This window comes from Pomacea canaliculata, linkage group LG7 (assembly GCF_003073045.1).
Source record: "Pomacea canaliculata isolate SZHN2017 linkage group LG7, ASM307304v1, whole genome shotgun sequence".
In the NCBI taxonomy this organism is placed as follows: Eukaryota; Metazoa; Mollusca; class Gastropoda; order Architaenioglossa; family Ampullariidae; genus Pomacea; species Pomacea canaliculata.
The window spans coordinates 3,949,790-4,021,878 of record NC_037596.1 but is presented as its reverse complement, the minus strand read 5'-3'; the positions used below and the strand labels follow the sequence as shown (position 1 = coordinate 4,021,878).

The window sequence follows — 72,089 nt, the reverse complement described above, 5'->3', positions numbered from 1 at the left end:
TGTTGTGGCCACGGCTGGTGTGGTGTTGTGGGTGTGTCAAAAGGCCAAATGTAGTATAGGTAGGCTTAATTGTAGTTACTATTTTTAATGTGACTGAGTGTTTGGCAAGGAAAATGGCTAAAAATTCATAGAAATACCAATAATTAACCGTTTTGTTTTTAAAATTAATATTTTTGTCTTTTTTTTTCGATTCGAAAAGAACAGGCTGTAACGACAACTAACATGAAATGAAGGAATGAACTGTCAAACAGCAACGAACAAAATGAACATTATTCAAACTTTTACAGTGGTGTGTCTATCTGTCTTGCAGAGGTTAAAGACTGTGGTTGCTTCCACTCAAGTATACCTGACCCTGCACAAGACAATGAAGGTCAACGACCAGACCTTGAGCCATGCAGTGGACATTGATTACACTGCTGTTATAGACCATGTAAACACAGGCTTCTCCGTCACGAGACAGTATCACGACCCAAGCTACTCTGATGTTAAAGAACAGGACATGAGTCACCCACTTGAATCTTCCTGTTTGAAAATGACAACAGAACAACAGACACTGTATGCTTGTGTTAAAAAAGAACCACGTGGCGCCACCGACGCTTGTGTAAAAGGACAGGACAGCCAGCCTTACTACGTTGATGTCGAGGAAATCCCGAACGATAAAGAACACGATGAGAGCCAACATCATCATTTAACGTACGTTGACATCAAAAAACATGACACTTGTCAGCAACTTCATCCCACGTACTCTGACACAAGAAAAGCAATGGAGCCAGAATTCTGACTCTGACTACGTTGACATCAAACTGCAGGACACAAGCCAACCAACTGAACCTTCCTAATGAAATGGACACAGAAAAGAAATCAGATAAACCACCGTGTGTTTATGTTGAAAAGGAGGACAAGAGCCAGCCATTTGATCCTACCAACTCTGATGACAAAAAGCAGCATCCGAGCCAGCATGATGACCCCAGGTACCCTGATGTTACGATAGAAGAGAGGGACAAAACTTACATCTCGATGTATGCGCAAGTCCAAAAGAAGATGAAGAAGAAATCCGGGTAGTTCCACCAAACTTCATATCAACAAGGAGGACACAAACTATCCCGACGATCTTGTCCACTCTACTGTCAAACAACATGATGAAAACATCGCATTTGACCAAGCACAAGTTACGGGACAAGAGACCAGACAGGGAAGTGACCCCACTTACAGTGTGATAAACAAACACAACCCTGTCCATCCTGTCAACCCCGTCTATGTTCCGGACAAAGAAGTCACGCAATCAGCAAGAGATGTCTACAATCACCTCCATGAAGACATTTGTCAACACCATGACCCCAACTATGCTCATGTCGAAAAAGAACCACGAGGCAAGTAGGTGGCCTCACTTTTTCAGACGTCAGGGGAGACAAGAATCTAGAAGGAAAGGGAACGCAAGGCTAGCCAGACTTCATCAACATCAGACAACCAGACATTACACAACCAGATGAACTCACCTCCTCGGCTTTTGTTGCTGTCACTATGAGATTGATTGATTGTCTGATTTATTGATAAGATGTTAAATGGGTTTCACTGTTCATGATAATGATAAGAGATTCAGTCTGCTTGACACTAGCATCTTCCAAGGAACTCGATTTCCATCTACTTAAAGTTTATTTTTTTTTTACCACTTTGCTCAGCTGTTTCATCATTACCATGGAAACCTCTTGACCACGAACATGTTGTGATTTCAAAGACAAACCTTTTAAATTTGCAAAATATTCCACTTTCTTATGCCTTTGAATGCTTCTCTCTATATATATATAGTTGTGTGTGTATGAATCCTCGTTTCTGAGGATGTGTGCTTTAGGTTCAAACTTAACTTTACCTACAAGTTTGTATTATTTTTTGGTATGTTGAGATATATATATAAAATGTTATTTTATTTAATCAGATTTCTTGGCTTCATTAGTTCTTGCTCTGAAGACTATAGTATCATAAGGTCGTTAAAAAAATTAGCATGATCATTTCACTGAAGTATCATTGTACAATAATGTAATGTCTAAATTATCACAATTCGCTTCAAATATTTTTAACCCTAAGCAGCACATCCGGTCTATATTTGTTCCGCATTTTCTAGTCGCACGTTCTAAATGTTTATAGGGTCATTGATATTTAGTTTGTTAAACAAAGGCAATTATTATGCATTTTGAGTTTGTGAAAATAAATAAATTAATTCACATGTTTTGAGTCAAAGAGAATCAATACGCATTTTTTCCGTAGAATTGAAGCATTAGCAAGGTGTATGTCCTACTGAACCTTGTGTGAATGTGTGAAGTCGCCTTAGAAAGTAAACAAGTACTGAGAAGTGATATAATAGCAGAAAATCAATCCTGATCAGTAGGTAACGATGCCTTAAATAAAAAAAAAAGCTGAATGGAACTGACTTAATCGAAATATATACAAAATAAAAGTAACTAATCAAAACAAAAAACGAAACTCCCATTGACCACGGAAATGAATATATTGCAAAAGTTGGTTGATATAAAATAAAGATAACTGAAAGAGCAAAATGAACAGTTTACACATCAATAATTCATTCTCTCTTCACCTCCATTATTCATCCCCACTCTATACATGTGAAAAAAAAGTTCAGCGAACAGAGGCGGAAATAGCAACCAAAGCATGCAACATTGTAAGCACAAATAATCATCTCCCATGTATGAAACTTCATCAAGTTTCAAAGGGCGATGTGCAGAACTCAAACTAGAAAGCTGAACTTTCTGATACCAACATGTTTATCAAGGCAGACGGGTGCAGTTTCCGCCTACTGAAAAAATAATGTTATAGAAACTGAAAGAAAGTGACAGTAGACATCAAAGCCAATACATGTGGAGAGGATGAATCCTTGTTCATAGATTTGAGTTCGTCGGACACTGACATGATGAGTTATATGAGTACTGGATGCTGGGTTTTCCTTGGCTGCTGGGAATATCCACCACAGTCAGGGATCAGGCCGAGAAGTGTAAGTGTTAAAGTCTGTGTTTCTTGTTGTTTACTTCTGTAAGAATTTGTTGCTTTTGGGTGAAAAAAAATTTGTACTAGCCTACTACTGAAAAAACAACCGAACAAACAAAAAGTGTTCCTCAGTTTTTTCTAGTTGTCCGTGTGACACCTAAAACAAATAAATCACCTGCGACTTTGTTAAATTACTTAAACAGCATTTTAGTATTTAATGTTTCAGCATATTCTTTAGTTTTTGAAAAAAAGACAGATTACTCGAGCATCATTTAAATTTAATCTTAGAAAAAAAGACAGATTGCTGGAATATGATTTGAATTAAACAAACGAAAATGTTACTGCAAAAAGATGGCCTGTATATTTTATCGTCTTAGGTATTACAGAGTTTGGCGGTGTAGGACCAGGAGAGAATCTGATGACAGTCGACGAGAACAACTACATCAACCTAACAGTTAGCTTACAAGAGTCTTTTGGGTGTGATGTAGACCTCCAAAACAACTTCCACATCAGGTTTTCGTATCAAGAGAATAATAGGTCATTGGACCTGTGTAAGTTTGTCTTTATGACAGCCTGTGAATTGTCGCACTCATCGCAAAATACATCAAGCTGTAGTTGCTTAAACAATCGCACATTTCAGATTTTTCAAAAAGCGAACAGTTTTGACAGCGGCTTGTATACCTGGAAATGGCGGCATGGCAAGGCACCGGAAAAGCAAAGAAACATTTTTATTAATGTAAGCAGAGGTAAGTCATTGAGTAAGGATGCAAGCAGCTCTGTACATGTTTTGTCATTGCTTTTATCGAGCACTACACATTACACATGCACTAATATATTCAAAAAGTGAGAAACTGTTTTAAAAACTTATTTCAAGGGGCTTGGAAAGATACCGTGCTACTTTCCGATCGCGAAATATTGCGAAGTATTAAACCTTGTAGATCCCAAACACCTGCTTGTTTCTTTAATTAACTAGTAAGTACACAATTACTTTCCATTTAAAAAAAATTGCAGCAGGAAAATAATACGGAAATACATAATAGATGACTACGACTAAAAACATTTCTCGCTTGGATGTAGAAATCCTTTGAAAACCAGGTATGTTTTCTTTTTTGCTATTATCACAATACCACTACTACCTTCTAATGTATTATTTTATGAAAACTTTAAATGTCTTTGTAACTGATTGACAAAGAAAAACTCCCAAAGTAGAAACAAGATCACATTTCATAAAAGTCTTTTTAAAACAACGATTAAAGGATTTTCGGATGATTTTTTTCAGCTAGCATCCTTGATGACACACCAGCGAAAGCAACAACCACTACAATTATCTGTCTCATCTTTAGTGTCGTTGCTGTTGTTACAGCTGTTGTGGTGTTGTTGGTGCGGCATAAGGCTAAATGTACCATGGGTAAGTTAAATACTATATCAACATGTGTGTGATGATCTTACAGAGCAAAGTTCGAAAAATAATAGTAACATGCATTCTTTTCAAAGACTATTTTTGTTTCGTAAGCGAGAAAATGGACAGGAAAGGATGACAACAAAGTGTGAATAAGAACTGAGTAGAATAAAGCCGTACAAAATAATTAATTATTTGAATGCATTCATGATGTCTCTGTTTACAGATGCTCAGGGCAATGTCCAACACTACAGATGGAGTGTGGATGACCATTTGGCTGACAATCAAGTCGACGGCCAGGCTTTGAGCATGAAAATAACCTTACTACAGTGTCCTCGAAGAACGTGTCGCAAGTCAGAATCACGACCCCACCTTCGTCAAAGAAGAGTACTTCAATCAGCATTATGACCCCTACTATTCTAACATCAAGGAACTTGTCTCAGCCCAGCACTATGACCCCGACTACGATGACTTCATAGAGCAGGATGGGAGCCAGTCATGCAGCCTCACCAACCATGAAGTGAAAATAAAAGAGAGGAGCGCGCAGACGAACCCTATTAAGCTTGTATTAACAAACAGAAGATAAGAAATTTAGATAATCCGAACACGATTCGTTGTTAATACGAAGACTCGAGCAGACTCGATGATCGTATCTCTTAAATAGGAATTAGTATTTATTTATATTATAGTTAAAAGTTTCAAAATGAACTCTTTGTTGATAATAGTAGTAGAGAAGTTCTAACTGCTTGAGACTGATTAAACTGATTTTAGCATTCATTTTTTTTATTTCTGTTGTCCCAAAGCCTCTTTTTTAATATATTTTGTCATTAAAGTCTGAATTTTAATACTACAAAATAATTTCTGTTTCCGGTAATGCTGCTGAAAAATCACTCTAAATAAAAAAAAAATACAGTAATTTATTCAAGTGTATATGACTGTGTGTTTGTGTGTAAGCGCGTGTATGCTTATATTTTATTATACACATGCGTTTATATACATCTGCATATTTCTGGCCAAATTCAAATAAACCTTCAAATCTGAAATAACGAAGCTAGCAAACTTTATTTTTTGCAGTTTGACATTTTTATCACGCGTTCATAGTGAATGAGATTTCTTTAGTTCTTACGGCAGACTACTTGAGGAAGGTTCTTGTTTATTTATTTTTAAGGTACACGGTAATGAATGAAACTTGAAACAGACACTTGAAAGGAGAAAATTTGTGTTGATCGAAATGGTTCACTACATTTCACTTTAAAAAAACAACAACTATGGAAGCAGCATAAAGGAAATGAAAACTTTATTGTTGCTACGGAAAGTCATGGCACGAGATACATAATTGTTTTCTCATGGTGTGTCTCTGAAGCCTCTGAAATTCTGTTTATTCACGACACACAGAAATAAAAACAGAACAAAAGACTCTGACTAAAAATTTGGGTAACACCCTTTTCTCTTGTTGCCTGTTTACGATTAAACATAACGATGCTGGTAAAAAAGCTGACTACAAGAAAAATAAAATATATAATCACTAACTTTCCCTAGTAAGAGACGTTAACAGAAGTAAATCAAGTATCACTATGAATAAAACAACACACAATACACTTACAACGAGCTGTACCTAAGACCCATACTGACAAGTTTAAATTGTTTACTTGGTTACTGAGTGGGAAACTGAAACTCAAACACTGGATAGGAAACGAAATGTCTAGAGTCAGCACAGAGAATAGTCACGTGCCGGACCTTGTCAGACCGAAAGAGAGACAATATCATCACATGGAGCCGGAAAAACACAGACTTTCAGAGCAGAATACAATAGAAGGCTGGATGCAATCTGACTGTCGTACACAATGAAAACAATGTTCAGGAAATGGAGAGGATGTCACATGCTAATCAGATAGGTCTAATCCGTGTGTGTTGCATATTAAAAGTAATACAGAACGAGTTTTCATTATTAGTCTGTGAGACACTTTAATTTTATGCACAAAAAAAAATTTGAGAAAAAAAACATTTTGCTGTAGTTTACTTTAAAAACTGGAAAAGCGTTGTCTAAATACTTACAAGGTCTAGTAATTTCTGAAGACGACTGATTTTGACAGTCTTTGCAGATTATACAGTTAGAAGTGGCAGCAAGGCATGAGGCAATTTATTGAAGAACAAAGATACATGATAGTTTCTGTCAAATAAATTTATTTAGCAAGTAAGAAGAAGTAAGAAGAAATGAATAAGCGTTTATATACTGATTAAACTGGGTTTAAGAGACCTACAGCTCTGTCGTAACATCATGTGGATTGCAGGATCGTTAAGAAGAATAAAAAAAAAATTTCAAACCAAGCACAGGAGAGAAGGAAATAAAACAATGTATGAAAATATTAAAAACCACATTGTAGAGGAAACAGAAAGTTGCCGTGTAAAATGTCAAGACCGTGTAAAATGACAAATTAGTTCTAGTATCCAGAGTTAGTTGAACACTGACAGTTGTGTGTCTACCTATTGGTTACAATGGCGACAAGAAGTTGGTTTGCCGGATGGTTACTGTTTCTTGCTTTGCTCAAAATTACTTGTTGCGCCAGTGATCAAGGCATGAATTGTAAGTGTTGTGAATCGTTGGTCTTAGTATCGCAATCTTATTCTTTTTTAGCCTTTGTTTCGGAACGAATGTAATATGCATTTTAATTATAAATACAAAAAAAGCACCGAACAGACGGACACGAAGCATCGGAGATTGCAATTAAATCAGTCATACTGTCCTCTTTTTCGGACAACCGTATATTTGTTGATGTGTTTTCTTTTGTTTTGACATTTCAGTTTTCTTCATGTCATTTTAAGAATGTTTAAAGAAAAAGCTGGCACTTTGCAAGTGTGTTCTATAAGCAACTGTCACATAATAAATCAGTCACTTGATGAATAAAAATAGTAGTTGACAATGAAAAACGAAACTCCTCTCTCTTAACAAATTCAGCTTGCACAAACGAACTTTTTTTTCAAATTTTGGAATTGATTTAGTTAAAATGGAGATTTCTTTTGCCCTAGGTATGGCTTTGGAGATTAGCGGCGTGAGACCCACAGATAATCAGATAGAAATACAAAAGGACAGCTACATCAACTTAACAGTTCTCTTTCACAATGTCTCTAATTGTCAAAATAACAATCAAGACACGATCCTTATCGCACTCTTTAAGGAAGGGAAAGAGTTGCGCGACCCTGTATGTAAGTTTGTATTAACGACGGTCTGTCAAACGGCCGACTCAACAAACTCTACAATTTGTCAGTGTTTAAGTCCTCACACTGTTCAGTTCCTAAAGAAAGCAAGTATTTCTGACAGTGGAGCATACTTCTGGACATTGAACAATCTTAAGGGACAAAGAGAGGACATTTTTATTTCTGTCAAAGAAAGTAAGTGACTATGCATTAGGTACGAATCAAATATGAATCTGCATTTATACACATACTTCTCCTCTTTGAAATTAAAGAAAAAGTCTCTTGAAAACTTTAGCTTTTGGCTTCCTGTAAACAATATCCGTGACTTGTTGCTCGCGAAGTTTTGCGTAGCATGAAAAATGTGTAGAAGCGGTCAGGTTCCATGACCTGCAAGTAAACATTTACAGTTTACTCTTCAAAGACAACGCCTATACATTTGAAATCTCCATCACAACATTTAGACATGATCACAATTTTCCTTCTGATATAAATCCTCCGAAGAACAGGTATAGTAGATTCTTTACCACTTTTATGACAACTATTACCATAAGATGATATATACAATTGTTTTAACTGCTTAGAACGTGGCACTGTTACGGACATTACGACCATTTGGATATCATATGTCATATACTTTTGTAAAAATAGTTCCCATGTTAAAACCTGATTACAATTTTCATTTGCAAGAATTTCTCCAAATTTTATACGCACAGTTTTAGTGTAATATGTATTATCATTATCCTAATTTTTCTACATTTTTTGCTACCACTTCAGCAGCCAGCACCTCTGAAGATACAGCGACGTCAACAACAACAACAACCATTACAGTCACGGGTGTCTCCGTGGGCGTAGCTGTTATAGCTTTAGCTGGTCTGGTGTTTTTGATGCGGTGTAAACCTAACACAGGTAGGGTAACTGCAATAATAACACAGAGACCGTCTGTCTGTATATTCAGTGATAATCATGCATGTCTGAAGAAAAGGTCGAGACCATCGACAGGGATGTTAAAGCATGACTATAGCTTTGATTAAGAATGTTTTCATGCTTTTTGTCTACATGTGTAGAAGGAAAAGAGTGAAGATAAGTACAGATGATGACAGATAATGTTAGAGGATGTATTGTGTAATCCGGTTTGACGAAACTTAGAATTAATTCTTGGTCCTTGTCCTTTAGGTGCTCAGACTCGTGGTCAGGACCACCGCCTTACTGAAATAGACGATGCAGGCAACGATCATGTCAACGAAGAAGGGATGAACCAGGTCGATGATACCTACTACACTGAAATCTTTGCATCAGACGAACTCACCTACGCTAAAGTCAATAAGGCAGCAAAATGGTAATAAGATAAACCCAGCAATCTCAAGTAGAAATCAGCAAAGCATATGACTTTACCTCAAGAAGAATACATGAACCTGCTCCACGCACGTTTATATGTTTATGTGAGAAGCAGATGAACAGAACAGATGACACGACATTTGTTTTTACCCCAGTAAATGAACACGAGCCAACCAGATGACCCCACCAACGCTGAAGTAAATATGAATTGACCTTTGAACTTCCTTGATATTCCCAGAGTCTGATGACAGAAGACATGACAGGAGTTAAGCCGTGGCTATAATGACATTTTAGAAAGAACGTAAGTAAATCAGTTGATTCCACCTACATTTGATTTACAGAAGTTCCAAACCACCCATGATGCAGGTGTATCGCAGGTAGATTTTGGTTAACAGACTTTTGCTGTGCTTCTTGAAATACTGGTGATGGTGGCAGATAAACCATCTGTTGGTCTTTTGATGAATATTGCTTATCTCTTTCATTGGAATGCCTTTTATGCCAAGACAGTGGCATATTTTTTCACAAAGGGGGATTTTTATTGGCGGGAATGTCATTTTTTAAATTTGATATTTGAAAACTTTATGATGCAATTAAGACTCAAATGTTATTGTCGTATGTGCATGTTTTTTTGCATGTGTGTGTTTGCCAGTGTAAATGACTACTTCTAAGTTCAAGGATCTTTGTCTACACTTCAACCTCAGAACAAAGGTTCAATCGCTCTATTTTGGTGATAACATAATACGTTGTACGATATCATATTCTAACATTCTCTTTTTTTAGTAGTTTTTTAAAAGGACTTCTAGTAGATAAGTAATTCTTCTTTCAGACCCACGCAGAGGTATTAAGGTGAAATATGACAGGCCTCTCAGAATGGGAACTGGACTGATACAAATGATTTACTTTCCTACTTATAAAAGAACGGAAGGGCCATGTGATTGCTTATTCAAGAAAATGAAACTATTTTATTGTCTCTGCAGTAAGATAAAGGGAATCTTGTTCAAAGGTTTTCACAAGGGTAGCTTGTTTGATTTTTATCATGATAATTATTTAAAATGTGAGCAGCTCTCTGGGATGGGAAGTTATTGCATTTAAGCATCTTACGAATGCTACGGATTTGTCTCTCTTAATGAGCCATTGGAGGAACACTAATCAGCAGATGTTTTGTGGATGATAACAACACCTTATCGTTAATCACTCGTGTTTAATCAGCAGAGGAATATCTTCATGTCCACACATTTAATTATGCGTGAGTTCTCATTAGGTCTCCCCTACGACTGGTAGGGTTTCAACAGTTTCTCATAATAAAATGATCCTCTGTGTGTGTGTGAGAGAGAGAGAGAGAGAGACAGTGCCTGTCTCTGATGAAATAGCAATGCTTTCTACTTTAATATCATTTCCACTGGAAACGTCTTCAAATAATTAATGAGATTTCTCGCTTGATGCGTTCCTAGTTCAGCTTGATTGTGTTAATAGGAGACTAGAGTTCTAATGTTTGTTCTTTGAAAACACACACAGAAGTAGGAGATTTTTTGTGGCTGAATGGGTGTCTGAGGATGTAGACTTATATCTCTATGTGTCTGTGTGCATTTGTGTTTATGTTTGAGATATGACAGAAAAAATGACACACGGCAGTCAGTGAGGTGATCCGAGAAGACTTTAAGATGTGTAAGTACAGGTCAAATCAGTATCTTGACACTTACAATGAGCTGTACCTAAGACCCACACTGACAGTTTAAATTGTTTACTTGGTTACTGAGTCGGAAACTGAAACTCAAACACTGGATAGGAAACGAAATGTTTAGAGTCAGCACAGAAAATAGTCATGTGCCTGACCTTGTCCAACCGAAAGAGAGACAATATCATCACATGGAGCCGGAAAACACGGACTTTCACAGTAGAATACAATAGAAGGCTGGACCTAGTCTGACTGTCTTACACAATGAAAACAATGTTTAGGAAATGAAGAGGTTGTCACATGCTAATCAGACGGGTCTAATCCGTGTGTGTTTCATATTAAAAGCTATATATTCGAAGAATGCAGAACAAGTTTTCATTATCAGAGTCTGTAAGACACTAAAATTTTATGAGAAAAAATGTTGAGAAAAAAAAAACCATTTTGTTCTAGATGTAAGTTTACATTAAAAACTGGAAAGTCTAAACACTCACAAGGTCCAGTTATTTCTGAAGACGACTGATTTTTTTCAGTCTTTGCAGATTATACAGTTAGAAGTGGCAGCAAGATCATGAGGCAATTTATTGAAGAACACAGATACATCAGATACATGATAGTTTCTGTCAAAGAAATTTATTTAGCAAGTAAGAAGACATGACTACTCGTTTATATGCTGATTAATTGGTTTTAAAAGATATCTCTGTCCTCACATTAGATGGATTGCAGGATCGTTAAGAAAAATTAAAAAATTCAAACCAAGCACAGGAGAGAAGGAAATAAAAATGTACGAAAATATTAAAAACCACATTGTAGAGGAAACAGAAAGTTGTCATAGTCGTGAAGACCGTGTAAAATGACAAATTAGTTCTAGTATCCAGAGTTCGTTGAACGCTGACAGTTGTGTGTCTACCAGTCTACCTGTTGATTACAATGGCGACAAGTCGCTGGTTTGCCGGATGGTTACTGTTCCTTGCTTTGCTCAAAATTACCTGTTGTGCCAGTGATGAAGGCAAGACTTGTAAGTGTTGTGATCGTTGGTCTTGGTATCCCAAGGTTATTCCTTTACAGCCTTTGTTTAGGAATGAATGTAATATGCATTTTAATTATAAATTAAAAAATAGCACAGAACAGACGGACACGAAGCATCTGTAATTGCAATTAAAACAGTCATACTGTCACCTTTTGCAGACATCCGTAGATTTGTTGATAAGTTGCTCTTTTGTTTTGACCTTACAGTTTTCTTCATGATGTCATTTTAAGAATGTTTAAAGAAAAAGCTAGCACTTTCCAAGTGTGTTCTATAAGCACATAATAAATCAGTTACGTGATGAATAGAAATAGTACTTAACCAAGAAAAACGAAACTCCTATCGATTAGCAAATTCAGCTTGTGCAAACGAACTTTTTTCAAATTTTTGAATTGATGTAGTTATAATACAGATTTCTTTTACCCTAGGTATGGCTTTGCAGTTTGGTGGCGTGAGACCCACAGATAAACAGATAGAAATACAAAAGGACAGCTACATTAACTTAACAGTTCTCTTTCGCAATGTCTTTAATTGTCAAAATAACAATCAAGACACAATCGTTATCGCACTTTTTAACGCAAAGGAAGAGTTTCCCGACGCTGTATGTAAGTTTTTGTTAACGACGGTCTGTCAAACGTCCCAATCAACGAACTCTACAATTTGTCAGTGTTTAAGTCCTCACACTGTTCAGTTCCTAAAGAAAGCAAGTATTTCTGACAGTGGAGCATACTTCTGGACATTGAAGCATCTCAAGGCACAAAATAATCAAGAGCAAAGAGAGGACATTTTTATTTCTGTCAAAGAAAGTAAGTGATTATGCTTTAGGTATAAATCAAATATGAATATGCATTCATACACATACTTCTCTTCTTTGAAATTAAAGAAAGTTGTTTTGAAAACATTATTTTTCGGCTTCCTGTAAACAACGGCCGTAACTTGTTGCTCGTGAAGTTTTCCGTAGCATGAAAGATGTGTAGAAGCCGACAGGTTCCATGACCTGCAAGTAAACATTTACAGAGTCTTCAAAGACAACGCCTATACATTTGAAATCTCCATCACAACATTTAGACATGATCACAATTTTCCTTCTGATATAAATCCTCCGAAGTACAGGTATAGTAGATTCTTTACCACTTTTATGACAACTATTGCTGTAAGATGATATCCACAATTGTTTTAACTGCTTAGAATGTGGAAGCACTGTTACGGACATAACAACCATTTGGATATCATATATCATATACGTTTGTAAATAGTTCCCATGTTAAAACCTCTTTCCAATTTTCCTTTGCACGAATTTGTCCAAATTATACACACAAAGTTTTAGTGTAATATGTACTATCATTATCCTAATATTTCTACATTTTTTGCTACCTTTTCAGAAGCCAGCACCTCTGACGATACAGCGACGTCAACAACAACCACCATTACAGTCATTGGTGTCTCCGTGGGTGTAGCTGTTATGGCTTTAGCTGGTCTGATATTTGTGATGAGGTGTAAACCTAACAAAGGTAGGGTAACTGCAGTACTAACACATATACTGTCTGTCTGTATACAGTGTTCCCTCGTTTATCGCGGGGGATAGGTGCTACGATCAGCCGCGATAAACGAATTTCCGCGAAGTAGGGACATACATGCAAATATAATATATACATGTAAAACAATATCATGTGAGTGTAAAGTAATATATTAATCATGGTATTAATACAGTACAATAACAAATTAGTGTAAAAAAAATTATAACTGTACTCAGAGAAATCCCAAAAAACGGATGCTAACTGGCTGCGAGATGGGAGATAACAATCATGGCTCGTCGCTTACGCATAGCAATGGATTTCTCATACACAATTATTTCTTTCTTTCTATCTACAAAATAACCATGGTATTTTAATAGAAATACTAATACAGCTTCATTTTTCGTCTTTTTCCTGTTGAAGTATCTATGGTATTTTGTAGAACGATAATTCCCAGCGCGGAAGTATCGATCGATAATTCACTCAAAAAAAAAAAACCGCGAAGTAGTGAATCCGCGATATATGAACCGCGAAGTAGCGAGGGAACACTGTAGTCAGTGATAATCATGCATGTCTGGAGAAATGGTTGAGAGCATCGAAAGGAATTGTAAAACATGACAAAAGTTTTGATGTTTTAATGTTTTCATGCTTTTAGTCTACTTTTGTGGAAGGAAAGGAGTGAAGATAAGTAGAGATGATGACAGATAATTTTAGAGGATGTATTGTGTAATCCGGTTTGACGAAACTTAAAAAAAAAGTTAATTCTTGGTCCTTGTCCTTTAGGTGCTCAGACTCGTGGTCAGAACCACTGCCTTACTGAAATAGACGATGCAGGCAACGATCATGTCAACGAACAGGAGATGAACCAGGTCGAGGATACCTACTACACTGAAATCTTTGCATCAGACGAACTCACCTATGCTAAAGTCAATAAGCCAGCAAAGTGGTAATAAAATAAACCATGCAATCTCAAGTAGAAAGCCGCAAAGCATATGACTTTACCTCAAGAAGAATACAGGAACTTGCCCCATGTACGTTTATATGTTTATGTGAGAAGCAGATGAACAGAACAGATGACACGACATTTGTTTTCACCCAAAGTTAAAGAACACGAGCCAACCAGATGACACCACCAAAGCTGAACTAAATATGAATGAACATTTGAGTCAACAAACATCCTTGATATTCCCACAGTCTGATGACAGAAGACATGAAAGGAGTTAAGCCGAGGCTATAATGATATTTTAGAAAGAATGTAAGCAAATCAGTTGATTCCACCTACATTTGATTGACAGAAGTTCCAAACCAGCCAGGGTATCACAGGTAGATTTTGGTTTGACAGACTTTTGCTGTGCTTCTTAAAATAGTGGTGATGGTGGTAGATAAACCAAATTTCTACTGGTCTCTTGATGAATATTGCTTATCTCTTTCACTGAAATGCCTTTTATGCCAAGACAGTGGCATATTTTTTCACAAAGGGGGATTTTTATTGGCGGGAATGTCATTTTTTAGTGTGATATTTTAAAACTTTATGATGCATTTAAGACTCAAATGTTATTGTTGTATGTGCATGTTTGTTTGCATGTGTGTGTTTGCCAGTGTAAATGACTACTTCAAAGTTCAAGGAGCTTTGTCTACACTTCAACCTCAGAACAAAGGTTCAATCACTCTATTTTGGTTATAACATAATACGTAGTAGATTATCATATTCTAACATTCTCTTTTTTAAATTGTCTTTTAAAGGACTTCTAGTAGATAAGTAATTCTTCCTCTAGAATCCACACAGACTTATTAAGGTGAAATATGATAGGCCTCTCAGGGTGGGAACTGGACTGATAAAAATGATTTACTTTCCTACTTATCAAAGGACCATGTGATTGCTTATTCAAGAAAATGAAACTATATTATTGTCTCTGCAATAAGTTAAAGGGAATCTTGTTCGAAAGTTTTCATAAGGGTAGCTTGTTTGATTGTTATCATCATAATTATTTAAAATGTGACCAGCTCTCTAGGATGGGAAGTTATTGCATTTAAGCAGCTTACAAATGTTCCGGATTGGTCTCCCTTAATGGGACATTGGAGGAGCTAATCAGCAGACCTTTTGTGGATGTTAACAGCACCTTATCGTTAATCAGTCGTGTTTAATCAGCAGAGGAATATTTATTCATGTCCACACATTTAATTATGCGTGAGTTTTCTTTAGGTCTCCCCTACGACTGATAGTGTTTCAACAGTTTCTTAAAATTAAAATGATCCTCTGTGTGTGTGTGTGTGCATGAGAGAGACAGTACCTGTACCAGTACAGATTTCTCGCTTGATGCATTCCTAGTGTAGCTCGATTGTGTTGATAGGAGACTAGAGTTCTAATGCTTGTTCTTTGAAATCACACAGAAGTAGGAGAGTTTTTGTGGCTGAAGGAGTGTCTGCGGATGTAGAATTATATCTCCATGTGTCTGTGTGCATTTGTGTTTATGTTTGAGATATGACAGAAAAAATGACACACGTCAATCAGTGAGGTGACCCGAGAAGACTTTAAGATGTGTAGGTGCAGGTCAAATCAGTATCTTGACACTTACAATGAGGTGTACCTAAGACCCACACTGACAGTTTAAATTGTTTACTTGGTTACTGAGTCGGAAACTGAAACTCAAACACTGGATAGGAAACGAAATGTTTAGAGTCAGCACAGAAAATAACCACGTGCCTGACCTTGTTCGACCGAAAGAGAGACAATATCATCACACAGAGCTGGAAAAACACGGACTTTCAGAGTAGAATACAATAGAAGGCTGGACGCAGTCTGACTGTCTTACACAATGAAAACAATGTTCAGGAAATGGAGAGGTTGTCACATGCTAATCAGACGGGTCTAATCCGTGTGTGTTTCATATTAAAGGCTGTATATTCGAAGAATATAGAACGAGTTTTCATTATTAGAGTCTGTCAGACACTAACATTTTATGCGCCTTACCAGTTTAATTGTTTGATAAACTGGTAGCAATATGTTGTTTCTGGGGAACTGGGTGTCGCTTAGCTTGCTAAAAGTTACTAACACCGGAAAAGACCCACTAAAGCATTGTAAGTGCTCTGATACGAGAACCAGCAAGCAAACACGCAGGTCGAAGCTTAAAAACGTTTTTAATTTCATCCTTTCCTATTCTTTCTTAATCAAGCATTCGAAGCTCTGATGTTGTTATTTTTATTATTTTTTTTTTTTGGGGGGGAAAGGACATTATGCAACCATTTTCTTATAGAATATATTATTTATTGATACAATATTTGCATTTTTATCAGACGCACGAACACTTCTGTCACACGTACACACAAACACATACACAAACTCATTGGAAGTGTTTAAATGATACAGATTAAGTGGGAGTGAGTTGTGATGGCATTGACGGCACTGTTTAAGAGACATTAGGCAGGGAATAACATGGCAATCTTTGAAAATGAAAGGCCAAACACTATTGATTATAATGATTAGTGTGATTAGCTTTGCTGTGGGTACACAACTGAAGTTTCACGGCTTAAGACCAGAAGAAAAGCATATCGAAATCCAAAGAATAATTTCGTCAATTTAACAGTTCTATTCCATCGGGCTTCTGGATGTAGGAGGACTGGTGCATTACAGATTAAATATCGTTTTAAGAAAGAAATTTGTTGTAGAAGTAAGTTTACATTGAAAACTGACTGTCGTTGTCTAAACACTCCTAAGGTCCAGTTATTTCTGAAGAACACTGACAGTCTTTGCAGATTAACCAGTAAGAAATGGCAAGAAGTCATGAGGCAGTTTATTGAAGAACAAAGATACATACCAGTTTCTGTCAAAGAAATGTATTTACCAAGTAAGAAGTCATGAATACTCGTTTATTTGCTGATTAATTGGGTTTAAGAGACCTACACCTCTGACGTCACATCAGGTGGATTGCAGGATCGTTAAGAAGAATTAAAAAAATCAAACCAAGCACAGGAGAGAAGGAAATTAAAAATGTATTAAAATAATACAAACCACATTGAAGAGGAAACAGAAAGTTGCCATAGTCGTGAAGACCGTGTAAAATCACAAATTAGTTCTAGTATCCCGAGTTCGTTAAACACAGACAGTTGTGTGTCTACCAGTCTACCTGTTGATTACAATGGAGACAAGTCGCTGGTTTGTCGGATGGTTACTGTTCCTTGCTTTGCTCAAAATTACCTGTTGCGCCAGTGATGAAGGCATGACTTGTAAGTGTTGTGATCGTTGGTTTTAGTATCTCAATGTTATTCTTTTTCAGCCTTTGTTTAGGATTAAATTTAATATGCATTTTAATTACAAATAAAAAAAATAGCACAGCACAGAAGGACACGAAGCATCGGTAATTGCAATTAAATCAGTCATACTGTCACCTTTTTCGGACATCAGTAGATTTGTTGATGAGTTTTTCTTTTGTTTTGACCTTACAGTTTTTTTCATGATGTCATTTTAAGAATGTTTGAAGAAAAAGCTATCACTTTGCAAGTGTGTTCTATAAGCACGTAATAAATCAGTTACTTGATGAACAGAAATAGTACTTAACCAAGAAAAACGAAACTCCTCTCGATTTGCAAATTCAGCTTGCACGAACGAAATTTTTTTCAAATTTTGGAATTGATTTAGTTATAATACAGCTTTCTTTTACTGTAGGTAGGACTTTGGAGTTTGGCGGCGTGAGACCCACAGATAAACAGATAGAAATACAAAAGGACAGCTACATCAACTTAACAGTTCTCTTTCACAATGTCTCTAATTGTCAGAACAGCAATCAAGACACGATCCTTATCGCACTCTGTAAGGAAGGGAAAGATTTGCGCGACCCTGTATGTAAGTTTGTATTTACGAGAGAGTGTCATATGTCCGACTCAACGAACTCTACAATTTGTCAGTGTTTAAGTCCTCACACTGCTCAGTTCCTGAAGAAAGCAAGTATTTCTGACAGTGGAGCATACTTCTGGACATTGAACAATCTCAAGGGACATAAAGAGGACATTTTTATATCTGTCAAAGAAAGTAAGTGACTATGCATTAGGTATGAATCAAATATGAATGTGCATTTATACACATACTTCTCTTCATTGAAATCAAAGAAAAGGTCTCTTGAAAACCTTAGCTTTTGGCTTCCTGTAAACAACAGCCGTTACTTGTTGCTCGTGAAGTTTTGCGTAGCATGATAGATGTAAAGAAGCCGTCAGGTTCCATGACCTGCAAGTAAACATTTATGGTTTAATCTTCATCGACAACGCCCGTACTTTTGAACTCTCGATCACAACATTTAGACATGATCACAATTTTCGTTTTGATATAAATCCTCCGAAGAACAGGTATAGTAGATTCTTTACCACTTTTGTGACAACTATTACCATAAGATGATATCCACAATGGCTATAACTTCTTAGAATGTGGCACTATTATGGCCATAATAATTGGTGGGAAATCATATCTTACATGCGCTTGTGAAGAGTTTACTTGTTAAGACTTGCTTCCAATTTTCCCTTATACAAATTTCCCCTAGTTATATACACACAATTTTAGTGTAATGTGTACTATCATTATTCTAATACTTCTACATTTTTTGCTTCTACTTCAGCAGCCAGCACCTCTGGCGATACAGCGACGTCAACAACAAAAACAACCACCATTACAATTACAGGTGTCTCCGTGGGTGTAGTTGTTATGGCTTTAGCAGGTCTGGTCTTTTTGATGCGGTGTAAACCTAACAAAGGTAGGGTAACTGCAGTACTAACACATATACTGTCTGTCTGTATAGTCAGTGATAATCATGCATGTCTGGAGAAATGGTCGAGACCATCGACAGGGAAGTTAAAGCATGACAATAGCTTTGATTAAGAATGTTTTCATGCTTTTTGTCTGCATGTGTAGAAGGAAAAGAGTGAAGATAAGTAGAGATGATGACAGATAATGTTAGAGAATGCATTTTGTAATAGGGTTTGACGAAACTTAAAACAGAGTTAATTCTTGGTCCTTGTCCTTTAGGTGCTCAGACACGTGGTCAGGACCACTGCCTTACTGAAATAGACGATGCCGGCAACGATCATGTCAACGAAGAAGGGATGAACCAGGTCGACGATACCTACTACACTGAAATCTTTGCATCAGACGAACTCACCTACGCTAAAGTCAATAAGACAGCAAAATGGTAATAAGATAAACCCAGCAATCTCAAGTAGAAATCAGCAAAGCAGATGACTTTACCTCAAGAAGAATACAGGAACCTGCTCCACGCACGTTTATATGTTTATGTGAGAAGTAGATGAACAGAACAGATGACACGACATTTGTTTTCACCCAAAGTTAGAACATGAGCCAACCAGATGACCCCCACCAACGCTGAAGTAAAGATGAATGAACATTTGAGTCAACAAACATCCTTGATATTCCCAGAGTCTGTTGACAGAAGACATGAAAGGGATTAAGCCGAGGCTAGAATGACATTTTATAAAGAATGTAAGCAAATCAGTTGATTCCACCTACATTTGATTGACAGAAGTTCCAAACCAGCCATGATGCTGGTGTATCGCAGGTAGATTTTGGTTTCACAGACTTTTGCTGTGCTTCTTGGAATAGTGGTGATGGTGGTAGATAAACCAACTTTCTACTGATCTCTTGATGAATATTGCTTATCTCTTTCATTGAAATGCCTTTTATGCCAAGACAGTGGCATGTTTTTTCACAAAGCGTGATTTTTATTGGCGGCAATGTCATTTTTTTAAAGTGTGATATTTTAAAAAAAGTATGATGCTCTCTGGGATGGGATATTATTGCATTTAAGCAGTTTACAATTATTTCCGATTTGTCTCCCTTAATGAGACATTAGAGGAACATTAATCAGCAGATGTTTTGTGGATGATAACACCTTATCGTTAATCACTCGTGTTTGATCAGCAGAGGAATATCTATTCATGTCCACACATTTAATTATGCGTGAGTTCTCATTAGGTCTCCCCTACGACTGGTAGGGTTTCAACAGTTTCTCAAAATAAAATGATCCTCTGCGTGTGTGTGTGTGAGAGAGAGAGAGAGAGAGAGTACCTGTCAATGCTTTCTACTTTAATATTATTTCCACTGGAGTTTTTTAAGGTCTTCAAATAATTAATGAGATTTTTCGGTTGATGCCTTCCTAGTGTAGTTTGATTGTGTTGATAGGAGACTAGAGTTTTAGTGCTTGTTCTTTGAAAATACACACAGAAGTAGGAGAGTTTTTGTGCCTAATGGGTGTCTGCTGATGTAGACTTATATCTCCATGTGTCTGTGTGCATTTGTGTTTATGTTTGAAATATGACAGAAAAAATGACACACGGCAGTCAGTGAGGTGACACCAGAATTAAGATGTGAACGTGCAGGTCAAATCAGTATCTTGACACTTACAATGAGCTGTACCTAAGACCCTAACTGACAGAATTAAATGATTTACATGTACTTGGTTACTGAGTCGGAAACTGAAACTCAAACACTGGATAGGAAACGAAATGTTTAGAGTCAGCACAGAAAATAACCACGTGCCTGACCTTGTTCGACCGAAAGAGAGACAATATCATCACACAGAGCTGGAAAAACACGGACTTTCAGAGTAGAATACAATAGAAGGCTGGACGCAGATTGACTGTCTTACACAATGAAAACAATGTTCAGGAAATGGAGAGGTCGTCACATGCTAATCAGACGGGTCTAATCCGTGTGTGTTTCATATTAAAAGCTATATATTTGAAGAATATAGAACGAGTTTTCAGTTTTAGAGTTTGTCAGACACAAAAATTTTATGCGCCTGACCAGTTTAATTGTTGGATACATGGGTAGAAAAATGTTGTTTCTGAGGAACTGGGTTTCCCTAGGCCTGCTAAAAGTTACTAAAGAGACCCACTAAAGCTTTGTAAGTGCTCTGATACGAGAACCAGCAAGCAAACACGCACGTCGAAGCTTGAAAAGGTTTTTAATTTCATCCTTTGCTATTCTTTCTTAATCAAGCATTCGTAGCTGTGATGTTTTATTTATTTTTTTTTGGGGGGGTGGGGCATTATACAAACATTTTCTTATAGAAGATATTCTCTATTGATACAATATTTGCATTTTTATCAGACGCACCAACACTTCTGTCACACGTACACACAAACACATACACAAACTCATTGGAAGTGTTTAAATGATACAGATTAAGTGGGAGTGAGTTGTAATGGCATTGACAGCACTGTTTAAGCGACATTAGGCAGGGAATAGCATGACAATCTTTAAAAAGTAAAGGCCAAACACTATTGATTACAATGTTACAGTGATTAGTTTTGCTGTGTGTACACAACTGAAGTTTCACGGCTTAAGACCAGAAGAAAAGCCGATCGAAATCCAAAGAATAGTTTCGTCAATTTAACAGTTCTATTCCAATGGGCTTCTGGATGACTGGTACATTACAGATTAAATATCGTTTTAAGAAAGAAATTTGTTGTAGAAGTAAGTTTACATTGAAAACGGACTGTCGTTGTCTAAACACTCATAAGGTCATGAAGACTATCTGAAGAATACTGACTTTTGACAGTCTTTGCAGATTAACCAGTAAGAAATGGCACCAAGTCATGAGGCAGTTTATTGAAGAACAAAGATACATGATAGTTTCTGTCAAAGAAATTTATTTAGCAAGTAAGAAGACATGACTACTCGTTTATATGCTGACTAATTGTATTTAAGAGACCTACACCTCTGAGGTCACGTCAGGTGGATTGCAGGATCGTTAAGAAGAATTAAAAAATTCAAACCAAGCACAGGAGAGAAGGAAATTAAAAATGTATTAACATAATACAAATCACATTGAAGAGGAAACAGAAAGTTGCCATAGTCGTGAAGACCGTGTAAAATGACAAATTAGTTCTAGTATCCAGAACTCGTTGAACACTGACAGTTGTGTGTCTACCTGTTGATTACAATGGCGACAAGTCGTTGGTTTGCTGGATGGTTACTGTTTCTCGCTTTGCTCAAAATTACCTGTTGCGCCAGTGATGAAGGCAAGACTTGTAAGTGTTGTGATCGTTGGTCTTGGTATCCAAATGTTATTCATTTTTAGCCTTTGTTTAGGAAAGAATACAGTGTTTATTTTAATTACAAACTAAGAAAGTATCACAGCACAGACAGACACGAAGCATCGGAGATTGCAATTAAAGTCATATCAATGCCCTTTTTTGGACATCCGTAGATTTGTTGATGGGTTTTTCTTTTGTTTTGAACATGCAGTTTTCTTCATGATGTCCTTTAAAGAATGTTTAAAGAAAAGCTAGCACTTTGCAAGTGTCTTCTATAAGTAACTGTTACATAATAAATCCGTTACTTGATGAATAAAAATAGTACTTAACCAAGAAAAATGAAACTCCTCTCCCTTAACAAATTCAGCTTGCACAAGCGAGCTTGTTTTTCAAATTTTGGAATTGATTTAGTTATAATACAGATTTCTTTTGCCGTAGGTATGGCTTTGGAGTTTGGTGGCTTGAGACCCACAGATAAACAGATAGAAATACATAAGGACAGCTACATTAACTTAACAGTTCTTTTTCACAATGCCTTTAATTGTCAAACTAGCGATCAAGACACCGTCCTTATCAAAATATATAAGGAGGACAAAAACTTGTCTGACGCTTTCTGTAAGTTTGCATTAACGACGGACTGTCAAACGGCCGACTCATCAAACTCTACAATTTGTCAGTGTTTAAGTCCTCACACTGTTCAGTTCCTAAAGAAAGCAAGTATTTCTGACAGTGGAGCATACTTCTGGACATTGAACCATGTCAAGGGACAAAATAATCAACACCAAAGAGAGGACATTTTTATTTCTGTCAAAGAAAGTAAGTGATTATGCTTTAGGTATGAATCAAATATGAATGTGCATTTATACACAAACTTCTCTTCTTTGAAAAGTTTTAGCTTTTGGCTTTCTGTAAACGACAGCCGTGATATTCTGCTCGTGAAGGTTTGCTTGCGTAGCATGAAAGATGTATACAAGCCGTCAGGTTCCATGACCTGCAAGTAAACATTTACAGTTCACTCTTCACAGACAACGCCCATACATTTGAAATCTCCATCACAACATTTAGACATGATCACAATTTTCCTTCTGATATAAATCCTCCGTACAGGTATAGTAGATTCTTTAACACTTTTGTGAAAACTACTACCATAAGATAATATCCACAATTTTTTTAACTGCATAGAGTGTGGCAGGGAAATAACAAGCGTTTGTATATCTTACATGGTGTTTATGAATAGTTCCCATGTTAAAACTTGCTACTAATTTTCGTTTGAACAAATTTCCCCTAATTATATACATGCAGTTTTAGTCTACTATGTACTATCATTATTAAAATATTTCTACATGTTTTGCTTCTACCTCAGCAGCCAGCACCTCTGACGATACAGCGACGTCAACAACAACCACCACCATTACAATCACGGGTATCTCCGTGGGTGTAGTTGTTATGGCTTTAGCTGGTCTGGTAATGTTGATGCGGTGTAAACGTGACACAGGTAGGGTAACTTGATGTAGGTAGAATGTGTTAACATGAGACTATAGTTGTAATGTATGTTCTTTGAAGACAAACACAGAGAGAGAAGTAGGAGAGAGTTTTTGTGGCTAAATGGGTGTATGTGGATGTAGGCGTATATCTTCCTCTGTGTGTGTGTGTGTACATTTGTGTGTTTGTGTCAGATATGAACGTCCGAAAAATTATTTGATGCGGCCTTCGGAGGTAAGACTTGAAGTGTATCTAAGTGATGATACAACAGACAGCAGTTCAAAGGTCGTCTTTGCCGTCAAGAGCCACTGCACACGTCAGCCAACTATCTCGACACAAATCGGTCAACGGTTTCAGTAACTGTCGTTTCGTTCGGGAATCACGTGTAACTTTGAAGGTAAAGGTCAAAGGTCGAAGTGAAATAGGTCGAGTTAATTTACCCCAAAGCTTGGGTGAGTAAAGGCGGAAGCCTTCCTGCTTTCCCGCCGGTTTTACCTTCCCTGATTAGCCAAGGACCCGGATGTTGCTGAGGTGTCCTGCTACAGAGACGAGATCACGTGGTCCATACCTTAAACCTTCTGCCACAACGTCGAGCCTACTTAACAACTGAACTACCAAGCCTTTTCAAGAAGCCGATGGAAAAACAATACTGAGGATTTTGAAATATAGATAAAACATATAAATATATCATAGTATATTAAATAATTTGTAGACTTGTGTGAATTAATGTGGAAAACCTACAATAAACTATAAATATAAGCACAAATTGTGGAAGCTAAGATGTTCTTACAAGTTCTATTTTCTTTATTTTCTCTCTCACTTAACTTCATTTCTTCCTACCTACACGTCTGCTTTCATTTTCTCCTTGTATACCAAATAAATATGATTTAACAATCAAAAGTGTCTTTGAATAATATGGCTGTTGTAAATTTCATGTACATGGTGAATGTTTCGCTTATTGAGTGAAATAAAACCCGTAAAAAAATTAGCTTTTCCCATGTTGTTATACGCATGAGACCAGTGTGCCACTGTCATAGAGTTAAATCAGAAAAAAAACAGCATGATTTAGTGGCCTCTACACAACCTCTATCTACAAGTTGTATAGTGTCTTATTCATGATGATTTGTCGATGATGTTCTGACACGACTCGTCTTCCTGTTACTAAATACAGTCGGATGAACTTTCCTCAAGGAGAAGGGTCTTTCTCTTCCTTCTTCATCCTTTCCTCTATTGTAGTTTACAAATGTTGGCTGACATAAGCTTACACCAATGTGGTCAAGTGGATCCTGTTTTGGATTTACATTCGCCAACAGACGTCTAGTGCAAAATCTTTACAAAGGTTTCTGTTTATTTAAGGAGGCGCATGATTGTTTTGTATCCAGATCCTCTCAGGGCGCACGACCGACTTCCTTGCTGCGGAAGTAGTGGTACTGGATTATTTAAATATTTTAATATCTGAACCTCGTATTTGTATCAGAGTAGAGGTGTGTATGCCCCAGCTCTCCCTCGTTAGTAGTGATCTACATATTAGTGATATTGGATAGAGTTTTTATTCGCTGTCACTGGCATCATAGCTGATTTTTCTCTCACGACGACAGCAACTAGTGCACTCCCCAGCTAGGTGGCAAATCCCAAAGTACGTAAAACAACAACGGGGACTTAAGGGCTTGAGCTTACATAAGTAATCATGGCATGATAGAGATGGTGTTGAATATGTTGCTCCCGTGAGGGTCTCCAAATGTGGAGTGAGTGTCACGAGAACCAGAGCTCTTGTCATACCCAAGCAACAATACCTGCTTGTGCTAAGAAGCAGGCCAGACCCCAGTATCTGTTGATCATAAGCATGCACGTGATTATGGAGGCTCAAATAGAGACTAAATGAACGTACACAATACACAAAAATGCTTAGAGGAGGAATTCAACTGTGCTCTTTAGAAGTGGAATGACAACAGACAAGGACACAGGTCGATAAAGATGGTAAGGGAGGAGCAGCAAGAGTCATCACCTCAAGGCAATCGGACAGGAGGGGTAATTCGGGCATAATTCGGGATGTTTATGAAAATTTTTGAAACTCAATGATAGGCAAAACTTTGTCAAATGTTTTCGAAAAATTACCATACTGTTTAAAGCTAGAGTTGTGAGCTATTTGATTCATCTCTACACTACAAGCCCACGCCCATCATTTAACTTACTTTTTAAAATATTTTTTAGCTGCCCTACGTATTAGCATTAAAGATGAGCATTTCTGGTTTTTTTCGTTCTCAAGTCTCGACTTTCTCTTGCTTGTGTTTCATTGTATTGTGGTGCAAGCATTAGAAGACCTTTCATTATGATATTCGTTTTTGTATTTCCATTTATGCTCTTTGTCATTCTGTTATGAGATTTCTTTTGGAAACGTCATCTTAATTGTGAGATTCTCTTGAAAAAGTAATCAAGAGGCTTGACACTCGTGGCCTACAAACCAAAGGTCTTGAATTCCCCGGATTAGTGTAGAGAATGGGAGTTAATTACATAAACTTGAAGAGTAATGTTGGGTGTTGCACTGACCTTTTCCTGTTTCAGGGAAAAGTGTATAAATGTCTTCTTTTAAACATTTAAACATTTTAAACTTTGACAAATTAGTGCAACCAAATGTTTAAAATATTTTTTAGTTTACAGGATTATCGTCAGTATGAAGAAAAGAGTTCATGCCTGTTATGTTTATTTACATGTTTATTAGCAGTTTGGTTTAAAATTGACAGTACAAATTGTACAAAGATCTTGAGATCTCGTCTTATGTATGATACATCGGAAGAGGGACTTCGTCCTAACATGCTAGTCTTTGACATGCAAGTGGATGCTTCAAACTTTAATAAGGGACTCTTCCTACACTATAACCCTACAATAATAAAATAAGTTCATTCTTTTCAGTGATACAGAAATGTGTAGTACCTATAGGAAAAGAAACGATAATGTCGATGCAGAAAAAAAATTAAACTTATTTAAAAGTTTCTGTAAGGCGAAGTAGTTTAACTGTTTATAGCAATTTTTCAATTATTTGAATTGTTCTGGTATGGAAAAAATATTCCATGTACAAGACAGCATAATGATTTTCTGTGTTGTTTCCATCACTTTTTTTCAAGAATCGGTTTTTTTAATTTTATACGTGTTTTTTTCCTGTAACTTTAATAACCAACATGAGTTTGTGTAAATTTTATGTTGAGAAAAGGAAAAAGAGAGCATGACAGACCGACTAACAGAGGCAGCTCACTACTATTCAGAAGAATGTCTATGCCAGCGCACATTTAATTATGCGTGTCGGAGACACACACATAGATGTGAAGACACGCACACCGACATAGACTTTGATATACTGACCACTACACAGCGAACAAATAGAAATAACCACAAACACTGTTACATTGGATATCCCACTGCAAACGACGGAAACAAACACTTTGCGTTATCTTGAATCTGCATCTACATTCACTTTCTAGCCACTAAACATCAGCACAGACACATCCGGTTCTTCTCGCAATGTTTAGAGTAGGACTTGCAGTGTTGATGATTGTTGCCTTCAGTAAGAAGACCTCACAATTGCGCCTACGCTTCAAACCTCAGCAAATTTTCTAGCTGTGATATTCCACTCATTGTGTTGTTAAGCCTTTTCACATTAAAAAAAACCGTATGTGTTAAAACGTATATGTCACTTTTGTAGCTCAGGATAGTCTAATAAATTGTACAAACCAAAAATATGTGTACGCTCATCGCTCAATATGTCTCTAAGTTTTTAGAGACAACTATAATTTGGGCATTCTAATTTTCATAGGTTAAAAAAATTAACATTATTCATATTGGGCGTAGGTCTCTAGCGGTTTTTTTATGTCTACGTGAGAAAAACATCTTGTCTAAATCCGAAGAAATGAAAGATAAATTTAAGTGTCATGGACAAAAAGGAAATAACTCTCGAGGACCATTGAAGACAATATATATTTTCCATTGTGCTTAGGTGTTCAAAAACACATTTTTTTTCTCAAGAACTGCCTGTTTGTCAATTGCGCAGATACAAATAAAGACACAACGTACGCCTGTACTGAATCAGAGAGTCTGCAGACAGCCAATCATATTGAGAGTCCAGCCCCACATCTCGTGATTCTGCTTCCTTCTGCACTGCAGCCAGGCACACGACCATCCTACGACTTCACCAGCCCATCCGAAGAATACCTCGCAGCATGATGCTGCAGTGGGTCCTCAGTATTTGCCTGATGTCTCTGTTGCTCATACAATGCCTAGGTAAGTAAAATAACCGCTAAATGTCTTATCAAACAATCAAAGGGACAACACACACTAGTAGGTTAGCTACTTAGATAAAAGTTTCTATACACATTGACAAGGAGCACCATAATAATGCCTTCTTTATTTCTTCCTGTACAGGTCTCGACTGCTATCATTGTACAAATCGTGTTGGTATCTACTCTCTTCTTATGCTAGACTATTTCAGTACAAAAATGCAAAACTCTCTTCGCAAAACTAGAAACGCAAACTACATTAGCAAGCTGGAGAACTCCAGTTACTGGCGGGTATCTTTTTGAGATAAAATTGGCCAAAATCAGTAAATCGGACGATAAAGTCATTGTTTAAATGGCCTTCTCGTTAATTTCCAGCTTCTCTTGCGTGTAAATATGAGATGTGAACTACAAAGATGATGATATTCACCAAACGCTTGTACCCTGTACGACTACTCACAATCAACGTAGATTGATGACCAGTTAGACCCATGAAACGACTGCATATTTTCTTCAATATCTGTAAAGGCTTGAAATTACTTATTCCCATTCACACCCGGTATTACATTTGCACAGAATCTATTTATCTTCATAAACACTAGACTCAGTTGTGCAATAATGTCAAACAATAATGTCAAATATTCCTCACTATGTCTGCAACAGACAGCTGTATTACCTAATAAGGATTTTTTTCATTAATTAGCTATGAGAATAAAAATGTATGCCTAAAATCATTTCTGATTACCAGGGTTATTATTTCTATTATAAAGCTTCAATCTTTGTAGCGATCGCACGACTGCTTACATCTTTAAATACACACTGTATGAATAGCAAGTCCTGTTTTATATTTGTACATTAAATATTCATTCTGTTTGTCATTGTTATAATACTTTTATTAAAATAATATCATGTAAACATCATATCTCGAGTTAACGATGACAATGTTCATGTCTTGACAATGTCAGCTGAGCCAATGAAAGCTCGCCTTGTTAACGGGACATTGGGGGCAGGACGTCTAGATTTATATTTCAATGGAGAATGGGGAACAGTGTGTGACAATGGATTCGATAAAAGAGGAGCTCGAGTAGCCTGCAGGATGTTAGGCTTTAACAGGTGAATTTTTTATTTTTGTTAAAAAACAACATTTGAAGAACACTTCCATGAGAGACTTGGTTCTCTTTTAGCTTTTATGTTTTGAAGGCGTTTACAAACTAAACCTTTCTTTACTTTTGGTACTGCCTAATGAAGTGACTGAAGAAAACTATAATCACGCGTGAAAAAAAAAAAAAAATAAAATAATCTCATACATATCTAGCGGGATTGAAATTGGAAAGGTTCTAAATAATACCTCTGATAAATTATTTTCAAAGTTTTTACATCTCTTTATTTGGTAGCACTGAGCCAGGAATTGTGTGGACAACCAAATACGGACAAGGTTCAGGTCCCATTTTACTACAAAACATAGCTTGCAATGGAGCGGAAACCAGTCTAGACCAGTGCTTTCACAGTGAGTTTTACCCGAAACAATGCTCTCACATGGAAGATGTTGGAGTCATCTGTAACAGTAAGTAAAATAAATTATTCTTAAAATCCCAACATAATTTTTATTTTGCATCTTTTACGTTTCTACATCATTCTATTCAACAAACCACCAAGCCCTCCGCACTCACCCCCCTCCCCCAACAACATTCTCTTTAACAAGTTAAATCGAGGTGGAAAAAATCCACCCGAGAAATGCTTTAATGGACTGTTCTACCCACGTAACTACACTCACTCAGAATGTGTCGCTGATCTGTAACAGTAGTAAGAACCATAAAATACATCAAAGGCTAGTTTTTTGTTATCTTGTTGTTTCAGTTGAATTAAAAGTCTCCAAAAAAATGCCTACTCTGATCATCCACTCAAACACATATTCTCGGAAGCAATAGTTGCAAAAATAATAGAGTCCATAATTAAGATAATATTCATTAAACTTGTGTCATTAAAAGAACATTTTATAATACAGTCTCTTGTTACCAAAGATAACTATTTATTTAATGATGCCACCAGCTGAGCCAATGAAAGTTCGCCTCGTAAACGGGACAAACGAGGCAGGACGTCTAGAGGTGTATTTCAATGGAGAATGGGGAACAGTGTGTGGATACAAGTTTGACAAAGTGGACGCTCAAGTGGCCTGCAGGATGTTAGGTTTTATCGGGTGAGTATTTTATTTTCGCTCACCATCAGCGTATGATCTGATACATTCACTGGTCCTCTGCTTTGAACCTTGTATTTTTCCTGCTATAATATATTGTTTGTTGTGTATAAGATAACATATCATGATTAAGCTAACCTCTGAGGTAGGTGAAGTTGAAAAAATAGGGGACGATAGCGTGATGCATCATTTAATGAATTGTACACATTTGGGATCGTTTGCAACCAGTTATGCTGTATAGTGTATAGTTATAAACTCTGCAATAAGAAGAACACCTCTTTTGCCCAATAACAAGGAAAAATATGTGTTTTGGTTAGATGTTTCCTTTTTTTTAGTAACAAGAATATATCCTGGAGCTCAGGTAATAGTTAAAAATGAAGAGTAAGTTTTTATTTCATCTGGGCACTCAAGTACACATTACTTGCATTAGCCGCGATTGTGTTTGCACGCTCGCACCAACTTTTGATAAAGGGTCGATGTCTTTGCCCGCAAAACGGTTGTCTATCATAAACCCGACACTGCTATGCTATATACCACTGGATTTAGCAGAAAATACACTTTCATGCTCACCTAGGACACCATACGGTAATTTGCACGTTTGAACTGTGTCATCGACAAATAGTTTTCATGAGCTTTTATTCTGCTTTGGAACTGTTAAATTTCATTATTAAGCTTTTTCGCCAATCTCTGCTGATTTAATTTAATATTTATTTATTAACATCCGTTGGGAAAGCTTGTGAACGCGAGTACAAATACCTACGCAACCATCAAAACGCGAGCGTGTAACATTTATCCTCACAAAATACACATTATTTTTTCTTCACTCGAAACAGTTACATACTCTTAACACCTCACAGAAGGTTGTTCCCTATTGATATTTAAAAGTGGCATCTCTGTTCCTTATAGTTCATAAATACTTTAAATTAGAACTAGAGATTTTGTGAAATCACCTGCTTTCCACCAGGGGGAAGGCGTGTGTGTCGGCACCTAGTGATAGTATAATATCAAATCATCACTGGATATCTACTACAAAGAAGTCTTCATTAAGGAAAATAAAAACAGCCCTTACTTTACGGTCATCAGACAAAAAAAGAATCTTGTTTGGCTTGGACATAGGGGAAGAGAATATCAGAGAAATAGTCAGGGCAGGAGCCAGCAAAAAAGTTTAAACATAGCACGCACACTAGTCTGTAGTTGACAGACTGTATCTTTACTTTTTGTTTATGAGCTGACAATCGCACTGCAGCACAGAATAATGATGTGTGATCGTAAGAATAATAGTTTAAATAATCAGTAAAATGGATGAAAAAGATAACAAATGATTGCAATGCTACAGTACTTAACAGCGCGTATGTATTACTTATTTATTGTACAGAACTAGAGTAACAGCTATCAGCACAGCCAGATACGGAGGAGGTTCAGGTCAAGTTGTACTTGGCGACATGAGCTGTAGTGGGGAGGAAACCAGCCTGGAACAGTGCGTTCGATTTACTTTCTACCCACACGACTGCAGTCACTCGAGAGATGTTGGTGTCATCTGCAACCACAGTAAGAACGCAAAACATTACTGAGAAACACCATTATATGTATGTCATAGGTACAGGGCACTGTATCCATTTTTTCGTCCACGCACACAGAGAAACACACAAACCAACGCTTAACAGGTTAAATTCACATCTAAGCAAGTTGGATCGTAGTGGAATTGAAACAAACTAGAAAAACTCAGTTTCCTACTCATGTGACACTGATTCAAAAGATGTCTGTGTGTCCTGTAAAAATAGTAATGAATCATTAAATTATATACACATAATATATTTGTTTTTAAATCGTATTTATAGTCGTATTGTATGTCTCATAACAAACTTAATAATAGAGGTAGAATCTGTAGTGGAGTGTTTAGTTTACTAACATGGCGCAGCTAACGTGGTGACTCGTTGAAAAGACGTTTAATCATCCAATCAAACACACAGGAATAAACGTTTACGAAGACATCGGTTACTTGAAGACAATAATTAAAAACTCTATTGATAAAACGTCTCGAATTAAAGTAGCAAATGGAGATACATACTCTTTTGAGCAAAGAAAACTATAATTTTATTATACCAGCAGCTGAGTCAGTGAGAGCTCGCCTGGTTAACGGGACAGCTGCAGCTGGACGTCTAGAAATAAATTACGATGGAGAATGGGGAACAGTGTGTGACAATAGATTTGAAAAAGAGGAAGCTCAAGTGGCCTGCAGGATGTTAGGCTTTAACAAGTAAGTATTTTTTTTTTCGTTAAGCATCAGCGTGAGATACCATATCAACGCGGGCACTTTACTTAGAAATGTTTATATGTACCTGATAAAAATATTGATTTAAACCAACTATATATGCTAATATATATTTAAAAATACATAACTGTCTTCTGTTAATTGGGTCGTTTGTAACGGATATAAAAGTACAGACAGACATGATGAAAGAATGTAAGTAAAACAAAATAAGTGTACAATGAAGTCCATGGAGTAATGTGAACACAATGGAGCCGGGTTCGCCTGCATCAACCTTCAGTTGTCCAACAATCTCACATTCTTCGTATCACCGAGTTAACTATAATGTAATTGTGTTACTGCATGCCCGTGACACAAATTTGTAATATGAACAGGAGCATTTCTTTTTATTTGTTAGTTAAGTACGTGTGGGAGACATGTTTATATATTAACAAATTAAACATATTTTTAAAGGATTTTTTAAAACAATTTTATTAAACAAGTTTAATTTATTCTAATGACACTATATGTTTAATGAATAAAATTGTTTTACTTAGCTTAACTATAAATTCGAGTTTTAAAAGAAATACAAACAAACGCAGCACTGAAATAACTTCTTATTTATTGATGTTTATTTGTCTTTTCTCTAATACTCGATTTTTTGTGTAACTGATTACGTATATTCACTGCGACAAACCCAAAGGTGGGTGATGTTCAAAGACTAAAAGACACAGCACGACCTACCATAGTCAAGATAACCACCCAAAGTGATAAAGTATTGAGATAATGCAATAAATGTCTACTTTCAAGACGCAAAAGCTTTCTCGAGAAGTGTGTACTTTGATTTATAATTAACTATCAAAAAAAAAAATAAAGATTTCAGACATAACAGCAATAGAAACCATTTCGTCACTGACTAGCTTTGGTTACCGTAAACAAATGTGTTTTGAGGGGAACCTGACACACAAGAAGGTACAACTATGCATAAAAGGTTTTAATAAGCGGAAGCCATCCCAACGGGAAACCTTCTATCAATATATAACATTTGTTAGATATATATATATTTCTGCAATAACTATCCTCCGTTAATTGTCATAACAATTCTAAGCCCATAAATCACCTAAATCTAATGTGAGATTGGTTTTTAAAAGAAAGGCAAATGAAACAACACTACAACGGCGTTAAGAGACTTTACATTTGTTTTATTTTATTTATTGATTAATTATTAAGCTTACTTTTCTGTTGCAGCACACAATGATGAAACGCGATCTGGAGAACAAAAGCTTTATTATTCAGTAAATAGACTAAATCATATCCGATATTTCGATAAAAAAAATTATTGCTATTCTAAAGTATTTTAAAAGCTTGTAGAACTTTCTGTTGACAGTACTGAAGCAGCAGTTGTGGGCTCTGGCACATACGGTCAGGGTTCAGGTCCCATTGTACTTAGTGACTTGTACTGTAAGGGGAATGAAACCAGCCTGGAGCAGTGCTCTCACAGTGCTTTGTACCCGCGTGGCTGCGGTCACCACGAAGATGTTGGTGTCGTCTGTAACATCAGTAAGAGCAGGAAACAAAACTAAAAAACAGCATTTTGCATAGTAGTTACAAAGTACAGGTATTTTTGTTTACACACAAACACGCGCACACATGTCACATTTTCGTTAACAAGTAGGTTTAATGTAAAACAAAACCTAGCTAGCGGAATGCTTTATTACAATATTGTACACACGTAACTGCGCTCATTCACAAGATGTCCGTGTCTTCTGTAACAATAGTAAGAACCATCAAAATTTTTATTAAAATTTTTACTTTAAGTCATATTTACAGCCGTAATACAATTCTTAAAAATGATACTAAAGTTAGAAGCATTAGTTAATGATATATTTAACTAACGATGTTCATAAAAGTACCGAATCATTAAAATGAAGTTTGATAATACAGTCAAACACACATCATATAATTCAGGGCGTGAAATATTGTAAAATCGTAGTTTAGATATTGATGAAATATGTCTTATTAAAATAGCTTGAGGAAATACATTCTCTTTTGAACAAATATGACTATTTTTTATGATATTATTAGCTGAGCCACTGAAAGCTCGTCTGGTTAACGGGACAAAATCGGCGGGACGTCTCGAGATATATTTCAATGGAAAATGGGGGACAGTCTGTAACACTGAGTTCAAAGAAAGGAACGCTAGGGTGGCCTGCAGGATGTTAGGTTTTAACACGTGAGTATTTTATTTTATTAACCATTGGCAAGTGATGTGATATACTCATGGGCATTGTGATTATAAATTGTTGGGGTTTTTTTTATTATACATTAATTGTTATGTTTTAAACATCATTAGTGTGAATGGTGTTTAGGAACTAACGCACGACCTGTAATGGTCAAGTCGTGTAAGTAGTGAAATGTTTTTAATCGGTGAAAGGAATATACATCTTGAGAGAAAAGAGAACAAGTGCTACAAGTAAATAACAACCATGTAATAACATAAGGTAAAAATGATTGAGACAAGGGTTTCAATAACTACTCAAAATGAGAGAACTGTTTTTGCTCAGGCGAAATGTACTCTTTATTTGATAAACAGTAACGAACAAATTAACTATCGAGGAAAAAAAAAACCCTCAAGCACATACTTTTCAGTAGACGAAAACTGTCAGGTCAACATAAACCAAGGTGTCTTAATAAAAACTTGCATGTGGCATGAAATGCAGAAAAGCAGTTGTTGAACGGAAGCAATCTTAACAGCTAATCATCGGTCTCTAAATAACAAAGCTAATATGTTTATAAATGCATAGCTGTCCTCTGTAGCTATTTCTCTTCTCTCCGATGTAAACCGTTCGACAGACAAGAACTAAGACTTTAAGTAAAATAAATAAGAATACAATGAAATCCATGCGCCAAGTGAACACAGTGGGCTCAGGTTTGTCTGTTCCAACATTTAGTTGTACACAAAAATGAACAAAAATCTTTACTAAATTTGCCATAAAATAATAGTGGTACTGTTTATCCGTTTCAAAAATATATTTAGTTACAATTACAGAGCACGAGAGAAATACAGGAGAAATAAATGATTCGTTTCTCACTTAATTAGACTTATTAGCACTATTTCGGTTGCCGATGTTTATAAAAATTGAAAAAAAGTCCAGTGAAATCGACCCTTGTGTCCTTCCGCCGAGTAACCACGATAGCTTCCCGAGATGGTCAAGCAGACGAGTCTGGGTGTGACGTCAGTTTGGGTGTGACGTCAGTCGGTGACGTACAGGAAGTGTCTGATGTCATTGCGAAGATTTGACGTCATCATAGGTGGTGTCTCGTGAGTTTATTTAGGTTTTAAAGTGAACTTTTCAAAGCACAGTTTTAAACATTATAGAAAACAGTCAGTTTCACTTGTAAGCAGTCTTGGTCATATGTCATAAGGTCACGTGACGGAGAACGAGACTTTGTGTAAGTAAACGAAAGAGGCTATGTAATTTCTTTTATTAAACACAACATGCTACAAAACCTTCAATTTTTTTTCATGTGAACAAACGCGAAAATAGACGAAATTCAAATGTATCCTACTCTTTACGAGATTCTAAGCAGTTTAATTTTGCCTTTACAATCCCTTTAACCTTATTAGTCAGGTACTAATAAAATGTGTTGATATATAAATAAAGTGACCTTAGAATAATGTTTTTTTTTAAATTCTAAAATAAATTGAATTAACTATCGCGACACCACCTACTGAGTCAAGAAAATTTCGTATAATAGACAATCACTATAGTAAAGTATAGAGTATAAATTATTAAGTAAAGAATAATGAAAATTAAATTGCACTGCAACTGAGGTAAATGGTTTGAAGGTTCTTTTATTTCATTTATAATTTGATGAGTTTGTATTCAACTACAGAATACAACCATTACACCCGATCAACAAAAGAATACTTTAAAAAATTAGTGATTAGTGTCAAATAAACAAAACAGGACATTGAAAATATAACAAATGATTGCTATGCTTTTGTACTTTACCAGTTTGTAAAACTCTTTATTAACAGCACTCAAGCAGCAGTTGTCGGGTCTCACAGATACGGACAAGGTTCAGGTCGTATTTTACTTAGCAGCATGTATTGTAGAGGGGATGAAACCAGCCTGGAGCAGTGCTCTCACAGTGTTTTCTACCCACATGGCTGGAGCTACTGCACAGATGTTGGTGTCATCTGTAACATCAGTAAGAACAAAAACATAACTGACAAACACCCTCATATGTATGAATTGTCTTAAGATACTGTATACATCTATTTTATCTACACTCACACACACACATATATAAGGTTAAGCCACATTCTCTTTAACGAATTTGGTAGTAGTGGTATACAAACCAACCTGAGCAATGCTTTATTCGAGTTTTTCACCTACGTAACTGCACTCACTTTGAAGATGTCGCTGACGCCTGTAGTAAGAACCACAAAAAAACTACATTGAAAGTTAGTTATTATCTTGTTGTTATAGTCATATTACAGGTCACAAAAAAGTGCCAGATCGTGACGTCTGATCATCTACTCAAACACATATTTTTGGAATCAATTTTCACTAAGAATATTTAAGTCTTTAATTTAGATGAAATTCTTGAAACGTGCCTCAATACAATAACATTTCAAAACACATTCCCTCTTTTTGTAAGAGAACTATTTTTTAATGATGCTGACAGCTGAGCCAATGAAAGTTCGCCTGGTAAACGGGACAAATGTCGCAGGACGTCTAGAGGTGTATTTCAATGGAGAATGGGGAACAGTGTGTGGACACAGCTTCTGGAAAAGAGGAGCTCAAGTTGCCTGCAGAATGTTAGGCTTTAACAGGTGAGTATATTATTTGCATTGACTGTCAGCATGGGTTGTCATACATTTAGGGGACCTATGTTTCTAACCTTTAATCTGCCTTTTCTGTAACACAGTGTTTGCTGAGTGCAAGATATCACATCTTGATTACTTCCACCTCCAATGTAGGTGAAGTTCAGAAAGGAAGACACAATGTAACAGCCCCCGACGTGCGATTGTCAAATGATGTCGATGGTCAGACAAAATGTTTATACTTAATGAAAGAATGATATATGCTAAGTAAAAACGTATTAAAAGTGATGGGTTTATCATTAAACATTAGTTTAATTAATCAGTTAAAAGTCTCAGTCCGATTAAGCGGGAATTCGATGAAAAAATAACAAATGATTGCAATGCTAAAGTATTAAAACAGCTTCTATTGAATCTTTATTTAACAGCTTTAAACAAACAGCTATCAGCACAGTCAGATACGGAGGAGGTTCAGGTCAAGTTGTACTTGGTACTATAAGCTGTGGTGGGTGGGAAACCAGCCTGGAACAGTGCTCTCGTTTGACTTTCTACCCACACGACTGCAGTCACTCGAGTGATGTTGGTGTCATCTGTGACCACAGTAAAAACGCAAAACATTACTGAGAAACACCATTATATGTATGACTTGTGATATTTACTGTATGAATCGTTTGCGTCTACACACACGCACACACGCAAGGTTCAGGCCACATTCTCTTTAAAAAATTGGATTGTTGTTAATAATAATAATAAAAAAAACCCTGAACCATGGACTATTGGACGTTTCTACCTATGTAACTGCGCTCACTCAAAAGATGTCGCTGACGCCTATACCAATTGTAAGAACAATAAAATACTACATCAAAAGTAAGTTATTCATTTGCTACAGTCGTCCTGCAGGTCTCAGATTAAGTGTCAAGTCGTGACGCCTAACACATTTTTGTAATCAATATTTACTAATAAATAAAACATGACTCTTTAAAACAAAATACATTATTTTTTAATTGAAGATAACGATTTTTTTAATGATGCTGACAGCTGAGCCTATGAAAGTTCGCCTGGTAAACGGGACAAAGGCCGCAGGACGTCTAGAGGTGTATTTCAATGGAGAATGGGGAACAGTGTGTGGACACAACTTCTGGAAAACAGAAGCTCAAGTTGCCTGCAGAATGTTAGGCTTTAACAGGTGAGTATGTTATTTGAGTTAACCATCGGCGTGGGTCGAGATACATTTACAGAAGCTCTGATTCTGACCCTTTTTCTGCCGTTTCTTTAACACATTGTTTGTTGTGTACAAGATCATACATCTTGATTACTCCCACCTACAGTGTAGGTGAAGTTCAGAAAGTAGGAAACAAAGTTAAAGCCCCCGAATTCAATAGTCAAGTTTTGTAAATGGCCAGACAAAATGGTTATTCTTGATGAAAGGGTGATATATGTTAAGTAAAAACGGAATCAGAGTGACAGGATATCAACAACCATACTTAAAGATGAGATGTTTATATAAGCAAAGGTGTCTTTGGGGGAACCTGATGCACGTGACTTAATTAAGGCTGTGCAACTACTTGTTGACAAACACGCAGTAAAGGTATTTACCAACAAAGGCATCCAAATAGCCAACCGTTGGGTTGTTATATTACTACGCTTTAATATCTTTATATGTTTGTAACATTCTTTTGGAAATAATTTATTTCTCTCGAATACAGAAATATATAAATGAGACAAGGATAATATGGAGTATGCGATGGACGGAAGAATAAACAACAGTACTGACGACAGTTTAAACCAAGAATACTTACAATTTCGCAGAATAAGCCGAGTAGGAATGTAGCAATAAGTGGAAAATGGGAGGAGGTGAATGATTAGCATTAGTGGGCTGGTGTTCGGAGTAATTCTCAAGAAGGGTGTGTTTTCAGTGCAGATTTGAAGGATTCAAAAGTAAGTAGGTGATAAATATGGGAATGAAGAGAGTTTTATTAATTTGCTTAAAAGTAACTTTAAATCCTGTAAACATTTGTTCTTGTTGTTGTTGTTGTTGTTGCTGTTGTTGTGGTGGTGGTGGTGGTGGTGGTGACAGGAGTAGTTAGCTCATCAGACGAAAAAAGTTCTTGTTTGTCCGGGACATAGGTGAACAAAACCTTAGAGAAATAGTCAGGGCAGGAACCTGGGAAGACAATAAAGCATAGCTCGGCCACTAGTATGTAGTTGGCAGACTGTATCTTTTGCTTTTAATGGGCAGAAGCTTACACTGCAGTACAGGACACTGACGCTCTTTCAGAAGAACAAACATTAAAAAGTCTCAATCAAATCAAGGGGGATTTTGATGGAAAAAGATAACAAATGATTACATTTTGAAAGTATTTAACAGCGTGTATATATATATTCTTCATTCGACAGCACTAGAGCAAAAGCTGTCGGTTCAGCCAGATACGGAGGAGGTTCAGGTCAAGTTGTACTTGACGACATAAGTTGTAGTGGGGAGGAAACCAGCCTGGAACAGTGCTCCTCTTTGACTTTCTACCCACACGACTGCAGTCACTCGAGTGATGTTGGTGTCATCTGTGACCACAGTAAGAACAAGAAACATTACTAACAGGGCTTCTGCTTACGCAAAAAATTGCGTACAGTATGCATTAAAAGTTCGGAGGACCCCTTCAATTTTCGCCAATGGGGTCCCCTTCAAATTTGGGCGAAGAACAGGGACCCCTTAAAAATCTGAAGAAGGGGTCCTTGGGACCCCAAAGAATTTACCTTTAGCAGAAGCCCTGACTAAGAAACACCCTTATATGTATGTCGTAGGTACAAAGGACTGTATACATCTTCCTAGTTTACACACATGAACGAACAAAAGCTCAAGAATTTCATTCACGTTGATCTGAATAAGCTGGATTGTAGTGGAATAAAACCTAACAAACACAATTCAGTTTCCTACTCGTTTGACTCCCTAATTTACTAGATGTCTGTGTCTCCTGTAACATTTTTAAGAACAATAAAATATTACATAATATAGAAAAGACATAATATATTATTTTTTATGTAGCAGTTATAGTTGTACTGCAGGTGTTATAACAAACTTACAATTAGAGGTAGAGGTAGAAGGGTCTGTTAAGTCTAATAACGTGGCACACCAAAAGTGCTAAGTCGTCAAAATGGCGTTTGATCATGCAATTAAACACACATTGAAGGAATCAATATTTACGAAGATAACACATACATTAAGAAATAGATAAGTGCTATCGATTGAACGTCTTTAAGTAAACAAAAATAGAAATCAGTACAGTTTATAACAAAGATACTTATTTGTTTTATGTCACCACCAGCTGAGCCAGTGAAAGCTCGACTGGTTAATGGGACAATCACGGCTGGCCGTCTAGAGATATATTTTAATGGAGAATGGGGAACAGTGTGTGACGATGCATTCGGAAAAGATGATGCTCAAGTGGTCTGCGGGATGTTAGGCTTTAACAAGTGAGTAGTTTTTTTTCGCAAAGTATTAGCATGGCATTACATATCAACACCGATATTTTGCGTTGAAATGTGTATGTGTAACTGATAACATATATTGACTACCACCACCCCAAGATATGGGATGTTCAGAGATCAGAATACACTAACGCACGACATGATATAGTAGTCAGGGCTTTTGCTAAGGCTAAATTCTTTGGGGTCCCAGGGACCCCTTCAGATTTTTAAGGGGTCCCTGTTCTTCGCCCAAATTTGAAGGGGACCCCATTGGCGAAAATTAAAGGGGTCCTCCGAACTTTTAATTCTACTGTACGCAATATTTTGCGTATGCAGAAGCCCTGGTAGTCCAGTCCTGCACGACCCCTAGACCACATTCGCTGGAGTCTGTTCGTAGGCAAAACTGTTTAGAAGGGTCGGATAGTTTGATGATAGGGTCTGAAATGAGATGTGCCTTAAGCTCGTTGGCCTGCTTCTGTCCATTCCACTCGATACATTTTCTGTGCTCCGTTTAAAGCCGTAAGCAATGCTGCAGCACTTTTAAGTTCACGCTCGCCTCGTTATCGAAACTTCGTGTCCCCAGACCAAGACATCCGCTGACGCTTTACCCAATCAACAGAGATCGGGTCCAATGACCCATCGATACCTGAGGCTCTCTCTACCCGGTTTATTACCGAACCGATGATGTCACTTAATAGCCCGTCGACCAAACCTATGTGTTACCAAGGGTGAGAGCTACCATAACCATTACTGTCGATGTTCGCCTCTCCGATTTCACGACCTTTCCGTCTGACGTCACGTAACGTTTCTTTCTTTTCCGAGAATTAGATCGGATGCCTTCCAGCTGACCACACCTTGACATCTTAATGCGCTGTGGCCTGCTCGGAATGTAGCAGATCACTACCGACAGCCAGAGCTCGTACCTCGAGTTTTTGACTGTCACCTGCTTCCACGACACTGTCAGCTACCCCTCGCGACCTATGACTACCATTGCCCACTCATCCGCAGTGGTTCAGCGCTGACACCCGACACTCGCATCTCTCGATTCCTACAGTGGCCTACCCGCGGCAGTTGACCCTTGACAGCCAAGGCTCGTATCTCGCGTTCGCTACTGTCACTCGCCTGACGCCCTCAGCTCGCACCTGGCGATCCCTGACGTTTCTCGCTTGTGGCGGCTTTCTCTTATATATGACGTCTTACTCTTAGTAACTAGTCAAAATATTGTTGAAAGCATATTTGATCGAAAAATTAACAAATCACTGAATGCTCAAGTATTTTAAAAGTCTTGAAATTTTTTTTATTGACAGCACTGAAGCAGCAGTTGTCAGCTCTGAAATATACGGAGAAGGTTCAGGTCGCGTTTTACTTAGAAGCTGGGACTGTGAGGCCAAACAAAACAGTCTGGAACAGTGCAGTTCTTTCTACCCGAGTGGCTGTAGTCACGGAGAAGATGTTGGTGTCATCTGTGACATCGGTAAGAGCAAGAAACGAAACTAAGAAACAGCATAAAATACTTTTTTTTTCTCGTACTTACAAGGTACTGTAAGCACCTTTTTCGTCCACACACACTCAAATTGATAAAAGCACATTTTTTCTAACAAGTTGGTTTAATTTAAAACAGAAACCAGCTTGCGGAATGCTCTATTACAGTATTGTACACATCTGAGCTTATTCACAAGATGTCGGTGTAACAAAAGTAAAAACTATAAAAAATGTTTCATTAAAATTCACTTTTAAACACAGCTACAACCGTAATATAACTCTTCAAAAACTTGAAATTAAAGTAAGAGACGGTAGTTAATTATATATTTAACAAACGATGCGTATAAAAGTGTTGATTCGTTAAAATTAAGTTTCATTATGAATCCAAATACACATTATATAACTGTTTTTGTTGCTCATAGTGTTATTATTCCTCATTTGTGTTCTTGTTAATGTTCTTCTTGTTGTTGTTGTTGCTCTTGTTGTTATTCCTGTTCTTTATGTTCTTGTTCTTCTTGTTGTTCCTGTTTTTGTTGTTCTTGTTTCTGTTCTTGTTCTTGCTGTTCTTGTTCTTTTACTTCTTTTTTTGTGCGTCTTCTTCTGCTTCTATTTCTTCTACTTCTTCTTCTGCGTCGGTTTTCCTGGATCTTCTTCTATTTTTTTCCCTGCTGCTTCTTCTTGTAATTCTTGTGTTTCTTTTTCTTCTTTGTCTATCTGCTTTTTTTTCTTTTATCTACTGCTTCTTTTGTTCTTCTTCTGTTTATGCTCTTTTTTCTTATTGATTCTCACCCCAGTAAAGCATAAGGCCGCAAAATATTTAACAAGGCGCGCAATATGGTAAAATTGTAGTTTAAATCATAATGATGAGACAGAAGAAATGCATTCCCTTTTGAACTAGGACAACTATTTATTTCATGATATCATCAGGTGAGCCACTGAAAGCTCGTGTGGTCAACGGGACGAAGTCGTCGGGACGTCTAGAGATATACTTTAATGGACAGTGGGGAACAGTGTGTAGCGGAGGATTTAAAAAAAGAGACGCTAGGGTTGCCTGCACGATGTTAGGTTTTAACAAGTGAGTATTTTTATTTTCATTGCACATGGAAAATATATACTTCAAATAATTTGTGAATAGTCTCAATCATATCATACAGAATATTATTTGAAATGATGAAAAATGATTGTTATGCTAATGTACTTAAAACTCTTGTAAAATCTTTTATCGACAGCACTGATGCAGCAGCTGCCGACTCCGCCAGATACGGACAAGGTTCAGGTCCCATTCTACTCAGCAGGATCCATTGCAAGGGAGACGAAACCAGCCTAGACCAGTGTCCTCACAGTGTTTTCTACCCACACGGCAGGAGCTACTGCACAGGTGTTGGTGTCATCTGTAACATCAGTAAGAACAAGTAACATAATTGAGAAACACCCTCATATGTATAAATTACCCTCATTACAAGATACTGTATACATTTAGTTTCTCTACACACACATACACGAGGTTTTCGCCACATTATCTTTAACAGGTTGCACTGTAAACGAACTCGACCGCTGCTTTGTTAAACCTCTCTACCTTTGTAGCTGCGCTCGCTTTCAAGATGTTTGTCGACGCCTGTAAGAATAGTAAGAACCATAGAACGGTGCATCCAAAATTAGTTAGACATGTTGTTGTTACAGTCGAGTTACAGGTCTCCAAAATAATGCCAAGTCGTCACCTCTGATCATTCATAAAAACACTTGTTCAATTTAATATATTTACTTTGAATATTAAAATCATTTTTCAAATGAGATTTATAAAACGTTTCATATTACAATATTATTTCATACTACATTAGGTTTTTTATTTAACAGAACTATTTTTTAACGATGCTGACAGCTGAGCCAATGAAAGTTCGCCTGGTAAACGGGACAAAGGCCGCAGGACGTCTAGAGGTGTATTTCAATGGAGAATGGGGAACAGTGTGTGGACACAACTTCTGGAAAACAGGAGCTCAAGTTGCCTGCAGAATGTTAGGCTTTAACAGGTGAGTGTGTTTTTTGTGCTAACCATCAGCTTGGGCTTGTCTTTTATTTCGCACATTGGTTAGTCTGTAAGAGATAATACATCTTGATTACTGCAACCTTCGATGCATGTGAAGTTTAGAAAGAAATTAACAAATAGCCCCTTACATGCAAAATTTAAATTCTGTAAATGGTCAGACAAAATGTTTATACATAAGAAAAGAATGATAAATCTTGTGAAAATACGGAATAACAGTGACAAGTTTATCAACAATTATATAACAGATGACAGGTTAATGTAAGCCAGTGTGTTTGAGGGAGAACCTGATGCACGTGACATAAGAAAAAACTTACAGAAACGCTTACAAAAAAAAAAAAAAAAAAAAAAAAACATGCAGTAAAGCTCTTGAATAACAGAAGCCTTCCATAGAAAACCATCAATGGAAAAATAGAAAAACTCGCTATCTGCTCATGCATACGTGATATTGATAAATGGTAGACATCCGGGCATACAACCATTTAGTTTTATATAAATACTGTTATTACTATTTATGCATACATATCTAAGATTTGTTAACTGTTATATATTTAGTACATTAATCACGAAAAGCTAACGTGAGATTCGGCTTTTAAAAGAAAGGAAAATGAAAGAACATTGCTAATGCTTTTAAATACTTTACATTTGTTTTATTGTATTTTTATTTAATAAGCTGACTTTTTTGTTGAAGAATGCAATGATAACGCGAGCTTTAGAAAAACAATTTCAACAATCAGTAAATAGTCTAAATCATGTTAAACGCAATTATATAAGAAAAATAAGAATTTATTGCAAAGCTAAAGTATTTTAAAAGTTTTTATAATTTTTTGTTGACAGCACTGACTCTGCAGTTGTCTCCTTTGACCTATATGGACAAGGTTCAGGTTACATTTCACTGAACAAACCGGTTTGTAGAGGGGACGAAACCAGTCTGGAACAGTGCACTAACGAAGCTTTCTACCCAAATGGCTGTAGTCACCACAAAGATGTTGGTGTCATCTGTAACATCAGTAAGAGCAAGAAACAACATAAAATACGTTTATTTGTCGAAGTTACAAGGTACTAAACGAACCATTTTAGTCCACACACACAAACACAAACACACATAGTTCTGGTCACATTTTTGCAATTACCTTGCTTTAATTTAAAGTGAAAACTTTCTAGCGGAATGTTCTATTTCAGTATTGTAGACAAGTATTTGAGCTCATTCACAAGATGTGGGTGTCTTGTGTACCAACATGAACAGTTTTATTAAAAGTTTATTTTTATGTCACAGTTACAGCCGTAATACAACTCTTTAAAATCACGATACTAAAGGAAAAGACGATAGTTAATAATATATTTAACAAGCGATGCGGATAAAAGTGCTAATTGGTTATCAGAAAGTTTGATTTTGGAATGAAGCACACACTGTACAATTTAATAATTCTTCTTGTTCTTCTTGTTCTACTTGATTTTGTTTATTTCCATTTCTTCTCCCCATTCTCCTTCTTTTCTTGTTCTCCTTCTTCTAATGCACCTCTTCCTTCTCCTCTTTCTCCTCCTTCTTTGTATGCCATTCCTCTTTCTTCTCTTTCTCCTCATTCTTCCCATTCTCCTACTTCTCCTCCTCCTTCTTAGACTCTGTCTTCTTCTCCTTCTTTAATCCCCTTTTATCACCTCCTTATTCCCTCTTTGTCTCCCTCTACTTTTTCTCTTTCTTTATTGTTTCTCGCCATTTATCTCTTCTTCTCCTCCCTCTCCTTATTCTTCTTCCCCTTCTTTTTCTTGTCCTTTGCCTTCTTCTTCTCCCTCATCTAATTATTGTACTCCTCATCCTCCTAATTCTCCTTGTTTGTCTTTTTTCATCATTTCCTCGCTCTTCTTCTCTTGTTTCTATTTGTTATTCTTTTCTTTCTTCTCTCTCTTCTCTTTTTTTTTTTTTTGTTCTTCTGGTTCTTCTAATACTCCTCCTCTTTCCCATCCTTCTATACTTCTTGTCCTATTTTTCCTTCTCCTTCTACTCCTTCTTCCTTTCCTTCTTCTCCTTATTCTTATCGTCATCTCCTTTTTGTCCTCTTTCTATGTCTTCTCTTTATTGTCTCTCTTCGTCTCCTTCTTTTCTTCCTACTCCTCCTTTTTTCCTCCTTCTACTCTTCTTACTTCTTCTCCTTCTTCTTCACTCCAAATGAAGCATAGGGTAATAAAATTGTAAAATTAAATATTTAAGAAGGCAAGAAATATTGTAAAATATTAGTTTAGATAATATTGATAATATTAATAAGACATGCCATATTAAACTAGCTAAAGGAAATACATTATCCTTTAAACGATAATAACTATTTATTTCATGTCACCACCAGCTGAGCCACTAAAAGCTCGTCTGGTTAACGGGACAAAATCAGCAGGACGTCTAGAGATATACTTCAATGGACAATGGGGGACAGTCTGTAACAATGGGTTTGAAAGAGGTATCGCGATGGTACACTGCAGAATGTTAGGTTTTAACAAGTGAGTGGTTTCTTTTTTTATATATTTTCGTTCAACATTAGCGTGCGATGCGATATCTTTACGGGAACTGTGCTTAGAAATATTTCTATGCTTTTTCTATCAAATTGGGTACTTTTAAGATATATTAATTGCGACCACCTCCAGTGTGAATGGTGTTTGAGGGATTAAAATAAATAGCACAAAAGAACGACCTGTGATAGTCAAGTTTTGTAGGTGGTCAAGTGTTTTTAAAAGATGAAGAGAACATGCATTTAGAGAGAAAGGAGAACTAGAACCATGAGAAAATAAATATCAATATAAATCACACAAAGTGAAAAGGTATCGAGATAAACGTTTCAATTAATATTTTAAGGGATAGACTTTTTTGTTTGCTTGTTTTATGTACTCTTTATTTGATAAACCCTGACCAACAATGGACTATCTCAACAAATTACTACGGCAGCTGCAGCAGAAAATTCTCTGTTGAATTTAAATAATTTTGGCGATACTTCGTGTGAAGTCAATGAAACTTCGTATACTGGACGTTAGAGTCAGGGCTTAAAAGAATGGCAATAAATTACACTGCCACTTTATTGTTATTTTATCTATAGTTTACTATTTAATGAGGTTTCTTCTTTATAATTTGAGGATGCTGTCATCAACTGCTGAATAAAGCAATTACGCAAGATCTGGACAATCAATAGTTTAAACATTAGTAAATAGTCTCAATCATATCAAACAGAATATTAATTCAAATTATAAGAAATTATTGTCATCATAATGTACTTTAAAATCTTGTAAAAATCTTTATTAACAGCACTAAAATAGCACTTGCCGACTCCGCCAGATACGGACAAGGTTCAGGTCCCATTCTACTCAGCAACAACTTTTGTAGAGGGTTCGAAACCAGCCTAGATCAGTGCTATCAAAATGTTTTCTACCCACACGGCTGCACTCACAGGAAAGATGTTGGTGTCATCTGTAACATAAGTAAGAGCAAGAAATATAACTTAGAGACTCCCCTTTATGTTTGGTTTCTTGTAATTACAAGGGTATTGTTTGCATCTTTTTGGTCGACTTACACACAAGCAGTCTCAAGCTTTACTTCAAGTTTTGTTCAACGAGTTGGATGGTAGTAAAAATAAAACCCAGTAACGGAATACTACACTGAAATATTCTAGCTGTGTAACTGCGTTCATTCTAAAGATTTCTATTTTAATAATAGGAAGAAACACAAAACACAGCATCATAAGTTTGTTTGCACTTACAGTCGTAATAAAAGTCTTCATATTAGAGGCAGTGACAATAGTGGGTATGTATAGTAAACTAATGTGGTGCGCCAAATTGTTTAATTACAATAACGTGAAAATACATTGCTTTGCTAACGAAGATAACTATTTTTTGTTCATGTCAACAACAGCTGACCCAATGAAAGCTCGTCTGGTTAACGGAACAATGGCGGCGGGACGTCTAGAGATATATTTCAATGGAGAATGGGGGACGGTGTGTAACAACAACTTCGGAAAAGAAGAACTTCAAGTAGCCTGCAGGATGTTAGGCTTTAAGAAGTGAGTAGTTTATTTTATAAGCATCAGATTGTGATGTGTTTTCTTCTCAGGCTTGTTATTAGAAATTACATCCGTCATTTTATAATAAATAATTTGTAACGTACATAATAAAAAATATTGACATTGTTTACATTCATGTAGATGATGTTTAGAGACAAAAATATTTAGAACCAACGCACTACCTGCGATAGTCAAGTCTTGTAGGTTGCAAAAAAATAGTTTTCATATCTAATGAAATATCTAATGTTGGCAAGAAACTTCCCCCCCCCAAAAAAAAAAAAAACAAAAAAAAACAAAACAAAACAAAAAAACAAAACAAACAAACAAACAAACAAACAAACAAAACCAAAAAAAAAAACAAAACAGATAGCATGAGTAAGTTGAATAAATTTTATGGTAACGTTAAAATAGCAACAGTTGAACGTTGGCTTTTAACATTAAAAGTGTGAAATTTTGCTCTTTTTAAATGTCGTTGAATTAACTTTGCATATAAACCTACGTCACAAAAGTTAACCACTTATTAACTCACTACTAACGCTCTACTAGAGCTTGATTATCGTTTTGTTATCGCTCTTTGTGAACTTACAGTCTCTTCTGCACGATCACAAGAACAAATCCATTCTGCTGTTCATACACATATACAGTCTATGTTATAATTTCTTGTGTACATCCAGAAAAACTAAAATCCATTTTAGCAACTATCAAATTCTCCAAAATATTTTAAACTTATTAAAAATTAGCACAACATACGGTTTTTTCTAAAAAGCATTTTTAGTTGTACTCTTTATTGACAGGACTGAAGCAGCAGCTGTGGGCTCTGACAGATACGGACAAGGGTCAGGTCCCGTTCTATTTGGCAATGTGAATTGTAGAGGGTTCGAAACCAGCCTGGAGCAGTGCTCTCACAGGGGTTTCTACCCACACGGCTGCACCCACAGCAAAGATGTTGGTGTCATCTGTAACATCAGTAAGAACAAGGAACATATCCCAGAGAGCAAAGACACCTTAGTACACCATTCACAAGGTTGCCAGCCCTCAACACCAATTAGAGAGAGTGACCTTTCGGATTATTCGGACGCTGACAGTCTGACTTTCTCGGGGGTACGAAAAACTATTACATTAGCACGAAAATGCAGACTTTCAACGTCCGAATAACCTGCTCATTCTCTCTCTTTCTGTGATTGCTGTTGACGGCTGGAAATACTGTGAATAATGTACTATCGTGACGTAGTACGCCGTTATCGGTGGTCGTTGATCGCAGGTGTGAATCACGTGCTTTGCTAGCGGTTTTCGGAGGCTGACATTTAGCGGTTAGGTTTATGTCGCCTTCATCTTCTGATATCTTAAAAAAACTAAAGCCATTCAGGTTTATCTTTCAGATGATATTTATTACAAGTGTCTCATTAAAATAACATGTGAAAATACATTATCTTGTTCACGAAGATAAATATTTTATTTCATGTCACCGCCAGCTCAGCCAATGAAAGCTCGTCTGGTTAACGGGACAATGGCGGCCGGACGTCTAGAGATATACTTCAATGGAGAATGGGGAACAGTGTGTAACAACAACTTCGGAAAAGAAGAACTTCAAGTGGCCTGTAGGATGTTAGGCTTTAACAAGTGAGTATTTAATTTTGTTAGCAGCAGATCGTGATGTGATTTTTTCACGGGCATTGTTCTTGAAATGTTTATTAGTCTTTTCTATAATAAATGATTTGTAATGTATGTACTAGCATATATGACATCGATTAATTTTCAGGTAGACGATGTATTCTGAGATTAAAATAAAAGAAGCAATGAACTACCTGCGATAGTCAAATCTTGTAGGTGGTAAGAAAAAGCTGCTTGATTATCTACTTTAAATGCAAGAAACTTTGCATCAACGACTGGCGTAGGTAACATAAACCAAGGTTTGTAACATGGAACCTGATGAATGGACTTTCTGGTAACGTAACAATGATAACAGTCTTTTTGCTCGTTGTATCTTTATCTATAGAAAAGGATCTACCTATTCCTCTGATTATTTCTATAACAGTATACCTGTCTCGGGGATCAGCACTTCGTTAAACATCATTTTTTACTCCATTTGACATGCCCGGCCGCTGTGGCGTCTCTGAGTATATTTATTCCTTTATAGTGACTGATAAGCCTTGTCGTACCAATTTACTGAAGGTTTGGTCCTTCACAACCTTTATGGAAGGTTTCTGGCTTTAAAGACACTACAAAAATCTTGACTGAAGGACTGATTTGACCGCAGCTTTTGGAGCTAAATGTTGAGAAAAATTAAGTAGATGGACTTGAGAGAGCATGTAATGGAAGAGATGTTTACATGTCTCCTAGAACATTCTCACATTTAGCATCGCCACCTGGTATGGTAACCTCGTCAGTGTCTTTATTGACAGGACTGAAGCAGCAGTTGTGGGCTCTGACAGATACGGACAAGGGTCAGGTCACGTTCTACTTGGGCACGTGAGTTGTAGAGGGTTCGAAACCAGTCTGGAGCAGTGCTCTCACAGTGGTTTCTACCCACACGGTTGCACTCACCGGAGAGATGTTGGTGTCATCTGTAACATCAGTAAGAGCAAGAAACATAACTCATATCTCCCATATGTTTAGCTGGTCGTAGTTAGTGGTGCTGTATGCATTTTTTCGCCCACACACACACACACACAAAAGCTAAAGCCGCGATAGTCCTTCCCTTTCTCTTCTAGCTTTTCCTACATGTAACCATGAGATGTGATCTCGGGAGATAAGAAATAGTGATTGGTACCAAACATACGCGCATTGTACGGCTCGAAAATAATATAATAAGTCAAGGGAAACAACTGTATATTAGCTGTAGTCTGTCAGTTTGAAAATCTTAAAGTTACTGATTCCCCTTTACTCTCGATATCGAATTTACGACAAAAATGTCTTCATGAGCACTATTGGCGATGGTGTAAAAATGAAAAAAATTATATTCAATAACTATTTCCGGGGAAGCATACAAACTACTAGTATATAAATTATATACGATTTTTCTCATCACCTTGTCGCACTGGCACAAATGTTTTACACCGTTCTGCAGATGATATCCGTTATACTGATGTGTCTACTTGGTCCGTATGGTCAATGCGTCTTGGTGCCTTCATGGAAAGCCTTCAGTGTACAAAAAAGATGCTTACATTAATTAACATGAATTACTTACGTTTAAATTATTTATTCTGTCTTTTTCAAACAATCTCAAAGTAATGCCTATTGAATTTTCTCTCATACAGATAGAAATTTTACAGAAGAAGATGATATCAAGGGAACTGGATCGTCTGTCGACATGAAATGGGCGATATTTGGCGGTGTCATTGCAGGTGCGGTCGTTCTCGTTATCGTTGTCACCGTTATCGTTGTCTGCATCCTAAGACAAGAGAAAGGTTTGATTTCTTATTCTGATTCAGATATGCTTAAACACACACACACACACACAAACACAAGATATTCCACAGCTACAAAGTTTAAATCTGATTTCCTATTTTCTCAGCAAACATTCGGCTCATATATGCTGATTTTACACTTAAGGATGTAAGTTAGCATCTCTATTATGTCCTTGTAATTGTCTTTACAATTTATTGTGTCAAGGTCTATGTAAACTATTAACTCTAATTTTGTTAAGATAGTAAGGGTAATGTCCACACATTAATTTATGATGGCTGTTTGTAGCTTTCGTTGTGTGTCTTAAATATCGTTTTAACCATAATTTTTCTTTGCTACACATGTTATAAGTCAGTTTTTGACAGCTGTTGTACTAATTTTAGTGTAGTTAACATTAACATGTAACGACAACAGACGGGAAACTGTAATACCTTTTGTTGCTTACACCTAAACACCTTGCCTACAACGCTTCTTTTTTATTCCACACATGTAGCTTTGCTTATAAGTTTGAATTTATGTTATTCAAGTTAGAGAGCTATTTTTGTTATTTTCTACAGATGAAGACAATGATTTTCAAAGGACAGAGTGTTTCAGTGATGCAGATCCGCCAGACTTTACACTGGCTACAGTTCAAAACAATTGCCAACAAGACATCTCATAAAAATCACGAGAGAAGATTGTATTACATAAAGTAGTATGTTTTGTCAGTGATGAGTAACAGAAATTTGAACAATACGTTTGATTATTGTTAAAGCTTCTTTCATTTTTACTGAGGTGTACAGTCTTGTCTTCATATTTCCGTTAAAATAACGATAAGACTTTTATGGTGCTATTTACTTTTTATTGTAGAAGGCAAGGGAAAAGCTCGAGTCTTGTACATTTTATGGATACATGTGTGAATGCAGTTTATATCCAGCTGGTAATGTTAGGCTCTGTATATTAGCTTGCCTAAAGAGCCTAGTATATAAAGGTTTAAAATATGTTCAAGCGCAATAAAACATCAATAATCCTACATTGTTTTCTGGTGTAAAGCTAAATATTGGCAGGGTAGCATGGTTGGTTATTTGTAGAATGCTATTTCTTAGGGGAAGGATTGCTTTTAATCAGTCCTTTTTATTCTCTTTTCCCTTTTAGGTTTCTCCGTTATTTCACCTACCCATTTCTTTATACTTCATTTTATGAGAAAGACAAAATAAGACCGTTTATTTCTTTCTCGTTCGTGAGATTTTGTTCACTTTCTAACTTCTTACCATAAATACAGTTTAGACAGAACACGCTGCAAAACCACTTTTATCAGTTAGATGGCCTGGACATAGATTGCCTTCAATGGCTACTGGAATCATGTTCGGTAAAAGGATTGTAAGCTTGATTTCCTATCTTTTCAAGTAGATTTCTTAGATTTTTCTATGGATATTTATATTTCTATCGAAAAGAGAGATAGTTTATGGTCATCTAGAGGCGGTGGATGTGATGTGAATATGTGCATAACTCATTAAAGGGAAACGAGATATCCAACTCAGCATTATTGACTTGGCGTATCTCTGTGTGTGTGTGTGTGTGCACATAGTTCACTTACAAATCCTTAATACCTACAACGGCAACTGTCTTTAATGAAAAAAAATTATAACACTCATAACAACATTAGTCTTCATTTAGAGGATTGTATTTTGACTGGCCGCTGTCAACCTCTTCACAAGTAGCAGGAGGTGTGCCGTAGATATATGAGACCTAGCTGAGTTTTCATTCTGTGATACACACAAACACGCACACAAAAATAATACAGATATTCATAAAAAAAGTTCAGCCGACATTACTCCCCCGAGCACAATTACCATCCAACAGGTGGTGAGAAGCTACCCGTGATGTTGTGACCACTGCCACTGTCTGGTGACGGAGGTAATGTTTTCAGACGCAGCTGAGTTCTTATCCCGTGACACACACACAGACATATCACTCACAGATAGTTATGAAAACATTAAGGCCTATTGTTACATCCTTCCCACATTACTTTACTCACACGTTATCGAATTTGCACAACGACCATCAGACTTCCTAGAGCCTTCCTGTTCCTTTGTGACATCTGACTAATAACAGCGATTGCAGCGATAGATGCACACTCCAAATAATACAAGCAATCTTCTTTTAACATTATCAAACAACATATTTGTTATAAGAGGGTATTTCTTGCTCAACACAAAAATTGAAATGCTGAAACATTGTTGTAACCAAGGAATTAACTGTACTTTTTTTCCTTTTTTTTCTTTTTGTTGTTGTTGCTGTTGTTGTTGTTTTTGGTTAAAATACGAAAAAACCAAGCATATTGTGAAAGTTATTGTCTTAAGTTTGTATAAAGTCTATTAGGCTTGTTTAATCTCGACAGTATTTACCTTATATATCAGAAACGTCCCTGTATACGTCAGTAGGTAATTAAACGGAACGTGAGGATATCGGGTCGTGAGACATAGTGATATCTTGGTTATTAACTTATCTGTTTATTGCTTGACAGAATGATTTTTAAGGGAGTTCAACATTGTCCAGAAGAACATACAATACCACAAGGTTAATAATGTGAGTATGTGTGCACACACACACGCACACACACACATAAACTGACACATAAACTGACACATAAACTGACACATAAACTGACACATAAACTGGCATAAAATGTAAAGTACAGACCAGCAGTAAGAGATACATAGGAGAAAGACAGCAAAGACGGAGAAACACATCTACAGTTCACATTTTAATGGGAACCACAGAAACCAACGCTTCTACAATATCTTTAATCTGTATCGAACTTGACTGTGTCGCCATCCAACATCTTAAAAATTACAGAACGCGCGCACACACACACACACACACACACACACACACACACCGGATCTTTTCGCAAACTGTAAAGTATGACTTGAAATATTGATGGGTGTTGGCTTCAGTAAGACTCTTATCAAGACCTCACACGCATCCGACCTGTCAAATTATCTGGCTGTGATCTTCCTGTCAGTGCGGCATTAAATTCTTTCACATAGCAGAACGGCGTGTATGTTAAAACGTTCATGTTACAGAATATGTCATGTGGATATAAATTTGTCAGCTCCAACTGCTTTAATAAAGAATAAATTTGTTTAAAATATATTGTACACCAGTCTCGAAATCGTCTTACATTTTTTTCAGACCACTATATCTTGGATATTCTATCCTTCGTTCCTTTTTTTTTATTTTGACATCTTTGAAGCCATTTCCCTTCATTGTTTGTTTTACCTATCCTGATGGTAGTTAGTAAGAGAATAAGCTCAGAGACTGAGTCTTGGAATTAGTGGTTGTGATTAGTCTTGGTCACGGTAGTCGTAAACATAGAGGTGGTGATACTGATATATCTTGCTGACCATGTGATTGGGTTAATGACGGTGGTGGTGGTCGTAGTGATGATACTGTAGTCAGTAGTGATAATAGTGTGCATGTGAACAAACACGCAATTGTATAAAATTTATCGTGTGGCAGAGCAAAAGAGAGATCATGAACTGTTCTAAAGTATTCCGCTGTAAAAATACAACACCTATTGCATCATAAGTATTTTTTTTACTATAGTTTTCTATTATTTCCAATTGAGTTTTTATCTCAGCTATTACGACTACAGACACAATGTGCAAATGTCTATGCGACTGCCTGAGGGATAGCGTCTATGACAGTGTAACACCTCACTCTCCAGTACACGAACGCTTACAAGCCTGTTCCACATGACATCCGCAAACATCTGTGTTATTTCATTTATTTTCTTTCATCCTGTGACCAACAGATTTGTTTGTATGCCATCCCCGTAATCTCTTAGGCAGTGTTCTCTAAGGCATAACCATGACAGCGAGAATCGTGGGCAGTGTGTTCGGATCTCGCGACTGAAACACATTTTTTATCCAAGGATGAGCATTTCTTTCCCACGTTAAATATATAACTGATATTGATAGAGCCTGAGGTAATGAATCTGTGAGATTTTTGTAAAATGATTCCCAAAGTTTACCTTTCAGTTATGAAAGGCAATAAACATAATAAGAAATACCCACGGCAGCTGATATGATTGTAAGTTAAAAAAAATTAAACATTGCGTTTGTTGGTTGTAGGATTTTCTTTAGTATTACCTTTAACTTTAAATTTTTAGCGTTAGTGGTGAAAGCAACAGTGATGAGTGATTTTCACTAAATTCGGAGAAACGTCAGATAAAACTTTAGTAAAGCAGGAAGTAACAATTGAGGACATCCAAGAAACAGCTTGCATCTGCCGCTATGTATAAATGCTCAACAACAAGCTTTCTGCGAAGGGATGGGAATACAGAGACAACGTACGCCTTCGCGGAAAGAGTTTGCAGACAGCCAATGAGATTGAGGCGTTCAACCACGTGACTCTGCCTTCCCGCCACACTGTGGTCTCTGTGCAGTCTCATCAGTCAGAGACGCGATCGTCCCACGTCTTCACCAATTCACCTGACAAACACCAGCAACATGAAGCTGCAGAGTGTCGTCAGCACTTATCTGATATCACTTATCCTCCTTACATGTCTAGGTAAGCAAAATAAACTACTAAATGTCATATGAAGTGATCAAGGCTACAACACAGACTTGAATTGACTACTCAGATGGCAGTTCCGTTTTAAATTCACAAGATAGCGACAGCATAATAATGTCTGCGTTATGTCTTCCTGGAGTATTTTGCATTTTGCTTCTATTTTTAAGCCGTGTTCGTCGTTTCTTGGTTGTGTTTCTCTGTATTCTGCCTCATGGATTTTAGGGGAGGAAAAAGGGGATGTCTTTGACAGGAAATTAGTGATGCAATTTTATTATTCCAGTTACTTTGATGTATTTACATATTCTGCTACCATACGCTCAATTGTTTATGATTATCATTGAGTTCTTAATTGTCATTCTATAACTGTTTTATTGATAGTAATTATTCTCCGATGTTTAGACAGAAAACGATTGAGTCATTTAAAGTACTAATACTTCAGAGTCTGACAATAGGGTCAATCATCACAGTGACATAAAATTTCCCTTCCATGTCACCATCACAATCAGGACATTTTTTAGAAAAAATACGGACGAGATTCTTCAAGAAAACATGTACATCAAGCAAGTGACAAATATATTGATGCATGAAATATTTTTTAATCCACGTGTTATAAGTAAAAAGGCTCTATAATTCGTTAAAATTGTGTTATAATTCTGTCAGCCGAACCCATGAAAGCTCGTGTGGTTAACGGGACGTTGGAGGCAGGACGTCTAGAGATATATTTCAATGTAGAAGGGGGAACAGCGTGCAACTTCATGTTTGAAATTGAAGAGGCTACAGTGGCCTGCGGGATGTTAGGCTTTAACAGGTGAGTCGTTTGTTTCTATGTAACAGTACTGTCGATAAGAAACCTTCAGGGCAACTCGAATTCTTTTATCTTTTATTTTGGACTGAGAGTGATGTCCCTTCACCGACTTGGCTAGAGGGTATTATTACCTCTTTCTCGCTTTTCTGTTAACCTGAGTTTAAGCTTTTTGTGCAACATTGATCTGTACATCAATAACAAAGTTTTCTATATTATTGGATTTAATTTTATCCCTGTGCCACTTTTCTTCTTTTTTTTACAATTTCTTTTCTAATGCCACGTCACACCATCTTGACATAACTTGCATTTTAGCTCTGTACATCAGCAGAGTAAACTTCAGGATGATTTCTTTGCTACAGTTACTCCAGAAAGGTTTGATGGTAGCCTGTCACAACAAGCTTTGTGCACAATAAACGCAGGTCTGATAGGATAACATTGCGCATCTCTCGGAAACTACTTTGTGAACGTTAGTGTAATGCTCTAACAAGACTAGTCATTATGCAACAATATTTCTGTCTGCAAAAGTTAAAACTTTCCACCAAAGATTTACAGTTGAGCTTCCATAAAAGACATTGTACTAACTAGCTCTCAACTACTTTTTACAGCAAAACTTGTTTTCATGCAAGTTTAAGGATATAAACTACATATGTACTGATTGCGTTATTTAATATGAGTAATTACACACTTGTCTTATTGTTTTTCAGATCAACGTTCCCTATTAATGTCTATATGTTTTTGTTTCTGTTCTTCTTTTTTTTTTGTAAAGCACTTTGAGCATGCCTTTGATGGTGGTGTAAAGTGCTCTATATATTAACTTTAAATTAAATTATTTTTTGTCCTTTACTTGCATTTGATAGTCAAGTCTTAGATGTTGTAGGAATCGTATTGATGAAGGTAGTGAGAAAAATAGAATGAGATTTTAAAGTAAAAGAATAACGAACAGTAAAAGTACATGAAGATGTCACTTTTCATGCTTACTTCAGAGATAAAAAACTCGGTTTATTAGGCCTCAACAGATTTACCGTAATAAATATATAATCCTTTCCTCTCTTTTATAATGATAGTTTAAAGAACTAGTAAATACAAAGCTCTTTATATATAGTATATGAAGATAATAAAGATAATAACGAACTTTAAACACCTGTGTGTCCACAGCACTGAAGCAGCTATTGACAAATTAGTCGAATACAAACAAAGTTCAAGTCACATTGTAATGTACGATGTAAGGTGCAGTGGGGCGGAAACCATTCTGGTACAGTGCTCTCACAAATATTTTCTCTTCCATGACTGCAATGATGTCGAAGATGTCGTTGTCATCTGTAAAAAAAGTAAGTTCGAAGAATTTACCAAAAATTCTTTAGTCTCCAGTCAATCGCATTGCACATACACAGAGCAAAGAGCTAGAGACATAGATATTAACATATTTTCATTGCTTCAAGAGCGGGGCTGCATTGAGGGTTCAAGAACTTACTAAAGATATTCTTTATTGATAAATCTACACGAGTGTGGTTTACTATTCATTTTTATTCTGACACACTCTAATAAACGTATACAACAAAGACTTTAAATTTTTATATTGGCACATCCTCTTCTAAATCTCTTTAATTAATACATATTGCCAAACTCCCACAAACACAACAACTATACTTTGATCAATTGTTTTATCTTTTCTTTTCCTAAGTACACATTAACCTGCACATTTTCACACAACAAAACCCTTTAACCCTATGTTTTATTTTCCCCAATTAACACACAGCCTAATAGGGAAACATATCTTTTATTTCTTTACGCACATTGGCTGTATGAAGTGTGTGAGAACCAACTAAAATATAGCTGCATACCTAAATCTAAGCATTTAACAACTGGTCACTGAACCTGCACCAGCCCCACAGATTTCCACTGGCTCCTGGTGGTCACTACTGGCTACTGTGTCAACTAACAGTACCAGCCATCAAGTCCTAGCTTGCTGGTCACTCCTGTACTAACACGCAACACCCTCCCTAGTCGGTCTCTCACCTTTCACAACCACCCACTCCTCTCACTGTCTCAGGAAGATGCCCCGAGGGATGCTACGCTCTGGGGTTCGTACGATTGTCTCCCACAGGCTGGAACCAATGGCCAGCGCCCACAACACCCACGTGACGCTACAGTCCGTGAAGGCTTTTGGCGCCAAAACTGCGGATAGGGTTGGAAGGGGCAAAGAACAGTGAACTCCTATTGCAACAACAAGCAGCAGACGACGCGTGGGCGTTGCTGCAGTCAGCGAAAAAACGCCTCGACCTTTGCCCGATAACCGGATAAAAAGAGCCTGGAATATGACGTCAAGCATCGTCTGCTGTAAGCGGCCTTTCTATTACCAGAACATCCCAAGCACTGAGAGAAATGAGGCACAGAAAAATGTCTGACAAGCTGCAGACATCTGCAATGAAAACGGCGAGCTCTTCACAAACTTCTACTTTTTCAATGACCATGTCATGGGTGGAACTGTTTTTCCCCACAAAAAAATATACGCAAGACAGCTTGAACGTTTTCTGATGGCCAGACAGAAAATCAGATTGACCATATAACAGTTGCTCGAAAGTGGAGGAGTCTCCAAGATGTCCGAGTGAGAAGAGGTGCAGATGTTGCTGCAAACCACCAGCTCTTAGTGGCAGTCTTCAAGATCAAGCTGAAGTCCTTCATTGATCGAGCAGGCAGACCACACCACAAGTTCAATACTCAATACCTCAAGAACAAGGAAATGAGGGAAATTTATAACTGTAAAGTCAAGAATAAGTATGAGGCTACTTTAGGACTGACAGAAAAATCAGTGGAGGAACACTTGTCAACACTGAAGAGCATTTATAAAAACTTGGAAAGATGTTTTAGGAAACAGGAAGAAACACATAGACTCAAGAGACCTGGGGAAAGATTGAATCAGTAAAGGGACTGAAACAGAGGCTCAACCAGTATCAAGATCAACAAGAGAAGGACAATCTCAGAGCTGAATATTGGCAAGCCAACTGCCGTGAAGAGGTCTGTCAGAGAGGACAAGAGACGCTTGACCCATGAACTGACAGAAGAAGCTAAAGAAGGAAGCATGAAGCGACTATACGAATTAACATGAACTCTGTCATGCAGGAAAATTAACCCAAACAAGCCAGTGAAAACGGTCCTCGGGTTACGTCCGCCATGAGTTACGATGTTTTGTGGTTTCCCATTCACTCTTAATTACACTCTATTGTGTCACAAACATATAACATCAAATACGTGATTTTGATTGTTGGATTATTTAGGTATAATGAAAATGTGTTAAAAGATGTATTTATATAATATTGAAAAAAGGGACAAGACAATAGTAATCTTGAGGAAACTGACAGCAGGTCATTTAACTATTATAATATGTAGAGGGATATATTAAAAAGTATTGAGACTTTGTAATTGTAGTTGAAATCATGTTTGTAATGTGTAATATAAATATTTACGATGTCTATTTCGGTTAAGATATGATGCTATGATAATATCAGCCGAACCAATGAAAGCTCGTGTGGTCAACGGGACGTTGGAGGCAGGACGTCTAGAGATATACTTCAATGGAGAATGGAGAACAGTGTGTGACAAAGGATTTGGAAAAGAAGAGGTTACAGTGGCCTGCAGGATGTTAGGCTTTAACAGGTGAGTCTTCTACTTCTATGGAACAGAATCTTTTCATACAAAATTGACATGTTTATTAGGCTTAGATAACTATTTGTTTTACTGACTACTTGTATTTGATAGTAAAGTTTCAGATGATAAGATTCTTAGTAATTGAAGGAGCGAGAGTAAATATAATAAAAATGACTTTGCAATTAAAATTAAAGCACAAACGAATAGTGATGATAGCCTCAAAATTTTCTATAATTACTTCATAGATTTAAAAGTTAGTTTATTAGGCTGTAATAGCTTTAATGCAATAAACTTTGACTTCCTTTTCCTTCTTCCAAGGAGGATACAGCATGTGAAGGTAATACTTTTTAAAAAATACAAAATATTTACAAATCTTGTACCTTTGTGTGAAGCAATGAAGCTGCAGCTGTCAGCTCAGTCAGATACGGACAAGGTTCGGGCCCCATTCTAAAAGACAACTTGCAGTGCAGTGGTTCGGAAACTAGTCTTGCACAGTGCCTTAGTTTCTATACAGCTTCCTGCGAGCATTCACAAGATATCGGTGTCATTTGCAACATTAGTAAGTATAAAAAACACATTTTCTATTTTTATTTTTAAAATCGCAATGATATTCTATCTACAATCGTTTCACAGGTACACAAATAGCAATGAGAGTAAGAGAGACATGAAAACAGTTTTTTCCTTTATTTCTGGAATTTGTCTAAAAGGAGTATACTAGAACCTAACCAAATATGGCCGTAGACAATATCTATACAATATTCACTCGTTATTTTTCTGTATTCTCACACTCTCTTATACACATAAACTTATACAACAAAGATACATTTGGAAAGATAATAAGTTTTACCGACATTTTTACGTTACTTTCACACTTTTGTACATGATTACACCACCACGACCCCTAAACGCATTCTCATACTTCTATCATTACTTCTTATAAACACGTTAACCTGCACAACTTAACACACCAACTCGCTTTAAGACAATACTATGTCTTTGTAGTTACCACACATTCTCACAATTTTCTATCAAGCGACATTTTACAAACATCAAGAACCTTAAAAGTCCAAATTGTATTTTCAATGAGTCTTTTGATGCCGTATTATATCTGCTTGAAACCAAAAAGTCTTTTGTTTTAAAGTTTACATTTTTAACTTTTAGATTGATATAAACAGGAAAGAGATAGTAAGACAGAAAGAGAGAATCCTTTGTTTCACAGAAGGCAGACTATACCATGATTTGTAAATGCTATTTTCCATACTGTTTTTTTTCCTTGCTTCATGTTGTTTGGTCACCTGTTCAGAGACACATTTTATTCCAACTTCCCAAAATATTTATTGCTACACCAAATCCGTTTATTAGTAACAGAAGCCTGTGATATTGAAGCATCACATTTAAGCACATTTTTTCAGTTAATAAAGGTAATTTTATGTCACAACACAGCTGAGCTGATGAAAGTTCGCTTGGTTAACGGAAATTCAGTCGCAGGACGTCTAGAGATACATTTCAGTGGAACATGGGAAACAGTGTGTGACTACGGGTTTGAAAAAGAAGATGCTTTGGTGGCATGTAGGATGTTAGGCTTTAACAGGTAGGTGTTTTAATTTTGTTGATCAACAGCATGTAATGCAAATCACCAAGGGCCCTGAAGTAAGTTTATCGTTTATATCTCAGAGATATTTATCATTTGCAACGCAACGTAGAAAACATATTTTTACGGCCACCACCGTGGATTTAGTGATGAAATGACACCTCTTGGATAATCGTGTTCTCGAGGTGATCAGATACAAACTTTTATAAATGATCAAAAAATCTGGACTGAAAAACAATTGAAAAAAGTGTCGAGTGACTTTAAAGAAAGGGAACATAAGATAATACTGAGATCTTGTTGGTAATAATTACTTCAGAGGTAAAGAACTGAAAATAAATAAAGACTCTCTGTCTTTACAAGGGTAATGTCAAAGAATAGAAAAATAACCAGGAAGTCATAGTACTATGATAAACAAACAAAAGAACTATTATTAAGAGCTTTGTACATTTGTCAATCAACAGCACTGAAGCAGCAGCTGTCAGCTCAGTCAGATACGGACAAGGTTCAGGTCACATTCTCCTCAAAGATGTGCGGTGTCGTGGGACGGAAACCAGTCTGGCGAAGTGCTCTCACGGAGAATTCTATCCTCAGAAGTGCAATCACTCACAGGATGTCGGTGTCATCTGTAACATCAGTAAGAACGATGAAAATGTATCATTAAAATTTGAGATTATTTTGCCGTAGTTACGTTTTTATGTTTTGCCTCATAACAAGTTTGGTTAAAAGAGGAGGGGTGCGATAGTCAACATTATACGATATCTACCTTAATATTTAGTCATTTATTCATTAGACAAGGAAAGTATTTAACGATAGTAAGAAGCTAATAGCAGTTTTTTTTAGACTGGCTTATTTTTTTAGTAGGAAAGTGCTTTCACTTTATGGTGATTTTTTGTGGGGGGGAGGGGGGGAATGGGAGAGGAGAAGAAAATATTTAAATACATTTTTGTCTGGAAGATAATTTCTCTCTTATTTCACTGTCAGCTGAACAGATGAAGGCGCGTCTGGTTAACGGAAGGTCTAAGGCGGGTCGTCTAGAAGTGTTTTTCAATGGAGAATGGAGCACAGTATGTAACAAGGGTTTTGGCAATAAAGAAGCGCGTGTGGCCTGCAGGATGTTACAAGTCAATAGGTGTGTACTTTGTGTTGTTCTCTAATAATACACAGATCATATGGCTAGAATGTCATGAACATTTATATTTAAATTTTCCTTGTACTTGCTTGATAGAATATGTGTGTTATTATAATTACTTAATTTACATTGAAATACTCATTTAATATTATGTTAACAAAAACTAACAGCCGTAGTACTTTACCTAAAGCTATTTTCAACGGCAATATTTTTATATGTGATGTATTTATAAATTTATATGTAGACAATCGTTTGAAAACATATATGTGTATATATATATATCGCTAGCTCTGAAGTGGCAGTTGTCCCCACAGTAAGGTATGGAAGAGGTTCAGGACATATTCTCCTTAGCAACATCTGGTGCAGCGGGGAGGAAGCTAGTCTGGCACAGTGCTATCACGGACTTCTGTATCCGCAGGATTGCGATCATTCCAATGATGTCGGTGTCGTCTGTAACATCAGTAAGATCGACTGACCTTTAATATCATCATCTGCTCTAACTTCCTATTTGATTATTACACAAACTGTACAGATAATTATCGTGATCCAGGCAGCAACACACAAAATTGTTCGTAACCAGTAGACACAAGATAGGTGCTAAACTATTTAGTAAAGCGGTCTGATTGTTTGAACTAAAAAAGGCGTGCTAAAGCAAAGGTTAAAGTTCACAGCCAAATAAAGAGAGTCTGGCGAGACGTCGCGAATGTTTCTAAGCTCGTTCAAGCTGCATATAGGAAGGACATCAGGATTCTACAGGTTTGTATTTTATTTATTTATTTTTATTTTTATTTTTTTTTTGTCTTGCAACAGTGAATAATAGAATGAATAAAGCCACTGTGCTTTTCAACTTTTCTCTTTCTTATTTTTAATACACTTTATAGAGAAATGCTGAAAAAAAGACTTGAAGTAAAATTAATAATTAATAATTTTGAATGACGAATTTAGAATGTGAGCTAGAGTCATAAAGTAATATATGATTACAAAGATTCAATGAGAGAAAATTAATAGAATGTATTGCATTTTTTACCTTCTATTCTCATGCCTGCTGCTGCTAGCACGACCCAACCCCTTATTGCAGATGGCAAAGTGGAGGTGTGCATTTAAACAACACTAACATAACAACTTCTGGGTGCGTGGATGTCAGATACAGCTTGGGCGAAATGTCTTCGTTGATTTGTGTGAGTCATCTTTTCTGCAAGTATATTATGTGGCAGGGGGAAAAATAGAAAGATAAAGATTGATGAAGAGAGAACTGTATGCATGTTAAAACACACACAGAAGGTCACTCAGATTGGCAATTTGGCTGTAATGCAGCAATTTATAAATGTATGTCGTTCTTCACAGCAGAATGGATGTGTACACAGCCAGATCCAATTTTGTGAGAAAAATGATAACATCTGATTTTTCTTGAGTATTTACTACTGTCGATTTCCTCCTATTTCTCAATATTTTAAAGCTATCCGTCTGAAGGCAACTTATTAAACCATAGATCGACCTCTATAACACCTACGTGTGTCTTGTCCTTGTTGTTACAGATATTTTCTGGCCTTATTAAACCTAGTACATGTTGGAAAATTGTAGCTACATTACACATTAGTATTTATAGTTGTGGCCGGTAATACTTGGTTGAAGGAAACACTGAGGCCATGCAAAAGGTAATATAACAACAGTTTTGTTTTCAGTTTTTTTTTTCTGCCTCCGTGGTTAATTGTTTTTCGTACGCCTAATCAAAAAGCAATTTTTGGTACCTGCATCATCCTGCTAAGAACCGTGGATGGTCGTCAATGTATCCATTGCCAAATATATTTTGGGGAACGCAAGAACGCGCTATTATTTAATGAATAAGAAGGAAAAAAGAAAGACAAAGAGAACATTATAGCCTATCTAGTAGTGTCGATACACGGTATAAACGAAGGCCTAACTTTCCCAATATACTGACAGCCTCGTACCTTAGGAGATAGAAAAACTAAGTAAGGATGAACAGAGAACAGCGAATAAATAACACAAGACCATAATTGATAACCTACAGCACTACTTTATTAACTCGTCTACAAACAAAGACAAAGGTGTGTTTTATAATCGACGTGCTTTATGCCCGCGGTTCTCAACCGCTGGTATGAGTGCCTTTAGGGGTACGACAAGGGTTTTGCAGCGGTATTCGGGGACATAAATAAATATTGTGTCAATATGAAATGTGTTTTTCACGGTTGAAAGTATCTTGTTTATGCCATCGTACAGACTAAGGGACTGTGAAGACTACTGGAGATCATGTCCAAGGTCTACAGGAATGCACTCTACACAACGCAGCCGGAGGACTTCACCTTTATCTTGGGATGGTAATAAGAGTTCATCAACACTATCATTGAAATAAACTTCTATTTAAAGTCTTTTGAATTCTTTGTTATTTATCACTATGGGACCTTGAATGCATAAAGAGATACGACACTATCAGCCGCTGCTTAATTTTGGAATTTCTGATAACTGTAGCTTTATTAGCTGCTAAAAAAAATAATGAAGATGTTGTTAATGAGAATACGAATACACTGCGGCCGCTGTTTCTTTTGTATCTACTAGCAGTCAGGACTTATTTCTCCGACTCGCTCACTCCGCGTGAGTCATGGTAAAAACTGGATCGTTTTCTAAGCAAACAATGAAACTTTTATTTCCTGCTTTTGGGGAAAATGCGTTTCAGTTTCTGACATCTCTTGAAACACTTTAGAGGCAGCCACATTAAAATTTTCTAATATCAGAACCAGCTGCTGTCACAGTCATTGTAAGATTTAGTGTATCGAAAACTGTCGATACGCTGTTCATACTGTACATGTACACTACTCTCTCGATTTAAGTGTAAAGGTCTTCATTACAAGTTGTCATGGTTATGTAACACATACTTTCTTTAACGTACGCCTAGTGATTCGCATTGTCAGAAGTGTAATTTTTATAGCTTCTACTATTAACTATAATACCAAAATAATAATATCTTTCAATAAACTCTGAAATATGTCATGCTTAACCTTCAGAAAATCGGTTCGTGACATTTTTGTGACGTGGCATTCGTTGGGAATTAAAAGCAAGATTAAACTGTAACAGTATTAAAATGTGGATTATTTTATAATTGACAATCAAAATATTAATGTAATGAGAAGTAATGTAAAACACACGGCTTTATTAAGAGAAAGTAAATGCAAATGGAAGTAAAAGTAAATGTGACCAGGCACTTGCAATGTAAATGGAATTAACTCTACATCTACTAAACATTCACAGACAAAAACTTTAAAAGAAAACAATTTTTAATAAAAGCACCACCACATCAGTCTACAGAAAAGGTCACAATATCAAAACAGTTGTGTGCACGCTCTGTAGAGATGCAGGTCGAACCAAATGGTAAAGTCAAAATCTTCCTGCATTCCTCACAACTCCATCACATCAAGTCGGTCCTTTTGACTATGTTTAGAACTTCCATGCCAGTTACAACTGGAGATTTGTGTCACAAACAGCCCAGACAAGTCAGTGTCGTTTACTAATTTTTCACAAGAACCTAAAACTGTCACTGGCGGTTTAAAATATAGGAAACATCTAACAGTTAGAAACATCTATAACAGTTTAATATTTTGTCTATAATACACTCCATTAAAAAAATTGAAATCAGATACGACTCTGACTGACATCCCGATGTGTACTCAGGTGATCATAGGTCTCCTCTGGTCCATTCTCTATATTCACAAAATCGTCTGACACACAGTCAAACTCGCTCGAATAGTCCTCGTTGTCATCGACGTTGACATCTGCTGCAATAAATGGAAATTGTTATTGTCCCGAGTTGTTAGGGAATTAAAAAGTTATCTAAGCCATAGTCAATGCTGATGACGAGGTGGAAAGATAAAATTCAAATAAGAAAATATCTTCTCAAGTTAAGTCCCCTATAAGCAGGCGATGCACTTAAGAAGACGACTGTATATGTCAGTCATTTTCATCCAACCTATTTTATTTAAAAGTATACAACCAATTTCAGTTTTCTCTCCTTCTGCCTACTACTTTCCAGCTGATTCATGTAAAGTGGTAATTTATCAATACATGTAGAAGACCAACTATATTTAGATAAGATATTTATCACTCAAAAAGACAGTAGCACAGTCAGTGCTAAACATGCATCAATTAGTCATTTTTGTACGCACTCTCAACAACAAACAAACTAAAACACTCCTTCAAAAGGGTTCTTACAATACCTTTATATTTAGTCCGTATCCAGAAGATACAAACAGCCACACTGCTTCCTACAACAACCACGCCGACTGAGGAAAGTATTATTACAACTTTGTAATCAGTAGTGTTAGATGCTGCAAAACAAAATCGAAATAATAAATCTTTTTAAAATCCTCTTAGGCCCCATAAACTCAATCATTTAATGTTGTTTTTTGTTTTATATTGTTATATTGTTATTATCGCCGTGATTGTACACTCCAGGATTATATCATTATATCGTGTTATCGATGAAACCTGTCCGTAGAACTGTGACACAGAGTACGAAAGGTATCAATATCCATAGATGCTTTATTAAGGAACTTGCATTCATGATCTATTGTTACATACCTACTTTTGGTCCCCCTTGTATATTATTATAAGTTGAGGTATATGATAAATAGGTACGTGATTACCTGCTGTTGTTACTTTTTATTATGTTGTAGAGCTTTGAAAATATATTATAAATTTGGGGTATGTACGTGAATAATGTTCAGTCTCTGCCTAATAAATAATAAAGTGTAAGCAGAGCTTTATGTGACTGTCATCCAGTGACTGACATTAGCAGACCACAACAATGTAGATATCAGAGCTCATATAATCATAAACCCACATCCCTTTTTGTCTTTCAAATACATTGAACACTTATTCCATCTCTATCCTTCTAAATCCTTCCTGTTTGGAGCTTAACTTCATAAGCGTTAAGACACATTTTACTAACAGTGAATTTCAGTGTTATCTTGCTTTGTGAATTATGTTAATTTCTATTTATCACATTGCTGGGCATTAATATGACCTACTTTAAAAAATATATTAAGTACTGTTAGTTTGTATATATATAAATATCTTGGTGCATAAACGGTTTATCAGAACATAAATTAAGAAATGAACCAACTTGCTATGACGTGAATGCCGATGTCTCTTTGTCCTTTTTTCTCCCGGTCCTTGTAAGAGAACCATGTCCACGTGTAAGTCCTGCTGTCGGATGGACTGACTTTCAAGAAGAACTGGGCGCAGGAAGAGTTTAAACAGCGGCATGACGGTGACGATGAAGCAGAGACATTGCAGTGAGGGTGGAAAAACACATTACACAAGTCTCTAACTAAATTGTTCTCGCCATGAGAAACTTTAACCTGAAAACTGTTTATGGTGGGCTGGCAGCCATTCGTCTTGAAGTGAAATGTCAGGTTGACGAAACTGTTCTCCTTGACATTGATCAGCTTGTCTTCAGAATGTAAGCCCTCGAACTCCAGCTCCGTGCCTGTCATCCACAAAAGCTCAAGTGACTGTTTTCGTATAAACAGAAAATAGTACTTCCGTTTTCAGATTCTCCGTTAGCTTTCCCTTTTCTTTGCAGTCTTATGGTGTTCACAGTGGAATATTTTTATAATGCTTCACTTTAAATTGAAATATAAAACAAAAACTGAGTAATAAGTGCAATCGGGTTCAACTAAAAGTTTGAATGGTTATGTACTATTAGGTACGAGGAACATTTCAGAACAAAATTAAACTTTAGAACTCATATCGAAACCAACAGAATTAAAAAAAGTAGCAGTAACTACAAAAGTATGGGTATCGAACTTACAGAGTTTGCTTTGAGCAATTGTCGTGCTGACAGCTCTCAACAGGTCAAACACAACCAACCATACATCCCACCGCAAATCCTTCCCCATATCCTCCAGAGTCAAACCTCACTGCACTCAGACCTTAAAACTTGTTTTAAAAAAACACTAGACATTTTATTTACAACTTTATTTCTCTTTCGATTTCCTCCCCCGTTTCGCTTAAACGCATTTTCCGGTATTTTGTCAAGTGAACACAAGTGAATACACTGTCGTAGCATGTCAGAGATATTGTAAGGACTTTTTGTAGTCTGCGATGACAGTGAAGGGTTATATCAAATACTCAGAAATACTTAAAGACGTTTTCTACTGTCTTTCTTGTTTCCTAAAAAAATAATCTTTTTGATATTTGGTGTTTTCCCTGCATTTACCAGTTTAATGTGTCGTACTTTTCGTGCAGAAGTGTATATATATATAAAGAGAGAGAACATCGTCACGCCATACCATGAATATATTGAATTTCTTTTTTACATTTTTTGTTTGTTTTCGCAGTTCATTAATGATTGTTTTTTTAGTATTGTTTCTGTTGTTGGAACCTCTGAGTAAAATGTTTACACTGCCTTCAGTGTGCTGTATGTAAAGAAATGTTTAAAATTTTCGTAAAATCTCGTTCTATTGTATAGCAATGGGCTTTAATTTCCTAATGACTGAATTTGGGCATTGTACAATTTACGATTATTCAAAGGTCATGTCATTCTCTGAAAACTATTTAGAATAACGACAAATAGCTGAACGTCTGTAACACTTGAGTGTGAGTCATGTATTGGTCGGTAATATTTTCCTATATGAGTCAAACGATACAGCGGTAGCTTTGTTCTAACACATTTATTTTTATGCAATATTACATCAATAAAAAACAAAATTTGACATGCGAGTACACAAAGACACTGAAACATAAAAACTCTTAACACCACGCACTCACGAAAATCCACAAACACATGCAATATATATAAATATTGAGTTAAAAGTCGGAAGCTGAATCAACAAAGTGTTTGCAGTGGCAAAGTTAGTATGAATTGGAAGTGGGTACACACATTTCATGCCAAGAAACTAGAACAAAACAAAACAAACAAAACAAAAATAAAAACAAGCAAAAAACAAATAAACAAACAAAAATTCCCCATAAACAACAACAAACAAAAACACTTCCTTGCAATATTGACAAAACATAATGAGTGTACTGATTTTATGTCTAAAACTTTATTTAGTGATTACAAGACATGTAACCTTCGAGTGTTCTGAGGTATGTAATAAGTTCTTTACTTAACATGGATTCAAAACTCAAGTTATTAAACAAACGAATATATATGTATATAAGCATTGCGGATTTTATTAAACTTATAAAGCACGCACTCCGAATAAAACTATTTTATAAGTGAAAAACTAAGTTTGAATTGTTTTAGCGTTAGAAATGATATTTTTGAGAAATACGGTCATGTATAAGTTAATATGTATATCAAATGTATACAGTCAACAAATTTCTTCAAGCAGTTTAGTTTCTTGGGACACAGTTTGTTTTGTAAAAAACTCTAATTTCAGTTTTGCGGGTGGTCTACAAACTAAAACTTCATCTCAATCTGACAATCAAGCTAACACATGCATATCAAAATCAGCCTTATTTTTATAAAGTCACAGACATTCTCATTGGTTCAAAAAAATTTGACTGCTTTAACTTTTTTCAATCACATTTGGAGTTCATTTAAAAGTATGGGACAAATATGTCCCTTGGTCCTCAAAGGGTTAGACAAGACACGACTCCGACTGACATCTCAATGCGTGTTCAGGTGATTATAGGTCTCCTCTGGACTCTCTTCATTCTCTCTATTCACAAAATCATCCGACACACAGTCAAACTCGCTCGAATAGTCCTCATTGTCATCGACGCTGACATCTGCTGCAAAAGATGGAAATTGTTATTATTACCGAGGTACCAACTGGTAAAGAACTAAAAATAATCTATAAACCGATGTTAATGTTGATGACAACGAGGAGGAAAGTTGTAATAAAGGTAAGGAAATGTATTATCGAGGTAAGTGTTTCTTAAGCAGTCGATGGTTCGGATGCACTTAAGAAGACGACTATACATGTCAGGCGTTTTCATTAAACCTATTTCCTTTAAAAGTATCTAAACACTCCCAGTTTTAACCCATCCTTCTTCTTCTCCATCCTGTTTTGTTACTGATAAGAATCATTAATAATGCGGTGAACTATACTCAGGTTTCATAACGCCTGTAACATAATCAGTGTTAAACATGCATCAATCAGTCACTATTTTACTCACTCTCAACAACAAACAAACTAAAACACTCCTTCAAAAGAGTTCTTACAATACCTTTATATTTAGTTCGTATCCAGAAAATACAGAAGGCCACACTGCTTCCCGCAACAACCATTCCGACTGAGGACAGTATTATTACAACTTTGTAATCAAAATTGTTAGATGCTGCAAAAGAACAACGAAATAATAAATCATTTTAAAGTCATTTATGACCATGTAAACCCAATCGTTATATGTTGTTTAATGTTTTATGTTGTTATTATTGCCGTAAGTACAAAGTATAAGATTGTTAGTGTCATCGATACTCAAAGCGTCCTCCCCAAAAGCTGCGACAATCTTTGAACCTGTCCAAGAACTGTGAACAAATTCCAGCTTGTATCCATGTCCATGGATGCTTTCTGAAGGAACTTACATTTAAGCTATCAAATTGAAAAATCAGGAAAAAAAGCTCACTTGGTATGACATGAATCCGAATGTTGCTTTCTTTTTTTCTGTCTCGGTCCTTGAGAGCGAACCATGTCCACGTGTAAACTCCGCTGTCGGATGGACTGACCTTTATGAACAACTGAGCGCAGGAAGAGTTTAAACAGCGGCA

General features: G+C 36.5%; 2 protein-coding genes and 1 long non-coding RNA gene across 10 annotated transcripts; 2 read left to right on the top strand and 1 right to left on the bottom strand.

Annotated features, from left to right (window-relative positions):
* Positions 1-24,962: 24,962 nt before the first annotated feature.
* Positions 24,963-53,165, top strand: LOC112568816 (deleted in malignant brain tumors 1 protein-like). Of its 8 annotated transcripts, none has more exons than XM_025246309.1 (28): positions 24,964-25,087; positions 27,703-27,932; positions 28,891-29,038; positions 29,320-29,489; positions 29,975-30,122; positions 31,495-31,667; positions 32,226-32,376; positions 33,755-33,927; positions 34,453-34,600; positions 36,410-36,582; positions 37,063-37,210; positions 37,627-37,799; positions 38,237-38,384; positions 39,596-39,768; positions 40,519-40,666; positions 41,968-42,134; positions 43,070-43,217; positions 43,372-43,520; positions 44,022-44,169; positions 45,021-45,193; positions 46,526-46,673; positions 47,470-47,642; positions 48,073-48,220; positions 49,015-49,187; positions 49,693-49,840; positions 50,623-50,795; positions 51,478-51,627; positions 52,183-53,165. In XM_025246309.1, exons 2-28 carry the CDS (start codon positions 27,872-27,874, stop codon positions 52,284-52,286), a joined length of 4,137 nt encoding a protein of 1,378 aa, XP_025102094.1. In that variant the 5' UTR covers positions 24,964-25,087; positions 27,703-27,871; the 3' UTR covers positions 52,287-53,165. The 8 variants fall into 8 exon arrangements, with proteins under 8 accessions (XP_025102098.1, XP_025102094.1, XP_025102099.1 ...); XM_025246308.1 differs by having other exon boundaries at positions 24,969-25,087; positions 32,229-32,376; positions 43,372-43,544; XM_025246307.1 differs by having other exon boundaries at positions 24,969-25,087; positions 43,372-43,544.
* Positions 53,166-55,605: 2,440 nt separating this feature from the next.
* Positions 55,606-68,809, top strand: LOC112568817 (deleted in malignant brain tumors 1 protein-like). The gene is made up of 10 exons (XM_025246316.1): positions 55,606-56,182; positions 56,846-56,993; positions 58,146-58,318; positions 60,497-60,644; positions 61,028-61,194; positions 62,079-62,226; positions 62,688-62,860; positions 63,208-63,355; positions 63,644-63,816; positions 68,547-68,809. Exons 1-10 carry the CDS (start codon positions 56,122-56,124, stop codon positions 68,564-68,566), a joined length of 1,359 nt encoding a protein of 452 aa, XP_025102101.1. The 5' UTR covers positions 55,606-56,121; the 3' UTR covers positions 68,567-68,809.
* On the bottom strand, positions 67,063-68,624 carry LOC112568818. Its single transcript, XR_003100192.1, has 3 exons — positions 68,490-68,624; positions 67,582-67,692; positions 67,063-67,143 (listed from the first exon to the last, which is right to left on the bottom strand). It is a non-coding gene; the product is annotated as an uncharacterized LOC112568818 (long non-coding RNA).
* Positions 68,810-72,089: the final 3,280 nt, after the last annotated feature.

What these genes read in the sequence shown, in the direction of transcription:
- LOC112568816 (XM_025246307.1), top strand. Translation starts at nt 27,872, where the DNA reads ATGATGCTGCAGTGGGTCCTCAGTATTTGCCTGATGTCTCTGTTGCTC. An exon ending in GTTGCTCATACAATGCCTAG is followed by an intron (nt 27,933 to 28,890) that starts GTAAGTAAAATA and finishes TGACAATGTCAG; the next exon opens with CTGAGCCAATGAAAGCTCGC. An exon ending in TGGTGTCGTCTGTAACATCA is followed by an intron (nt 33,928 to 34,452) that starts GTAAGAGCAGGA and finishes TGATATTATTAG; the next exon opens with CTGAGCCACTGAAAGCTCGT.
- LOC112568817 (XM_025246316.1), top strand. Translation starts at nt 56,122, where the DNA reads ATGAAGCTGCAGAGTGTCGTCAGCACTTATCTGATATCACTTATCCTC. An exon ending in TATCCTCCTTACATGTCTAG is followed by an intron (nt 56,183 to 56,845) that starts GTAAGCAAAATA and finishes TAATTCTGTCAG; the next exon opens with CCGAACCCATGAAAGCTCGT. An exon ending in CGTTGTCATCTGTAAAAAAA is followed by an intron (nt 58,319 to 60,496) that starts GTAAGTTCGAAG and finishes TGATAATATCAG; the next exon opens with CCGAACCAATGAAAGCTCGT.